General features: G+C 41.0%; 1 protein-coding gene across 1 annotated transcript; it reads left to right on the forward strand.

The window, feature by feature from the left end:
• The first annotated feature begins 16,016 nt into the window (after positions 1-16,016).
• Positions 16,017-42,921, forward strand: LOC145391154 (uncharacterized). The gene is made up of 7 exons (XM_080265833.1): positions 16,017-16,242; positions 39,455-39,586; positions 39,743-39,899; positions 40,274-40,418; positions 40,735-40,927; positions 42,248-42,318; positions 42,655-42,921. The coding sequence occupies exons 1-7, from the start codon at positions 16,017-16,019 to the stop codon at positions 42,919-42,921; spliced, it is 1,191 nt and encodes a 396-aa protein (XP_080121959.1).
• The last annotated feature ends 29,168 nt before the right edge of the window (positions 42,922-72,089 follow it).

The raw sequence follows: 72,089 nt of genomic DNA on the forward strand, positions 1-72,089 counted from the left end.
ATTGACTGTTCACTGGCGAAAAAAGACAACTCACTCCGTCTCTCATTCATGGCTAAATGACTAACACTCACTATCTGGCACACTGTTGGCTCACTGCAAGTGAGCTAGGCAGGCTCCTTAATATACATCCCCCCCCCCTCCCCGATCCCCTTACTAGCGCAGTCCAGAATATTCTAGTAGATAACTCACATTTTCTGACAGAATAATGAATATTCTAGATCCCTGGAGAGAACTCATATTTTCTCACACAATAATACACTTAAAATAACAGTACAAAATAATAGTGACAAGAAGTAATTCCTGTGGTAAGAGAGAATGTATACAGAAAAGGCATGTCAAATGTTCCTAACATCTCCACAACTATAGTAGGACTCGCGTAAATTTGCGGCTTTGGTGTGGCCCGCACCTGTGTACAATGGTGCCACGTTTCCCCAACTTGCGATGTGAAACGGACGCTATTTATGTACAAGACAACACAAATACGATAAATTCAGATGAATAAAACCTACACTTGTGTATTTTGATGGATGAATCAACAGTAATCTTATTATGCATAAAATATTTATACAGTAACACAGAATCATGGCATACATATTGTACAGTGTTGCTAAAAGAAATTGTAGTCACTTTTAATGTTTTTTTAGCGTAGTTTTAGGGTGGGTAATAATATCACAGTTATGGATATAAGATAATGAGCCTGAAAAAAGAAGAAATATGCCAATATCCAAAGTAAAAGAAATAATTCATATAATTCTTGTGAGTGGTAACACTGACACACCCAGTCTGGCCTAAGGTAAAGTACGTACCCCTCCATAGACCCAAGCATACATAGCTTGTACAGGTGTTGCTAGGGAAAAATGCTCACATTTACTGGCTTTTACCGTAATTTTAAGGGCGAGGAATAATCACATTTATAATCATAAGCTAATGTGTAGGACAAAATAGTTGGCATATGCCAATACCAAAGTAAAAAAAAAAAACATTATTCACTCACGAGCGGCAACACTTCCACACCCAGTTGGTGGCCTTGATCTCAGGGGTGGTGTGGAAATGATGTCAAATTTACAATATATACAATATTATGTAAAAGAAAATATCCAAAATGTCTCTTGCAATAAAAGAGAGAGAGAGAGAGAGAGAGAGAGGCAGGCAGGAGAGGGGCAAGGTTGAATGCATTGTCGGCATGACGGGGCGTGTTGGTGGTGGAGGCATTGTCAGGCTGAGAGAGAGATGGAGGAAGGTGAAAGAGAATGAATGAAAATCAATCATGGTACTGCAATAATGGATCATCTGTCGCCGTATACAAAAAATGATAAATATAACTAAATATAACAAAACCAAATTAACAAATGAAAGCACAATTATAAACAACTTATAAAAGAATCAAAAGTAGTCAGGATGGCTCACATCTCCCACCAGGAGAGAAAGAGAGAGAGAGAGAGAGAGAAAGAGAGAGAGAGAGAGAGAGAGAGAGAGATAACGGTATAGAAAACGTGGCAACACTGTACAATGGTGCGGGCCACACCACAGGCGCAAATTTACGCGAGTCCTACTATAAACCACTAACCTAATCCCATCTGCATAACACTGCCCCCCCCTCAAAACTGTGTCATCTGTGCCATATCCACCTAATCCTACCTATTTACAAGTATATACAGCATAAACTTCCAAACAAGTGGGCCGTCACTGTCATCTCTGCTGTCTCAGTCCTATGATGTGAAGAACTGGGTGTCCCGTGTTGTCAGCTCCATAATTCTCCTGGTCCTCCTTTCATCTCCGGTGTCCAGGAGGTCCCTGGCCCCAATCCAAGTGCACTTTCCAGGTCCAGGTCTCCTGTGGAAAATACATCATCATGCCTAACCAAGAGCTCCTCCAGCTACTCCATCAGTGGCTTCTCCAGACACTGGGCACTTTTGGCAAAAATGGTCGGGTAGTTCTTCCTAGGTTTTAACTGTACTACTCTTGCCTGTACGTCTTGGCAGCCCCTGATAACTTCCTGGCACAACCCCACAACTTTGCCCTGATGTATCCTCGTAGGACAAAGTGAACAGTTGGCTGTGAGAATGGGTACTTTTTCTGCTGTATGCTCAACTAAGGTCCTCCCCACCATCACTCTTGCCATGGTTTCTGTGCTTCACCAATCTCATGGAAGTGTGCAGCATGTCATAGATCTTGGAGGGCAGCAGCATCGCTGACTCATGGAGGATGATTGTAGCCCATCTGGCCATCTTTAGTAAATGTCCCCTCACTGTGGCCCTCAGCAGAACACTCCTTCCTTCTAGCCACATTTGCATCAAATGGAAGTCGAGCAGTTAGTGGCAGGACACCACGCAGTCCAAATCCAAAATGTAGGAGTCCCCAGTGTCAGCAACACACATGGCCATGGTGTCCTCCTTACTCCTCTACCTGCCCCCGACGCCCATCGGTCCCCCAAACCCAGTGCAGCACTCTGCAACTCCCCGCGGCTGCTGTGAAGTCTCTAGAACCTGCTTGTTACACACCACTCCCAGCTGCCTCTCGGATCCTGTGTCAAAGACCATTGGGCACGCTACTTCTACAATCTCACCATCTCCCTCCACACACCAGTTGATGGAACTTAAGGGTATGCTGGGTGCTGTCGCTCATCCATACACTGTTCGAGAACATTTACCAAGTTACTGACTTCCTGTATTTCATTTCTCACTTTATCCTCCACCATACAGGAACTCTCATCCATCACTTCTTTGTCCCTGTCACTTGGTCTCTCCACCTAGCTATTTGTCACTTCTCGTTGTTGGTTCAATTTTCTGGTACCATCCTGCAGCTCTTCGTGTAGTTGGCCAAACTCCTGTCTCTTTCCACTTATAGCTGTTCCTTTAGTCTTGCATGGTGTTGTGTTTGTCTTCATTTTGTTCTTCTAGATATTTCTTTTGTTCTTGTCGTATTCTTAGCGTAATGCGTAAATCTTTCTTTTCTTCATGCTGTGCTTCTTGCTGTGCTCTAAACACTGAGTATTTCTGCCAGTGATACATCCGCCATTTTGTCAGCCTGCCCATAATGTCTCCATCTCTTAAGACATATCCCATTCCTGTCACCAGTTCTTACAAACATAGGATTCATTCCATTCCTTAAACCATTTGTTACACCATAATCTGTAGTGGTTCGTAGATATATCGAGACTGGCACGTAGACGGGCCAGGTGGTTTACCAATGGCAGTTGAATGCTTCTGGAATTTATTCCTTCCAAGCATACAGTAGCTGATGTACATTTGCAAAACATTGACTTTTCTCTCCCATGTTAACTCTGCCGTTCGTGCACTATTACTCATTCACTGGCTGACCAATTCTCACTTACTGATTCTCTGCGTACCTACTTCGTCCTTCATTGATTGCTCTTACTGTTTGACTCGCTAACTCTGTAACTGATCCACTGGATGTTCACCAGCAAAAAAAATAGCACACTCCGCCTGTCACTCATGGCTAACTAAGTAACACTCACTGCCTGGCATACTCTTGACCCACTGCCAACAAGCCAAGCGGGCCCCTTAATATCTCCCCCCCCCCTTCACTTGCCCCACTAGCGCAGTCTAGAATATTCTAGTAAAGAACTAACATTTTCTGATGCAATAAGGCAGATTCTAGTTCCTAGGAGAGAACTCGCTTTTTCTTACCCACTAATACACTTATACTAACAGCAGACAATATCAGTAATGTCATTAATTAAGTAATTCCTACAGAAAGAGCGAATGGAAACAAAACAGACATGCTGAAATCTCTAGAATGTTCCTCACATCTCTAGAAATAAACTACTAACCTAATCACTCCGGCATAACACAATTGTTCTCACAAAGAATAGGTCAGCCTCAGGGGTTAGCCTCAACTCACCAGCTGAGTTTGAACCAAATCTGAGCAAAACATTTCTAGCAATTTTTTTTCTCACAAAGACACATGGGTCAATCTTTGAAACTAACATGTATCTTTCGCCGTTGACTGTACTCAAAACTGAATCCCTTCGTTTTTGCCTAATCCTTAAGCCTCCCACCAACTTTAGTTTAAATCAGATCAAAACTGTTTTAGAAGACCTTGCTCTGTAATCATCAAATTTGACCTCTCCCTGTTACCTTGACCACTGAGTAATTGTTCTCGAAATCAAATAATTTTTTACTTTTCTTTCGTTCTGAACCCTGGTACAAAGTTTGGTCTTCTGATAAAAACTGCTTGAGATGATCTTGGTCTTTGACCTATTGCTCTCAAAATCAATGGATTTACGTCTTAGCTGTTCGTTAAGCATCTCACAAAGTTTGGCTAAAACTGGACCAAAACTGCTATTATTTTGCTAAGAAACACATAGGTTGAACTTGTAACTTGCCCTATGACAACCTTCGACTGATTGTTCTCAGACCGAGTCACTACACTCTTGCCTCACCCTCAACCCTTCCTCACAGGTTGGTCTAAACTGGCTGCAAACTATTAAGTTTGATTTTGCAAGGTCTACGTTTGACGTAACCCTTTGGCCTTGGGTTTTGATGTATTGCACTGAAAAACTAAAGGTTTTCCCATTGGTTCATCCTCAAGCCTTGCAGAGTTGTTTGGTTAAAACACACACACACACACACACACACACACACACACACACACACACACACACACACACACACACACACACACACACACACACAACCTCAATACACATACAGTGACACCCGTTTTCGCTCGGCAAGCGTGAGTGTAACAACTGCATTATTGTACTCAGTCCTACTTAGCCTTGAATGACAACGTTTCCCAAATAGATATATTCATAATTTCCAAGATGGCACAAAGGACCTTTCTATGTGGCCTTTTAAATATTCTAAATTAGAGATATACTAAGGATTAATCCTTTCGACTTATGTTATCCACTCCACTCCACTCCAGTGATGTACGTACCTTTCATTTCATATTGATGGCATCATTCACTTTTATTCAGAAGTATGGAGATCTTTTAAGGCAACTTTAAGGCTGATGACTTACTATTTTGAGAAGTGTCTCTTAGCTGAATAAACGGCTATGAAATCGAGAAAAATAAGTTAATCAATTCATCAATCACCGTGAAGACATTCCAATTGGAACTTATTTCCAAATTCATGGTGGCCTAGAGAACCATGTGGTGCATCTTGCTTCACAAAACTTTGCCCTTCTCATACTGTACCTTCTTTTGTCTGTTATATATACCTACTTTACATCAGTAGAGGTTACATCAGAAACTCACAAAACGGACTAGTAAGCTATGATGTGGAAAATTAATAATTGGGAAAGCAACATTAGAATACAGGTTTAATATTAATACGGTTCACATCAGACACATACAAAAGAACTGTTAAGGTGTGATTTGCAACATCGCTAATTAACAGCCAAGTAGGAATTCGGCCCTTATCCCGTGAGTTTGAGCAGAAATACTACTACCAACATATTTGCTGTGTTTTATGAAATAAATGTAACAGAGGCCAGAGTGAGGATTGGAAATTCCGTAATTTCGTGCTGGTGTATGACGTGGCGACGTTTTCTGCGAAGTGCATGTGTTATAAAGAATTTCGTGCATTTTTGTTTTCATTACCTGGGAATGTGGGGATTAAGGGGAAGAATGTTTATACCTATGGTTGCTTTTGCCTCATATTTATTTTTCCAGAAAGAGGGGAAAACCTTAACTATGGTTCTTCCTATTTTATATGAACGCAAATTGTTAAATTCAGATGATGATGGAGAAAATTATAATCTTACAATATTAGTGTGTGGTATAATGCATTCACGTAATCATATTTGTCATGTGAATGCAGGTAGTTACTGTAGTACATCCAGCCAAGTTGGCTGCATTCATTATGTAGCAACAAGCCAGCTACACCTAGTCTCATCTGCTTTTAAAAATGCGCCACTGTGTTACTGCTACACTTCTTTCTCTGTGCAGAATAACCTCTCCTCTTCTCTTTTATATAGTCCACCTAAAGTAGTGTCTTCTTTGTACTGGAGAGGGACGCCTTCACACGTTGGCGTAGATGTAACTGAGTATTTTTGTTTGCTGGTTATATAAACTTCTCTCAGTTCCCTCCTTATCCTACGGAAGTAGTGAACGGCGGGAATAGGTTTACTTGAGCCTACTGTCCACTGGACTCAGGTTCAGATGCGCCTTGTTTCAGAGCAACAAGAAGAAGGAGCCGTTAGGGAGTGCCATCCCCCTACTCACCATTTGGTCTAAGGGTCAAACATTTGACTTTGCCCTGAGACCTTGACCTTCGACTGGCTGCTCTCAAAACAGAATTTGTTTATTATTACCTGAACCTTCACTGTTCCATCAACTTTTCTCAAAATCAGATCAAAATTATTGTGCTGACCTTGCCTTGTTACTTTGACATTTGGCTAACTGTTATAAAAGTCAAGTCTGTTTACCGTTGACTTACCCTTAGTCCTTCTACAAAATTTGCCCTAAATCGGATACAAACTGTTTAAGTTGACCTTGCTGTGTGACCTTCACTTTTGATCCCTTGTTCGAAAAAAATATTTTAATCCCTTAGCCGATTCACATCCCTTGCACGAAACTTGGTCCAGATCAGATCAAAACTGTCTTAGCTGCTTTTTTCGCACAGAGACACACGAATCAAACCTTGAACTTGCCTTGCAACCCTGACCTTTGACTGATTGTTCACAAACTGGAATCCCTTCGTGCTTTCCATACACTTAACTCCTGCACTAAGTTTGGAGCATAAAGGCTGTTAAGTTTCCCTTGCTAGGTCAGACTTCTGATTTATCCCTCTGACTTTCACCTTTGATCAATTGCTCCTCCAAACTCTCTTTCGTCTTCAACGCTTTCATCGCGTAAGTTTAAAATGATGAAATTTTTTTTAGTATTTTTTCTTCATAGACACACAGACAGTCACATGTCGAGTAGCAGTAATAACAATAATAACAGTAGAGTAACTCCAGTCTGTCTGGCCGAGCAGACCCATCAACCACAAGCAAGCAATTGCCTTTGCATGGCTGTGATGTGCAATAAACCGATGTTCCCTTATGGTGGACAGTGCCTCGTCACAGCGAGGTACAGGGAATAGTTTCGAGATTCTGTTCCCAATTGGCCGCGGCATTTTCGTCTCCAGCACAGGAGTAACAACAACCTGTGGTTCTGAAAAGTTGTTGGAAAATGATAGTGTTGTCAGAATGACCTGAAGCCCCTTTCCCGCTTATGATTTTTTATTTATAGCACATTAGCCGTTTCCAGGCACAGCTTTTAGCAGTCTGCAGCTTAACCCCCCATCCACAGCTTATAGCAGTTTGAAGTTTAACCCCTCCCCCCCCCCACACACACACGGTTATTAGCAGTTTGAAGTTAACCTCCCCTCCTCCATCGACTTATTTTCTCCCAAGGACATGTCACCATGCTGAACAATTTTCCCCATAGACCTGTACAATTCCATGGACCTATTTTGCCTTATGAACCTATTTTCAACTCGGATCTGTTTTCACTTTTAAAACTATTTTCCCGATTACCTATCTTTTCTCTATGGTTTAAATTCCCATAGGACCTGTACTTGCCAAGGACCTATGTGCTTCCATAAACACACAATAAAGTGAAGCTACTACCCGCCACAGACCTGTTTTTCACCATGGACATTATTCCTCCCTGCATCTCTCTTCCCTCCATGAATAATTTCTTCCTTGACCTGTTTTGTACGTGGATCTAATTTCCCTCATAACCTATTTTTTTTTTTTTTCACGATGAGGAAACACTGAATCCCCATATGAACCTAAGTTTTCCCTTATTCCTATTTCCTGCATAGATCTGTTTTTACCTATTTAACGTATGTCTCCACTTCAGCCCATTCCCCCCAAGGACTTGTTCTCCCATGAACCTAACTGTCCACAATGAGCTATTCAGACCACGGCTATCTTTATCCTATGCATCTAATTTCCTCCATCCACCCGGACACCTATCAGTCAACCAAACCACATACCTACCCATTCACCCAGTGAAGTTTGTTTCAGTAGAAGCATGAAGAGTCAGCAAATTCCTTCAAATTACCCCCCCCCAACACACAAAGACGGAAACACAACTAATGCAACAGAATAGATTAATTGCGTGCGTCCTTAAATACGGGAGTGATGTGGTTATTACAGATTCGGAGCACTTTGTAGAAACGTGCTAGGGAATCGTAACCCATTAGAGGCAGCACTTCACCATTTTCAACATGGCAGGCTGCAGAATGAGACCACGGAGTACGATGATGACACTATCAGCACTCATGAGCACAAAGATGTTTGGGGTAAGTAGGTGCAGGCAGGAAAATGATTTTATGGGTAAGTGTGGAGTGAAGAAGTGCAGGGATAAGAAAAATGTTATGGGGAAGTGTGGGGTGGCGAAAGTGCAAGACATGTAAGGATACCGTATGGAAGGGTGCGGGCAAGGTGATATGTGAGGTGACTAAATACTCTAGAAAAGCTGCCTCTGGAGTCCCAAACATGTCATGCACTAAGAAGGGGGATAAGTCTGTCAGTCAACCATGCTCGAGGATGCAGAAGGCATAGACTCAGAAATTATCCGTTGCACACCCAGATATTCATTTCAAGCACCAGCTGTGAGGCTACCAATTACATCAACAGAGTATGATAAAATAAAACTAGAGCCTAGACTCCAAGTGCCATCCAGCTACTTGCACCTATTCTAAGTCTAATGGAAAAACCCTCCAAATGCAGGAGAATGTTTATAAAGACAGGATGAGAATGACAGTGACAGAGTATGAATCTTGGTGACTTCTCGGAATAAATGCCTCTTGCAAATCTTTTACTTCTTAACATCAGTTTCAGAATGTTTTCAGACTGTGCCTTTAGCCCATAACCTGCAAATGGGGATTCTAATATTCTCCTAACACCCTTCTCGACCAATCTGCAGATACGACAATTGTCCGTTATAAATATTTCAAATCGTTCTGTAGAACTTAGGCAGCGTCTGTTATCACATAATGTAACGTGTGGACGCATATGATTTTGTATCTGTCTTTCATCTGTTTCAAATCAATATCTTTTCTTTATGTCTCAAACCACTGGAGGGAGACGTAATGAATCTGAGACAAAATATCCAAGAAACATTGCCTATCACCGCTATAAAGTGCAGTACAAATATTTATGGTAGGTCCCACATTAATCAGTTATCAGTGACACTGGTGAAGCTAACAAGATACTTTACCATCAAATTCCAAAAGTTTCTCTTTAATTGGACCCCCATTATAGCCCTGCACTTCACTGGTTTAGAGCCTAAAAACTGGGACATTATAATTAAGTCCAGGACTCAAAATTTCTAGTCTGATTATTCAGCCCTGTAATGCTACCTTTCATCAAGATTCACCATACACTGTCCATTGTTTTCATATGCTTACTTTACACTAACCTGAGGCTCAACAGCACAAGATTTCTCTACAGCCTCAGTTCTTTCACAAATTATCTTCAACTGGTCGTCTACGTGCTGTCTGCCTTCTATCATGTTACTGCTTACCTCACGCTTCTGCTGCTGTACCTCAGTGTATACATCCTCCTTCAGCAGTTGCTGTTCTTCCTTCATTTCCCCCGTGGATGCGTCTAGCTGTCCCTGCATCCTCACTTGCAACTCCTTCTGTTGCTATTGTAATGTCTCTTGAAGCCGTTCATATCGTTCTTTCTGTTCTTCACTTTGTGTTTGTAGTTGTTCACTGAGATCTTTCTTGAATTCTTTCTGTCCTTCACTTTGTGCTTGTAGTTGTTCACTTTGTGCTTGTAGAAGCTTCATGACTGCATATGGCTTCTTGTCTCTACACCTTCCAGCTCCATGTCGAAGATTTGAATCACTGCAGCACTTTCATATCTCACCTTTAGACACCACTTGTTACATCGACGTTCCACACTGCCACAAGTTCCAACAACAGTAGTTCAGTATATGAAGGACGTCGCCTAGTGAATCGTTGTTCATAGGGTCAGCCTTGTAATGTACTCAACATCAACTCAGGCGTCGTAAAAACACAGGCTTCTCACGTTCGTTGTCTTTATTTTCCAAGTAATTACACTGTCTCCTTCAGAACTACACTAACTTCATAAGGCCACAAATAAAACTGACTCCTCTGTTGTCTCCTCCATCCATTTATAACCTTCCTCACTACTCGACTCTTCTAGGACGTAATCATAGCAACAACAGTTTTCTATTTTGGAGACATCCAAAATATTATAAAGCTTTCTTACATTACGTAGCACTCTGTGCTTTATCATAAAAACAAATCGAAGGAAACCGTACAACAACTCATAGATGCATGGGATGAGAAGCTGGTCGCAAATGGGATGAAGATCAGCAGAACCAAAACAGAAGTAATACATCTATCAAGAATCTAAATAAACAATAAACATCACCTTGGGGGACCTTCTTCTAAAGCAATCAGAGACCTTTGAATATACCAATCAATATGAATTTGAAAATGGCCCATCTGGGATCTAATTCAAACACTCTTGCCAGGTTGCATAAAAATCCTTTTTCCAGTTTTGGCTACACACACACACACACACACACACACACACACACACACACACACACAGGATTAAAGCACAGTATATTCCATAAGGTGGCAACTGCCGTTTTCTTTTCAGTATCAGACGAGCAATTATAATGTGTATATACCACAGTTTGATTGACCTGGAGGAGTTGGTCATATTGTGAAGTCTTAATCGCAGTTATTTGGGTACGAATAAAAAAAAAATACTGCTCTTTATTCTACGTGAAAACCCTATATTCCCCCCCCCCCTCTCTCTCTCCCTTCCTCCCTCTCTCTTTCTCTCTCTCTCTCTCTCTCTCTCTCTTATACAAGACAATGCATTGGTATGTGTTGCAAACCTGTATTCTGGTAATGGTGAAAAGTGTTTGTGTTTACTAATAGCTCGGTCTGGTGGTTGATGGTGGCGATCATATCCATTCACTGGATTTAGTCTTGCCTACTTCTTCCTTCATCTTTGTTATTCTTTGTCTTCCGTTCTCTTTTCCCCTTTCATCCTTCCTGCATTTTTTTATTACTCTTCTTTTCTTTTCGGGTGACTCTACACTGAGTGACAGCCCTAATGGTTTCTGTTAACCCAGGAAACCAGTTACATTGTTGCTTGGTAATCATGTACCTGAATAACGTGGTGATGGGTAGTTTACTATGGTGCCTGTGTTTGCTGGATGGAGAGACGCAAATGCGTTGTCCATTCAGGAACCAAACCTCCATACTCTTCCCCGCTCTTCGCTGTGGCGGGGCACTGTCTACTGCAATATATGGGATGGCCCTGCAGATTCTCTTGCTTGCTTGCAGTTAATGATTTTGCTCGGTCAAATAGACCGGGGTTGCTCTACAACAACATTGAGCTCAACTAACATATGATGCCTACAGGCACAGAACCAATGCACTGGCAGTCTCACCGCAAAGCTGACATAGTATCCAGGCGATCCAAGCGCACTTTTTTCTCACTACTGGTCCTGCCACACGATAACCCAGTAACAGAGGAATGGCGCTCCCAAGAAAATGTTTATGGTCTTGTGGTTACAAGGAAAACGTGCGACGCCCCATACACCGTGAATGGGACAGTCAGAGAACCAGGCAATGGGAGAGAAGAAAAAATTTTGGAAGGGAACTGTGGGGGGTTATTTTGGAAGTCTGACAGTTAGGCAGTTGGTGTTATTGTTGATGATTCTGATGCCTTACAAATATGAATGAGTGTTATATCAGTGGATATGGACATTTTGTTCACCAGTAACTAAATATATCATTAACCATAATTTTAGGGAATCATATCTCGAATTTATTTAGTGCGACTAATTTTAAGCTGAATAGTTGTGAATTGATGCCATCAGTTTGGTTTTGTCTTTACATCTATTTCATCGATAATGTCAGTAAAAGTAACGACGAAGTGATTAAATTTTGCTATCTGGAGAATCATTGATATTACTTTCCACCAGATATTCACTGTTGCTATCAAACAGTCTATAATAGTAATATTGTCTGGAAATGTATCAGTTTTGTAGAGGCTGAAGCAGGATATGATCTGCTAATCTTTCACTTCACAGTAACATACCTTGTTATGGGAGATATAATAAGGTCGCAAATTCATTTAGTTTTAATATAGGAGTCTATCGTATGTCTGCTGTAGGCGATATGGCATGGAACAGTTGATCACCCTGCTTCGACTGGCCTCCGACCTGCTGTTGTGAGGAGGAGACAGAGCAGGAGGGTTAACTGTTGTCCCTGTGTAATTTCAGTTAGTTAGCTTCATTATATTGATGTAACAATGAAAATATATTAAGAAGCAGGAATGCTAACTGGGTGTAGTAGAAGGTTCCAGATGGTTGGCGCATTTTCAGTTGCTAGCAAGAGTTGGAAAGTAGCAGAGGAATTTGTTAAGCTATGCATTAATTTTTATTCCTTTTTCTCTCTGTAATGCTTTATTTGGATGACTGTTAAATTAAGTATTATTCAGATTAATCTCAGTTTGAATGCTGTTGCATTTAGAGTGCTACATAATGCAACAAAGCTCAGGAATATTTTAGATGTCTCCGACATAGAAATCTGTTGCTGCTACAAGTACCTAGGATGTTCAATTAGTAAAAAGGTTATAAAAGGATGGTGGAGAGAATAGAGGAGTTAGTTTACTTGTGGCCCTTGTGAAGTTAGTGTAGCTCTGGCACTTGTGAAATTAGCTAAGCAGACAGTGTAATTATCTGGAAAATAAAGACTGCAAATTCGAAAAGCCTGTGTTATTACAACACCTAAGTTGATCTTGTGGACATTGAAAGGCTGACCCTACAGGGAACGATTCACTGGGCGACGTCCTTCCAGGCAGTGTGGGACGAAGACGTAACCAGTGGTGTTTAGAGGTGGGATAGAATAATGCTGCAGTGAGTCAAATCTTCGACATGGAACTGGAAAATATACAGACAAGAAGCCAAGTTAGGTAGGAGGAGAAAATATACAGACAAGAAGCCAAGCTAGGTAGGAGGAGACATCTCTGGCTGCAAACAGCAAGTTTCTACAAACATAAAGTGAACAACTACAAGCACAAAGTGAAGGACAGAAAGAGCTCAAGAAAGAACTCAGAGAGCAACTACAAACACAAAATAAAATACCACAGGCACAAAGTGAAGAACAGAAAGAATGACATGGAAAGCTTCAAGAGGCATTACAGGATCAAAACAAGGCGTTACAACTGAGGATGCAGGGACAGCTAAGTGCTTTCATGGGGGAAATGAAGGCAGAACAGCAACAGCTGAAGGACGATGCCGAGCTATTGCAACACAAGTGTGAGGTGAGCAGTGACGTGATGGGATGCAGGCAGCACGTAGACAAACAGCTGAATATAATTAGTGAAAGAATTGAGGCTGTAGAGAAATCTTGTGCTGCTGAGCCTCAGGTTAGTGTAGAGTGAGCATATGACAACAATGGACAATGTATGGTAAATCTCGATGAATTACAAGCAGTGCTGAATAATCAGAATGTAGAAGGTCTGAGTCCTGGACTTAATTATAATGCCCCAGTTTTTAGGCTCTGAATCAGTGGATTGCAGGGCCATAATGGGGGTTCAATTAAAGAGAACCCTTAACAATGTGATTTTAAAGAATCTTGGGAAGCTCACCGTGTGCAGTTCGAGTTACTGGCAGACCAGAATGGTTGGGATGATAGGTAGAGGGCAGTGCAGCTTGCTATTAGCCTAAAGAGTGCCGTGATCGAGATTCTTGGCCAGATGTCAGTGGAGGAGTGGAACAGTTATCAGGGACCATGTTTCAGACTGAGGTTTACAGAGCAAGATTCCAGACCCGTGTACGGGCTCAAGGCAAATCCCTCCAGCAACTTGCTCATGACCTGGAAAGTATGGCACAAAAGGCATACCCTGGAGCAGCACCTAACCTGTTGGCTATTCTTCTGAGGGACCAATTCATTGCTGCTCTTGATAGTTCAGAATTGAAAGTGCAAGTGAAGCAGGCATAACCGAGAAGCATGCAAGAAGCACTAGCCAGGGCTCTGGAATCTGAGCCCTAATCAGGTCCAGTACATCTAGTTTGCAGGCAAGACAGTAGTGGAGCAGAGGAAGGAAGTTCCTGGTACTATGAGAAGCCAGGACATGGGAAAGTGGACTGCTACAAGTGGAACAGGGAACAGGAGAAGATCAAAGAAGGTTGCTGGTTCTGTGAGAAGCCAGGACACGAGAAGGAGGATTGCTACAAATGGAAGAAGGAGCAAGAACAGAACAGTACAAGCATATCAGTGATTGCAACAAAAGGGTGTTGGACTTGTGAAGAGGTGGAACGGTCCAGTTCTGATTGGTCAAAGAAGGAAAAGGAGGACAAGGAGAGGGTTGCTGAAGACATGAAAGGAGTAGGAAAATTAGAAAAGGCTGGTGCAAGAGGCAAAAACCAGCTAGTTTTTCCCAAGTAGCCCCATCACTGAGAAAATGCAAGAGAACTTCGATTGACAGTGTGCGAGTAGATGGAAGAGTAAACGACAAGAAGTTTTCCCTGGAGACTGATTCAGCCTCAGAGCAGACTTCTATGGGACCTGATATGAGACATCATCGGTATCTTCTTAAGTCATCAGAACATTTGTGTGGCATAACTGGCCACCATGCAGGACTGAGGGGACCCTTGGATGTCCGGACTGAAGTGGCAGGCCAAGAGCTACGGCTCCAGTCTACGTGGCCGACATGGAGAACCCTCGCCTTCTTATTCTATACTATCTGATGTGCATGGGATGTGAGCTGGACTTCTGCTTCATGAAGCTCGAGGTCCGGGTAAAGTTGGTTCCCATCACGGCTGTGAGGCATAGCAGTTCTTATTGTGAGGTGAGTGTGCTGCACACTGCAGTAACTATTTCTCCAGTGTAAGGCAAGTGGCTCTACTGATAGCTGTCTAGGGGTAGTGAAGCCTGATGGATTGTGCAAGACGAAGGCTTGAGTAATTGTGTGGAGAACTTTGGTGGAAACAGGCACAGGTAAAGTACCAATTGTGGTGGCCAAAATCTTCCTTGAGATACAAAAGATCAACGAAGGAGAAGATATAGTGGGACTATCCCAGGCAGTGGACCCTGAGTGGCATCAGTGGATGGCCTGTAAAAGGAGTGTGCTCAAAGAAGATAGGAATCTGCCAGATCATTTATAAGACCTGTTTTCCAGGAGTTGCCAATGCTTGGATGACTCACAAGTACTACAGTTAAGGCAGCTGCTAGTGAAGGTCTGCTGATGTCTTTTCCACCGGATACCTAGACCTGGGATGCACAGATCTGGGGGAGCACTGTATCAACACCGGACATCACTACCGAATTAAAGAGCCAGGTCAGAGGATGGCGCCAGCTCAGCAACAAGAAATGGAGAATCTTCAAAGATAAAGAGTGATAGAAAAGTACAGCAGTCCTTTTGGCATCAGTAGTTGTTCTGGTAAGGAAGTAGGATGGCTCAGTGAGGCGCTGTGTGGGGCATCGTGCCCTAAATGAAGTAACTGTGAAAGATGCATTCCCCTTACCAAGAATTGATGACACGTTGGATGCTTTGTCAGGTGCTAGACAAGAAAGCAGGATATCACAAGGTCAAGGCCACATAAAATGACAAGAAGAAAACAGCCTTTTCATATGGGTGGGGTTTATGGCAGTTTAAAGCGATGCAATTTGGCCCTTGCAAAGCCTCAGCTACTTTTGAGCACCTCATGGATAGAGTAATGGAGGCCTGCAGTGGCAGACAGCTCTCATCTGTCTTGATGAGATTGTGTTTGGATGGACTTTCAACTAGGAATTGGAGAGGCTGTCAGAGGTGTTCAGCAGGATCCGAGCAGTGCACTTCCAGCTGAACCCTAAGAAATGCTGCTTGTTCCAGAAGGAAGTGACATACCTGGGACACATTGTTGGTGAGGACAGCATCTGTACTGAACCAGAGAAGGTGGCAGCTGTGAAAAACTGGCCATTTCCATCTTGTAAGAAGGAGCTATGGAGTTTCCTGGGTTTGTGGCACCTCCGCACAAGTTGTTAGGAAAGAGGCAAAAGTTAATGTGGACCACAGTGACTCTGAAGGCCTTTGATGACCTCAAGGATGCGTTGGCAAGCTCTCCAGTGTTGCTGTACCCAAATCAGATTCAACCATTCATCTTGAACTTTGATGTTAGTGACCATAGCAGTGGTGAAGTCTTGTCACTGAAGAAGGATGACAAAGAGTATGTGGTGGCTTATTACAGCAAGACACTTAGCCCACCCGAGTGGAACTACTGTGTGACCCGTAAGGAGCTCTTAGCAGTGATGAAAAAAAGCCTTGACTTCTTCCATCTCAAGTTACATGGTTCCTACTTCATCATCAGGACAGACCATGCAGCACTCAAGCAGCTGAAGACATTAAAGAATACAGAAGGACAATTGGCTTGCTGGCTTAGGAAGCTGGACCAGAACAACTACGAGGTGCAGCACCATGCTATGCAGATACATGATAATGCTGGCAGCCTGAGTCATCGGCATTGTGACCCAGTTTGCAAGCAGTGTAGTAGGAAAGAAAAACTTAGCAAGAAATGGGACTGTACTGCAGTGATGGGGACAGTGTCATCTGAAGAAGACCTGAAGAGGATCCAGATGGAGGATACGGATTTACAATCAGTGCTAGAGTGGCTGCAACGGAGTTCAGTGCGACCATCTTGGGAAGAGGTTTCCAGGTTTAGCCTTGCGACTAAGAGCTACTGGAGTCAATGAGACCTTCATTTGAACAACGGACTACTGGAGCGTCAGTAGGAGTCACCTGCTGGCCTCAGCAAATATTGGCAGCTGGTGATTCTTAAGAAAATGAGGTCTGAGGTTTTAGAAGAGTCTTATAACAGGATCACTGGTGGCAGCCTGTGGTTCCTAAGAAAGTGAGGTTTGAGGTCGCAGAAGATTCTCATAACCGGATCACTAGTGGGCATCTGGGAGTAGAACCTCTGTCACAGCACACTGGCTGCAACAAAGGTTTTACTGGACTGGCATGCGTCAGGATCTTGAAGAATGGTGTCGGGCCTGCGATGTGTGCTGTGCCAAGAAGGGACCAAAGAAACTTGGTTGTACCCCTTATCATGTACTGGGCACCTCTGGGATCTAGACTTTTGCGTGGTTAAAAGGTGCAAAAACCAAGTCACAGATGATGACTATGCATGCTGGAACTGTCAGGAACTCAGACTGATGGAGACTCTCTCCCTCTTTGGTTGCGTATTACTTTTCAAGGGGTCAAGTTAAGAGTGGTAGCATGCCAAAATGGCGGGGTCAGTCTCCAACTCGGCCAACCCAAGCCCAACCTTCGCAATTTCCCCAAAATGCTTCTAAGGTTACACATTAACAAACTACTAAGTAAGCTCTATACCACCAGTTCTCAAGGGTTATAAGTTCAGTGGGAGGAAATGTGTATTAACAAGACAAAAAAAAAAAAGAGTAGAATCTTCCTAGCTACTAGCCTTACAGAATAATCATGAATCAGTTGGCACGTTGTTCAAAAAAATATATGGTCCTAATATCAAATTCCACAAAACTTAGCTCCTTTGTCCCAGGTTCAATCCAATGTGGTTCTTCATAATCGTCCATCTGAGTTCATAGTTCACTGCTCCAATCCTCTGTTGTTCTTGACCCTGGCTTCCTCACTGGGACCTTGACTCACTCACTGGGACTGACCTCCACACTTCGACTTGTTAGAAATTAATATGTACAATGAATAACTATTCTCCCTAATGCAAGTAATCCCTTCACATGATCAAGAAAGTCTCATAGTAAAGAAACATGAGTTACAACACTCGGCATCTCATTTAATAACAGAATAACACATAACACTACAGACGCATAGGTCTGCTCAAAATAATACTTATTGTAGGGATAACATGGAAGAAAAAGTACTATTACAAATAAGCATGAAGAACTCTAACCACGGATAACATCATTGCATCAATAACATGGTGCCTCACAAAGCAACTACGTGAACATTAACTCACAACTAACACAGTCCTCGTAAGTACTGAATTGCAAAGTCATCTCAGTACATATTAATTAATAAATAATTCACAGTTCCAGGGCACCTGATATTTGGCCCACAAAAATCACACATTTATCTAAGGCTCAGACAGAACTCTGTAGCTAGCATTCTCTTATTCATGTTACACACTAAATAATAATAATATTATGAAGTACGGTACACATATATATGGGAAATACCTCACTATCCAGCTCAAGGAATACAGGGGAGGTGAGCGGGAACACAGGACTCGTTTCTCCAAAGGCTAATGGCGTCACCTCGCGTGATCGTTACACACTTCCTGAGGAACAACAATACTGATACTAACACGAGTCTGTTTCGCATTTTCGTCACTATTATCACTCGTGTGATATCACTTAATCATGCTTCAACATGTCAAACTTCAATACTATCAAATTACAGAATTCATTGGAGGGGGGGGGGAGGACGACGACAGTACCAACCATCTGCCCCGTTTCACGGCTGATGAGCGAGTTAGCACGTCAGTCCTGCGTGGTGGAAAGGGGGGTGGGGCGATGACAGCTTATGCAATTTAAAATTTTCATTATTATAGACTCAATGTGATGCCTTTCCCCTTACAGTCGATTACCTGAAAAAAATGCCATGCCCTAGTTACAATAATCAGTCACCAACACCTCTCTCTATACTCTTTCATCGAAAAAACAATGAAAATCATTGCACCTTACATCCCTTTGCACATGCGTACATTATGCTGGATTATGTGACCATAGGCACATGTTCCTTCTCACTCGAGTTTTTATATTATAAAGAGACTTCATACTAGTAAATTACAGTAGGGGAAAAAAATGACTTAGCAACTAGGTAACTTAATCTACGTTTTGATCATGTCCACATGGAAACAACTATACTCTGGCCACACTCTCTCACTTAACCGAATTTTTGGTCGTAAAATTAACAAAATACAACTCATTATCACTTCTGGGCACTACATCTGCCCACGGTTAGGGAAGACCAAAAATTTGGGTGACTGGACCTGAACCCCTTGGAAATACCCATTACCCATACTTAACCCGCTGCGTGCCAGTGCCTTTTTAAAATGGTCTGACATAATGCTGTTGCTAGTGCCAGTGCCGTTTTAAAATGGTTTAGAATAAAAAACTTCACTGTTACCGCATTTGTCAAGATTCGCGGTTAAAAATTGGCAGGCAAGTAAGGTAACTGTTCCTCTACCATCCCTCAGGCTGTCAAGGCCATACACTCACTCGCTCCCCCCTTCATGCTCACTCTGCCTCACTCTGCCTTTGTGCCTCACCCAGTGCTGTACATAGTGAAGGCATTTTGTAATATTTCCATGTAAGTGTAAGTTGTAAATATTTACTTGTAAGTGTAAGGACCATATAGTGAAGTCAAGTTGTAAATACCTTCTTGTAAGTGCCAGGACTGTATGTAATGAAGTCAGGTTGTACCTATCTTCAGGTAAGTGTAAGATAATGCATTCACAGTGAGAAAAACACACAAATTGTGATAGATGCTGAAGTAATAAGTGATCAGAAAAGTGTACTAACATTGTTATACCTTCCCAGCATAAATACCTGAGTATACCTTATATAGAAAACGGCTTTCTTTCACATACGTGGTGAGCGTGAAAGAGTGGCTATAGCTGTACACGAGTATACAGAGCTCAATAAAACTCATTTCCGAGCTTCGGTGAGCACTTTAACGGCGAAATTTGTTGTTTCCACATCAAAATCTATCATTTTAGCCAAAAAAAAAAAAAAAAGGTTGAAAAATGGCCGGCACTGGGGTGACCCAGAGGGCTAATAATAGCCAGCACGTGGCGGGTTAACAAACTCTGTACGTAAATTCACCTACTTGACCAGTCTTCCTCATTACTGCTACTGTGGGGTGTTCCACACGCTCCTTGCTCATGAGGGGAAATCAATCTACACGACTCCAACGACACCAGCCAACCTGTCCTATACTGTAACTGTGGGATATTACATAAACTCTGTGCTCGAGAACAGTCAGTGGCTATCCTGTCTGAAAAAAAAAAAAAAAAATTCCTCTACCACAAGTAAATTTTCTCATGCTGCTCACGATATGCAACTAAGGACGTATGTCACTCACCAGGTATATTACTCACAAGGAGAATGCCCTGTTACAAGGAGAAACTTTGTGCTTAGCTGATTGTAATAGGAGCCACTCCACTGCATTCTGTCCAGAAAGACCGAGCTAAACCTACCTATCTCTCCTAACATGCGAGAGCCCCATTGTTTAACTACTCCAAGCCCTACAGAGAAACTGAAAACTTCCCCTCTCTCTCTGAGCAATTCTATACTGCAGTTTGGGTATTATGTACACTTGGCGCTCGAGGTTCTCAAGCCTCCAGGCAGAGACCATCAGGTAGAATGCCCCTCACATGTACAGTTCCCTAAATCTGAAAAAAAAAAAAAAAAGTCCTAACTGTGAGATCTCATTTTCCCTAACTAGGCCTAACAAGCTAACCTAAAAAGAAAAAAAAAATCGAGGTAAGGCAAGAATGACGGTCTGTACGCCAGGGTGCGCTCGATTTGACAACACGCAGCTTCCACATCTCCTCTTTCCAAAAGCTGGACATACCCTAAACAACTACTCAACCCTATTAATCAACCCAAAATTACGACTCATAGGTACTGGTAAAAAAGATAAATACACAGGTATAGTCTGGAGACCTGGAACGGTATACCTGACTATGTTCCCAGCCAGTTAAGGCAAGGACAAGACATGCTCAGAGGGGAAAAAAAATAGTATATACAATATATACACCATACACCCATCATCATCATCATCATCACCATCACCATCCATCAATATCATCATCACCATCACCATTAATTGCAGATGTTTCTTGCTTTACACCTACTCCCTCAGGCATTTCAATCACAAGGTCAATTAATTTTTCAACACAGGACTCCATCATGAATTATACAAACGTGAGCAACCCCTGGAGGTGAAGCTCAACTATTAAAATGCCCAACTGCAACAGCAAAATAGTACACACTGCAAATACACGTACCCTATAATTCTACATATAATGCCAAATACACATACCTTTGAGAACTGGGGGATGAGCTATTATCTTAATCAGATTTAATGACAATCATCTAAATGACCTCTCAATTATTGCTTACAAGTTTAATTACCCTCACATTAATAGATCATCCCAACGCTGTGCCACCACTTGTACTGGGCACCTCGGCGATCCAGACTTTTGCGTGGTCAAAAGGGACAAAAACCAAGTCACAGATGATGACTACGCATGCTGGAACGGTCAGGAACTCAGATTGATGGAGACACTCTCCCAATAGCAGCCTCTTCGGTTGCGTTTGTTACTTTTCAAGGGGCCAAGTTAAGAGTGGTAGCATGCCAAAATGGCGGGGTCAGTCTCCAACTAGGCCAACCCAAGCCCAACCTTCGCAGTTTCCCCAAAATGCTTCTAAGCTTACACATTAACAAACTACTAGGTAAGCTGTATAGGCTACCACCAGTTTTCAAGGGTTATAGAAACAATGAAGTTCGAGTGGGAGGAAATGTGTATTAACAAGACAAAAAAAAATAAGAGTAGAATCTTCCTAGCTGCTAGCCTTACAGAATGATCATGAATCAGTTGGCACGTTATTAAAAAAATATATGGTCCTAATATCAAATTCCACAAAACATAGCTCCTTTGTCCCAGGTTCAATCCAGTGTGGTTCTTCATAATCGTCCCTCCGAGTTCACAGTTCACTGGTCCAATCCTCTGTTATTCTTGACCTTGGCTTCCTCACTGGGACCTTGACTTACTCACTGGGACTGACCTCCACACTTTGACCCGCTAAAAATTAATATGTACAATGAATAACTATTCTCCCTAATGCAAGTAATCCCTTCACATGATCAAGAAAGTCTCATAATAAAGAAACATGAGTTACAACACTCGGCATCTCAATTAATAACAGAATAACACATAACACTACAGACACAAAGGTTTGCTCAAAATAATACTTATTGTAGGGATAACATGGAAGAAAAAGTACTATTACAAGTAAGTATGAAGAACTGTAACTCTAACCATGAAAAACATCATTGCATCGATATCAATGTGCCTCACAAAGCAACTACTTTTTTTTTTTTTATGCGAGGAAGAAGGAACCAAAGGCCGCGAGCCCGCAATTGTTGTTCCTTCCAAGAGAAAACCAAATACAAGAGAGAGCTAAATTCAAGATCCGATCATTTCGAGATGCCTGGACACACTGCATTGGAAAGACTGGAGGTCATAGGAAGCAGGAAATAGAGACAGAGGGAGACAGTTCCAGAGTTGACCTGTTGCATAAATGAAGGACTGGAAATAATGGTTAACTCTTGCATTAGGGAGTTGGGCAGAGAAAGGATGAGAGTTTGTGCTAGATGGGTGCTATGCGCCCGTCGTAGAGGTGGAGGAATGCATGCAGACAGTTCAGAGGAACAGTGACCATTGAAGTAGCGACAGAAGAGAGATAAAGATGCAACAGTGCGACGAAGAGACAAGGTTGGAGGGAGTCAGTAAAAGGAGGAGAATTAATGAGATGAAAAGCCTTTGACTCCACCCTATTGAGAAGAGCTGTATGTGGGAAGCCTTCCCACACATGAGAGTTGTACTCCACACAGGGGCAGATAAAACCCCAATATAGAGTCGACAATTGTGCAGAGGTAAAGAAAGAATGGAGTCGGCTTAGCACACCTAATCTCTTGGAAGCAGATTTTACAAGAGATGTAATATGATCTTTCTAAGATAAGTCCCGAGTAAATGAAACCCAAACATATTCAAGGATGATGCAGGATTAAGCTGAATATTATTAAACATTAGTGGGTATACCTGTGGAAGATTTTGTCGGGTTAATTGGTGTAAAAACTGAGTCTATGATGCCATTAACTCACAACTAACACAGTCCTAATAAGTATTGAACTGCAAAGTCATCTCAACACATATTAATAAATAATTCACAGTTCCAGGCACCTGATATTTGGCCCACAAAAATCACACATTTATCTGAGGCTCACACAGAACTCTGTAGCTAGCATTCTCTTATTCATGTTACACACTAAATAATAATATTATTATAAAGTACAGTACACAAGTATATGGGAAATACCTCACTATCCAGCTCAAGGAATACAGGGGAGGTGAGAGGGAACACAGGACTCATTTCTCCAAAGGCTAATGGCGTCACCGCGCGTGAATGTTACACACTTTCTGAGGAACGTCAACACTGATACTAACACGAGTCTATTTCGTATTTGCGTCACTATTATCACTCGCGGGGTATCACTTAGTCGCGCTTCAGCATGTCAGACTTCAATACTATCAAATTACTTATAGAATTCCTTGGAGGGGGGGGGGGGACGACAGTACCGACCATCTGCCCCATTTCACGGCCGGTGAGCGAGTGAGCACGCCGGTCCTGCGTGGTGGAAAGGGGGGTGGGGCGATGACAGCTTACGCAATTTAAAATTTTCATTATTATAGACTTGTGATAGACCCAGTGTGATGCCTTTCCCCTTACAATCGATTACCCGAAAAAAATGCCGTGCCCTAGTTACAATAATCAGTCACCAACACCTCTCTCTACACTCTTGCATCGAAAAAACGATGAAAATCATTGCGCCTTACATCCCTTTGGGCATGCGTACATTATGCTGGATTACGTGACCATAGGCACATGTTCCTTCTCACTCGAGTTTTTATATTATAAAGAGACTTAATACCAGTAAATTACAGTAGGGGGGAAAAATGACTTAGCAACTAGGTAACTTAATCTACGTTCTGATCATGTCCGCATGGAAACAACTATACCCTGGCCACACTCTCTCACTAAACCGAACTTTTGGTCGTAAAATAAACAAAATACAATTCATTATCACTTCTGGGCACTACAATCAGCTGTACCAAGTGGGTGCACCAATGGAAAGAGACATTGGACATTGCTGGACCGATGCCACTCACTAAAAAAGGAAACTTGTATATATGTGTTGTCATGGACTGCTTCACAAAATGGCCAGAAACCTACACCATCCCCGATCAGGAGGCAGCATTTGTTGCTCAGGTATTGGTTGACCAATTCTTCTGTTGTTTATGGATGCCACAACAGCAACATTCAGACCAGGGTAGAAACTTCGAGTCTCCTGTTGTTCCGTGAATGCTGCAAGTTACTGGGGATCAAGAAGACCAGGATGACTCCACTAAGGCCACTGTTAGATGAGATGTTTGGAGAAATTCAGCTTTAGCCTGGGACAAGAACATGCCATGTATTACACAGAGGGACAGATGGAATGGGACTAGAAATTACTTGTGTTGCTGGGGGCATATCAGTCTGCATCCCAAGAGTCTACCAGCTACATCTCTGCAAAACTGATGGTGGGCCACGAGTCACGATTGCCAGCTGATCTGTTAATGGGAAGACCATCTGGTGAAAAGCTGCCTACAGACACCTCCAGCTACGTGAAATATCTTGAGGAAAGACTGGCTGAAGTACATCATCAAGTTCGAGTACCTCTGAAGTTTTCAGGTGAAGTGATGGAGCGCAAGAATGATGTCAATGCAAGTGAGGTTAGCTTCAAGGATGGTGACAGTTTCCCGAGTGAAGAAGTGAATCAGGAAGAGAACCAAATCATTCCAGGAGGAGTGGACTGTGTGGAGGAGCAGGGGTGTCGTTGGAAGCGGCGATTAAATGTTTTGTTAGGATTAAGGATTATGTTTGTAAATGTTGTGTAGTTGTGTCGTGACGACAAAAGGACTAGGGTGTGGGTAATATTAAGAAGCGGGAATGCTAGCTGGGTGGTAGTGGAAGGTTCTGGATGGTTCACACATAATCTCTTGGAAAGAGATTTTGCAAGAAACGTAGTGATACCGTACCTTTCCATTATAAATCCCGAAAGAATGAAATGCCCAGATTGTTGAGCGATGATGCAGGATTCAGTTGGATATTGGTGATTATTCAAGACTATTTCCGTGGAAGATTTTAGTGAGTCGCAAGATGTAGAATATGAAATTTTGATGCATTGAAAACAAGGTTACTTTTACCACAGTCAGAGATATGAGGGAAGTCAGAAATTACGTTTGTTGAAGTAACAGCTGTGATGTACTCTAGGAGAAGCGGGTGAAAGATGAAAGGTGTAGTTACCAGCATATGAGTGGATAAGGCTAGTTATAGAGCTTAGAACGTCACTGATGAATAGAAGGAAGAAACTAGTGACAGGACGGAACCTTGGGGATCACCACTATTGATAACTTTAAGAGAAGATTGGCGGCCATGTACAGTACAGCTGTAGCTACAGAACATCCTGAACGGAAGGCAGAAATGAAGGCACAGATAGACGGATAGGAACCGTAATGAGACATTAATCCCAGCATTTATATGATCCTAAATAACTCTAATAACCCCAATTTTATTTTAAACATAAGAACTGCTCTATATTTCAGTAGTAGTAATAAATTAAACTTTTTCTTTTTTATTTAAGGTAGAAAAGAATCAACCCAGGAGTCAGGTGATGCAAAATCTGAATGTTCTAAATGTAATTTAACAAGATCTGAAGCAAATTTCAAGGTTCATTTATATCGTACAGCTTGAATACAGTACATATAAACATTGGCGATCAAAGGCAGAGGGAGAGAGCAGGGTGGGAGGGGGGAAGGCAGCTCTGGAGCTGACTAGTTCCGTTCAGAGAAGGCAAAATGCCGGTTGACGCGTAAATTAAAGAATTAGATAATCGCAAGGTTTTATTTAGTTGAGGAAGTAACCGACTAGGACAGGGTTTTACGAAAGCAAGAAATTATCTAAAACCTTTATTGCGAAATAATTGTCTTACAAGATGATCAGCGCTGAACGGAGGTAGTATTAATAAAATATGTTTGGCTTTCTGGCAGTAAAAGTGTAAAGGTATTGTTATGTCTCCACATCAAGTTATCCACATTAGTTGAACAACCATCACGCACATGAATCTTGTAACGATTTATTTTTTTTGTGGGCTATCGTTTTTTGTTACACTTGTTAGTATCAGATGGTTATATTCAGCTTTCGAGAAGGTTTTGGAATTGGAGATGTTGTATACGGTATAATTTATCAAACTCTCCAGTATATGAGGTATTTAATTCAGGCTGTGGTCACATATATATATATATATATATATATATATATATATATATATATATATATATATATATATATATATATATAAATAGATAGATAGATAGATAGATATAGATATAAATACAGATATATATATATATTTTTTTTTTCTCTCTCTCTCTCTTTGTATTTATGTATTCAACTTAGGAAAGACTTTCTGAACCCGGCGAGTTAGAGCTTCCATAAATTCCTTCACTAAGAGAAGCGTTTCCCTGGCTGAATAACATAGTCTGGAATCAACGAAAATGTATCACCAGATTGACGTGGTTATGCTGAACAGCAGTGTCACGCGTTAGTCTGGATAAAAATAAAAAACGAGACCAGAATTGTCCTTGTTGTTTTTGAATTTGTTGCTTGTTTTTGTTTCGGGGGATAGAGAGGGGATTGAGGGCCGTTTGTGTAATCCGGCAGTTCCTCCATCCATTCATAGGATGGCGTCCTTCTCCAGCACCATTCCATTGCAGTGAAGGGGTTATAGCATGTTCCACTGCTTCATCCACCCAGTGGCTATAGGACACAGACAAAAAGTTTATCGTAACATATTCATAGCCAAAATACATTGACTAGCGCTGTAATAGTACATTCTGCTTGTACTTAGGCATATTATTGCAATATAGCTACACAACCCACTCATTACCACTCATGCTGTAGAGGCTAACTTTTTCTGTCTCTGTATTTCTGTTTCTCTGGTTCACCTTCACTGTCTCTCACTATAGAAGCTAATGGTGTCTGTCTCTGTTTCTGCTTCTGTTTTTTTTTTTTTTTTCATTTCCTGTCTTTCCCTGTAGAGTACAACTATGTCTCTCTGTCTGTACTTCTGATTCTCTGTTTCTCTTTACCTGTCTCTCACTGTGGTAGCTAATCATGCCTATCTCTGTCCTCACTTCTACTTTTCTGTTTCTTATTGTGTCAGTCTCTCATGTCCTACGTATAGGTTATGCTTTTGCTGCGTCTAGCTGTAGAAACTAGCTGTGTCTGTCTCTATTTCTACTTATCTGTTTCACTTTCGCTATCATACTGTAAAACTTAATTGTGTCTCTCCCTCATTTTCCGTTCCTCTGTTTCTCTTTGCTATCTCTCACTGTAGAAGCTGATTGTGTCTGTCCCTGTCTTTACCTTAGGTTCCCTGTTTCTCTTTTGTTCTTTTACTGTGACCTCGAATGTGTGTGTCTGTTTCTGTTTCTCTTTTGCTGTTTCATACTGGAAAGCATAAATGTGTGTCTATTTGTGCTTCTGTTTCTCTTTTGCAGTCTCTGTATCTGCCCCTATTTCTGCTTCTCTGTCTGTCTGTCTGTCTGTCTCTCTCTCTCTCTCTATCTCTCTCTCTCACTGAAGATAATCGAATCCGGCCCTGCTTCTATTTCTGTTTCTCTCTTTTCTCTCTCTCTCACTGAAGATAATCGCATCCGGCCCTGCTTCTATTTCTGCTTCTCTCTTTCTCTCTTTCTTTTGCTTTCTCTCGCCGTAGAAGATAATTGTGTCTGTCTCTGTTTCTGCTTCTCGGTTTCCCTTACTGTACAATCTATTTCTCCCCGACAAGGAAAGTATGTTTTCACTGCTCTCTGTTAGTTTTCGTTAGTTTGTACGTTAGCATGATTATTTAAAAGCTAAAAGAGAGATTTGGACCAAGCTGGGTGGGTAGATAGCCCATGTCCCAGGGAACAATCGAATGACCTTTGGGACTGATCCGAATAGTATTGGCGACTCTGGATCAGGGAAACATTTTTTGCGAAACCCTAATCATTGATGAGAAAACCTAATCCTTTATGAAGAGTGGTTTGGAAATTACGTTGCCCTTGTCGGAGAGATGTGCTCCACTGAGTGCCCCTCTAGTTGTGTCTGTCTCTGTCTATTCCTGTTTCTCTTTCTCATTCGCTATCTCCTACTGTAGAAACTAATTGTGTGTGTGTGTGTGTGTGTGTGTGTGTGTGTGTGTGTGTGTGTGTGTCTCTCTCTCTCTCTCTCTCTCTCTCTCTCTCTCTCTCTCTTATCTGCTGTCTCTGTATAGAAGCTGTGACTTTCTGTATCTGGTTCTGCCTCTGTTTCTCTTTAGCTATATGCTGCTGTAGAACCCTATTGGTTGTCTCTCTGGCGGTTCTCTCTCTTTATATATATATATTTTTTTTTTGCCGTTTCTCTGTTTCGGACTGTGTGTGTGTGTGTGTGTGTGTGTGTGTGTGTGTGTGTGTGTGTGTGTGTGTGTACTGTACAATGAAATACTAAAGACCGTTCGCTTCTCCTGCCTTTTTCTCGTTGTTCGATACATAAATGCTTGAAAAAGATATTTTGGAGGAGGGTATTTATCACTGACCACAGATGAATAACTAGAAAGCACTCAGAGAGCGCATACCTCCACCAATGCCATTAAAAAGGTTCCCAATCCGGATCCCTGAAGATAGGATCCGGATTTGGATCCGCACCCAAATTCAATAAATCCTTTCTTTTCCCATGACCCACCCTTCCACAAAATTTCACTGAATTTCATTAATAACTTTTGGAGAGATCGTCTGGACAGATAGACAGACAGACAGACAGATACAGGCGAATACATGACCCTCCAACTTTGTTGCGGAGGTAGTAGCATCTCAGTTCACTACGTCACGTTGAAGTATTTATGAACCCAGCAACGAAGAGACTGCAAAGGAGAATAAAATAATATTAGTACGGTATTTGACTGTATCTCTGCCTCGTGGACTCATACACGTATTACCAAACAACTTATACTTTTAGTTCCGGACATACAAGTCTATGGGTTTACATAGGCATTGCCATGCATAATAATTCAAAACTCCACGCAGATACGTATATGGTGACACACACACACACACACACGAGAGAGAGAGAGAGAGAGAGAGAGAGAGAGAGAGAGAGAGCTGTGTTCAGCATGAAACAGTATTTTCATAAATATTTTTCCAGTACCTAAGTGGGAGTTAGAGAAGGCATGGGTAGTGACAAAGAAAACAGAAGCAAGAGAAAGAAGGAACAACAACAAAAAAAGGATAAGAGAGGAAGACAACGAGAAATGAAGGAAGAAGAAAAAGACGAAAAATGAAGAGGAGAAAAAGAAAAGGAAGAAGATAGTGAGATGATGAAGGAATGAACAGATTAAAGAGAAAGAGAAGGATATAAAAAAAAAAGGTGGAGATGAGAAGGTGGGAAACGAAAGGAGAAAAAAAGGACAAAGAGGAGCAAGAAAAGAAAAAAAAAAGGAAAAGAAGCCAATGAAAACAAAGAAAAGAGACAGAGAATAAAAGAGAAAGGAGGAGGAAGATAAAATGAAGGAAAATGAGAAGACGAAGAGAGAAAGAAATACTAATTGTAACCTAGTACCATAAAACTTTATCTCCTCATTACGATGGCATATTTCTTACTCAGTTCTTGCTAGGTCCTGAGGGTTGTATTTAGCTTAGAAGAATCTTAAACACTCCTCTTCCTCCACTTCATCTCCTCTTATTCCCTCATCCTTGGTCCTCTACATCATCTACTTCCTTTCCTCATCCACTTTCCTTTATCTTCCTATCTTCTATAAAATTCCGCCCATCCTTCCTCTCCCCCGCCTACTTCATTTGTTTCTTAAATTTTATTCACCGCCTTTACTTTCACATTCTTTCCTACTCTCCTTTTTCATCCGCATTCAAAATTGTTCTTCCCATCCTCCATTGCCCGTTATTTTCCTCTCCTTTCTCCTTTTTCCGTCTTTTTCACTCCTCCGCTCTTTCCACCTATCCTCCTTTGATTCGCTTTTCTCTCCGTCCCTCAGCATTATGTGCCTTATTTTTTGTCCTTCCTTCCAGTCGCTTTCTTCGTCTTCGTTCTCCTCCCCCTCCTCCTCCTCCTCCTCCTCCTCGTCCTCCTCCTCCTCCTTCTTCTTCTCCTCCTTTCCTTCTTTCTTTCATTCATTTATTCTTATTTTCCATCTGTCTTCCAAGCATTTTTCAGCTTGGTTCCATTCCTTCATTTCGTCGCCAGTTCCCTTCAAACTGGGCGCATTTCTTACTTGAGTCAATACATTCAGATACTTTTTAATTTCTTTCGGATTTTTAATGGGATTTATGGGATCAAACATTAAACCATATAGACACAATTTTGGGAATTAGACGCTGGGTTCAGTAATTATCCTGGCAATTGCAAAGAAGTAAAACAATATTCTGTAGGCTACGTGTGTGGAGATCATCTTACATTTTCCTGGGAATGTTCGTTATCTTTAATTGCAATTTTTTTCCCTCTGTTATATATTCTTTCATCACATCAATGTCCCCCAGCCGTTTCCTTCCTTATTTTCTCTTCATGGTACTCCCTTTGGGGCCCCTTCATTCTAGTTTCAGTCTCCATATTGTAAAATTTAATTCTTTGTATCTTTCATTTTATTACAGTCTTCTCTTTATAATTTAAGAGCATATTACAGTAGATTAGTAGATGACATTAGTTTTAGCAGTTCATTCCTAATTGGCATTTAATGTAGGGTAAGTGTGGAGGGTGCTTGAGAGTGGAGGGTGAGGGTAGCGGGTGAAGGTAAGTGAATAACTACCTGTACTATGAAAGTGAAGGTAAGGATGAGGGCATGTATGGGGTTACTGTGAGTGAGTATAAGGGAGAAAATATTGGAGAAGGTCAGTTTAAGTGTGAATTTGTGTGGGTAGGGTATGAGAGAGAGAGAGAGAGAGAGAGAGAGAGAGAGAGAGAGTTCTGATGTGACAGACAGCATCTCTAATTTCAGATAGCAGAATGTTGCAGTGTTCTGCAAAGGTCCCAGTTGTTTTGGTTGTGTACTTTACCTTTTTTGCTGAATAAATTTCTTAATGCTCTGAGTACTTATCTTCCTTGTGTGTGTGTATGTGTGTGTGTTTGTTTGTTTGTTTGTTTGTTTGTGTGTGTGTGTGTGTGTGTGTGTGTGTGTGTGTGTGTGTGTGAAAACGATGGTAAGCCTGTGTAATTGTCCTATAGTATCTTTCAACATCATCTCGAGGTCAGTGACGCTCAATCACTTCACGCTGATCACGCTATGTTATCCATTGGCCAAATCATCTGCTTGAGGAGTCGACAGTTCAACGACAATCATTAATTTCAGTCTGCCTTGTGTGTGTAGTAGTGGGAGTGATAGGCAGTAGCACTCATTTTCTGTGGAGCTAGGGGTCTGGGTGGTAAGTTGTTGGACCCAAAGTCGGTAAATAATTATTATATCAAGTGTATTTTCATCATGCATGGGGAAATCAACATTTTGAACTAAACTGAGTTGTTCCTGACTGTCGTGCCTGTCAGAAAACCTTGGGTGGGGGTTGGCATCGATGGGGATGTAGCAAGAGATGGGATTATGTGCCAGTATCAAGAATTTTGTACACAAATATATTACCTTCAATGTATGTGAGGTGTCAGTCAGTATTGTAGTAAGTAATTTTTCTTCCGGGAGTGCACTGAGTGAGAGAGTGGACAATATATTATGGTGGGAACTGAGCATGGTGATAGGTGTGGTGTAACTCTCATCCGCAGGTTCCTTAGGCACTCGAAGGTTAAGCTGCACCGTTATTAGTTTCTTGTGGAAATACAGTGCTACCCATCCACCACGCCTAGTTCCCCGCAGATGGTGGGAGAGAAAGTAGTCCCACTATAGTGCAAACCTTAGCTGTAATTTGTCAGGCTTCATTTACTGCAATCACCTGACTGTTGACCAACTTGACAGTAACTGTTAGTTTCTCTAATTTGTTAGGTAATGATGTGACATTTCGTTATACCAGCATTGGCAAATTGTACTACATGCTTGTAACTTAAAAATGTTTTTAGGGTTTGTGTGTGTGTGTATGTGTGTGTGTGTGTGTGTGCGCTACTGTTTTCGTGGGCCATGTGAATGAAGGTTTTTTAGTGATTTCATTGTTTTAGAAACGTTTGGATCACGTCACCCACATTTTTAAAGGCGATAAAGTTTTCTACTATTTCATGTCAGTTTGATACCTCTAGCAAACACTGTGGTTATCCCTTTTACCTGTGACTTGTGCGTGACACATACATAGAAAATTAGAAACTGATAAATAGAAGAGTGAAACAAAAACAGTGACAAAGACGGAGACACTCAGCTTCCACAGAGTTTGTGGAAAAGGCTGAGTCGGATAAACGTATGGTGACTGTGTGTCCTCCAACAAATAGAATGTAATGTTGCTGTCACAGCCGCTGATTGGATTTGTGATTAAGTTATTGTACGCTGCTACTATTTATCACATGCCCACTGAGTCCATGGAGCCTTATAAATGGGACATAATTTGCTATAGACTTCCCCCCAATGATGTGGTGCTGGAAAGGGACGTCTTCAGGCGATGGTGCCGACATACAGGTAGCAGGGTGGTGGAGGTGCCCGATTATACGTCTTCAATCACCCCCTAGCATAGAAATAACAAAAACAAGGACAGCAAAGACTCTTATGATTTTTATTTTTATTTTTCTCTGACCTTCATTGAATACTGCTGGTGATATATTTTCTAAGTGTCCTCTCGTTACTTCCAGACAATAAAATTTCAACCTGTGAAAGACCATCTCGTAATGAACGAGATTGCGAAAGATTAAGCTAAGGGCTGCATCAGGTCAGAAAATCCTCCTGAACCTGAAAAATTGTTTGAAAGTAGAAAAATATAAATAAAAAAATAAAATTACACATGAGAAAGTTACCTCGATTTAGCGATTTTAACTGAAACCCCATAAGAGAAGACGGTTTAACCCCTCCGTGGCAGAGCTGGAGGAATTCCTCGGGACCCACAGGCCGGTCCCGGCACCGATTTTTCTAGTTTCTGAAAAATTTTTTTTTTTCTTCCCAGATTCAAGAGAAATGTCTGGCGCACCTGGCAATGCAATTTTTAGCTTCCAAGACCCATCCTGAGCTTCACAATGAAGCACGAAAAATTTCGCCAAATGACTGCATACATGCCGATGATAACTAAGCAGGGGAGTAAAAAAAAAAAAAATCGCACTAAGAAATATCCATATTCCCCCCCCCCCCCAAATTCCAGTGATGATAAAATGGTCTGAAATTACTAGATATGTGTACTGCGAACAAAATCATTACATAATATGGGAGGTCTCTTTAACAAAAATAATTTTTTTTCTTTTCACATTTTTAAAGGTTTATTGTGCTTATGCAAGTATCGAGTTATTTCTGCTTTCTGAGTGGTTTAGTTTGTGTCCAAAGAGAGGCGAGAAATTATATTTTTCGACTCTAACCAGATAAGGGTCCTCGTTTGTGTGTACAGGCTGAGCCCCAGCGGCTAAAATTTGATGCGTCTCTTCATCAGCACCTTGCATGAGGGAATTAATGTGAAGGGAAGGGGTTTTACATCCAAATATTCACTAGGAGAACACCCCATATGTTGCTGAATTGCTTGTGCAAAACAAGAAATATGTGAAATGAACAAATTCAGTACTTGATATTATGTACATACCGGTACTCGAATATGTACGTACCATTATAATTACGAATGTTTTCCCTCTTTTTTCGTTTATGATATTTATTCCTGTTTTTTTTCTTTTTTTTTATACTCTGGGAGGTTTAGGAAACACAGGAGAAGGAGAGGAGAAAAACAGTGGGTGCAGCTGTGTATGGACAACCCTCACAGTAAAAAAAGAAAAAAAAAAAAGATAAGGCCAGAGATAAGCACGGTGGGCTGGGAGAGGAGGGGCAAGGGGTTGGTTAGGTTGTAAGTTGTAATTGTCAGTACAGTAAACAAAGAACATGGACATTTTTCCTGCAAATAAGAAAATTAAGAGGAAAGTAGGATAATAGAAGAAATAATGACACAAATAAAACAAGTAAAGAAAAAAAAAACTTACCTTTTACACTGTAGGGTTGGGGGTTGAGGGTTGTAGAGTGGGGAGAGCGAGGGAGCTTGAGGGATGCTCATCTCTCTTTCCCCTCCTTTCCCGGGTCAAAAGCAAACACTGATAAGCAGTCACTGTCTGGGAAACACGCTTTAATTTCTTGACTTTCTTGCTTTTCTATTTTTACTTACACTAACACTTGAGTGGAGCAAAAGACTGAAAATCTACTAATTCCTATCCACCCATCCGTTCCCTTCCCAAAATTGTTCACAGTTTTTTGCAGGCCTCGCTGCATCGCCGCCGCCGGCCATGCTCCGATAAAACCGTCGTTCGACACCGGCGGTTATTGAGGGGTTAATGGATATGAAATCACCCCTCCTAAATGTCTCTCCAGAAATGACTGTAGTAATGTGAAGATATCATGAATATAACATATAAATTAACCACCAAAGTTATGAGGATAAGGGGTTTTCAGAAAATTTGCACAGTTTGATATTGACCTACTTCGGTTTTCTCAATCACACTCGCTAATTAGAGCAGGTGATATGTTTTTATCGGCGTGTGTGTGTGTGTGTGTGTGTGTGTTCTTACCTAATTGTTCTTACCTAATTGTATCTTTACAGGAATGAGACAAGCTCGTACTGTCCCGTGTCTTAAACTATATTTATCGTACATACCCTTAAATCTGTGAATTGTTTTTGGCAAACACTATTTCATTCAGTAGTGCATTCCACTGATCAATTGCTCTGTTTGGGAAACTAAATTTCCTTACGTCTTTATCACCTCTCTTCTTATGCAGTTTTTTGCAGTGTCCTCTTGCTGATGCTTCCCCATGGGTTAAGTAATCATTAATGTCTATTTTCTTCTTCCCTGATATGCATTTATATAGCATAATCATGTCACCTCTTTTCCTTCTCTCCTGTAGTGTTGGTAGATTCAGTTTATTTAGTCTTTCTTCGTAGCTTAGATCCCTTAAGCTTGGTACCCATCTTGTAGCGGCCTTTTGAACTTTTTCAATCTTGTCTATGTGTTTTTTGAGATGAGGACTCCAGACTACTGATGCATACTCCAGGGTTGGTCTGATGAATGATGTTATTATCTTTCTTAGCATGTCTTCATTTATGTATGTGAACACTATTCTCATATTTGCAAGCAGTGTATACATGTTCCGAACCTTCTCACTGATGTGGTCAGCCGGAGATAGTCTGGTATTGATAATATCACCTAGGTCTTTCTCTCTTTCTGATGTGTGTAGGGTTTTATTTCCTAATGTATAATCCCAATCAGGTCTTTTTCCACTTTTACCAAACTTGATTACATGACACTTGTCCACATTGAATTCCATTTGCCATGTATTACTCCATTCATGAAGTTTATTTAATTCTTCTTGTAGCTCTTTACAAGAGTCTGTGTTAGTAATTCTCCTTTGTATTTTTGCATCATCTGCAAACATATTTAGATAGCTTTCATTTCCAGTGTTACTGTCTATATCATTTATATAAAATAAAAACATGATTGGTGCCAGCACTGAGCCCTGTGGTACTCCACTAGTCACTTCTTTCCATGATGAGTAATTTCCCCTTAGAACTGTTCTCATTTCTCTTTTCATGAGAAAATCTTGCATCCAACAATATAGTTTGCCTCGAATTCCTCCTTGATGGTACAGTTTCCATAAAAGTCTTTGGTGTGGTACTGTGTCAAACGCTTTCTTGAAATCTAAATAGATACTGTCCACCCATCCTTCTCTTTCCTGTATTGTGTCTGTTACTCTGTCATAGTAGCTCAACAGATTAGTAACACATGATTTTCCTTTTCTGAAACCAAACTGTCTTTCTGTTATCATATTGTGTTCTAGGTGATTTACCCAAGCTTTTCTTATAAGCCTTTCTAATACCTTGCTTACAACACTGGTTAGTGATACAGGTCGGTAGTTAAGTGGATTTTGTCTATTGCCTTTCTTGAATAAGGGAACAATGTTTGCTTTCTTCCAAATATCAGGTAGTTTACCTTGACTCAAGGATTTCTTGAATATTAAAAATAATGGTTTACTTAACTAATTTGCACATTCACGTAGTACCCAACATGAAATTTCAACAGGACCATTTGCTTTTCCTTTGTCTAATTTACTTAGCTCCTCCTGTATTCCTTTTTCAGATATTTGTATATCTGGTAGTATGTGTGGACATGCATGTTCCACATAATCCCTCTCAAAAATTTTTCCCTTTGTAAAAACTGATTGGAAATTCTTGTTTAGTGCGAATATCCCTCCCCTCCATATTCGCCGCAACCACCTGGCTTGGTCCTATGGACTCAGAACATCGAGGAAAAGTAATATCGGCAATGTGGCCTGTACCCTCCTGCATCAATACCACCATCTTCTGCGGGGGGTGCATCAGCCACTTGCCGTTCGCCTCCACTTACTAACTCAGGAGCTTGGTGTGTACCTTAGTGACTGTGACAAGTTGGTTTTTAAAAATATAGCGCCTTGGGAGCCACCCAGCTTTACTGTTGATGTATAATGGCTCCCAGCACCAAAGACCAAGGCGCTGGAGGCGGAGGTCCACCACTTGTTTCGTAATATCGTCATTCGTCACTTGGGGTCCCACCAATTGCGCACGGACGGTTCCAATTCGAGTGAATCGGTGGGTGCTAGTGTATGGTCGACCGAATGTGCCCTCAGGTATCGGTTGCCGACTCATATATCTGTGTTTACCTCCGAACTTTTTGCTATTGACAAAGCCATAGACTTGCTCTAAATTCTCAGCATGACTCATTTGTCATATTTTCAGACTCAAAATCAGCCCTTCAGGCAACTGCATCTTGTACTACGGACTCGCACAAGTTCCAGGGTCGCATCGTTAATAAGTTGCATTCATGCAACAAGTCATTCACGCTGATCTGGGTGCCTGGTCATTGTCATATTTACAGCAATGAGCAGGCTGATTTACTTGCAAAGTCGGCTGTAGAGCTCGAGGAGACTTGGGACGTTCCTCGTGATCTTCGGTCGAGTCTCTCTCTCGGAAAGAAATCAATGAATCTTCTGTGGCAAGGTCAGTGGACCAGATTAAATATTCCAACTTGTAAGCTGTACCTGAGCGACTGGGACACTGCCAACCGTTCCAGTCGCCTGGAAGAAAAAGTGTTAGCTTGCTTACGGCTTAATGCCACCATGTTAACGCATATGAAACCATATATGGAAAGACGCTTCCCACCGCACTGTGACATCTGTTATACGGTGTTATCTATCAGTCATATCATCCTGCACTGTCGGCGATTTATTCGTGAAAGGGCTTCATTTATAAATTACTGCGGCGCAGCAGACGTCTCCTTCACCCTTAACACCATCCTGGGTGATGGGAACAATGTTATGACTGATAAATTGATGGCTTTCTTGAGAGAGACCGGACTGATCAGGGTAATGTGACTTTTTTACTGTATGGTTCTGGTTTTTATCAACTGTAAATATGTATATAATGTACTATTAATTAGGGTTGACAGTTGACATACTTGATATAGTTCCTCCTCCCACTGATCTGTTTCTAATATTGATGTCCCCTATATTACACCCTGTTCCTTGACTGTCAGTCTCCAGCTGATCGTTCGTTTGCAGTTTTCCCCCACCTTTAGTCGAGGCCGAGCCATACATTAGCCCGGTTCCAGCTCATGAGTGCAAGTGTGTTTTATGGAGAGGCACTGGGCACTTGCAGTTGATGGTGGTCTATTGGGCGAGGTTCTTCACTTTTGTACGCATTATGTAAATATATTATACAATCTTGCTTAAGTTATTCTAATTAAGGCCGACAGCTGACGTATATGGAAATGTTCCTGACGCGTCTGGTTACCTTTCATAAATTGATGTCCCCTATATTAGGTTGTGCCTCGACTGACAGTCACCAGGTGATGAATGCGGGTATATAATGTTGAAAGGCATTACATATCTGCAGTCGATGGTGTTCTCTTGGTCGTGGTCTTTTTACCATTAGTGTAGGTTTAGCTATTTGTCTCTTTAGGATTTAGTGTAGGTTAGCGATTTGTTAGTTAGGTGATTAGTTTCAGGTTCTTTAGAGTGGGCATTTTTGTTTATAATGTAAAGTAAAAAAAATATATATATATATATATACAAACAAATAATAAAATAAAAATTATTATATATATATGTACGTGTGCATGAAAGTGTTTATGTTCATATGCATGGATGTGTGTGTGTATGTATGTATGTATGTATGCATGCATATATATATATATATATATATATATATATATATATATATATATATATATATATATATTGCCTTAATGATCAGGGGCTTCGGCCCCAATGGTCGATAGGCCAAAAAAAAAAAAAAAAATGGAGAGAGTTTTTGTGGGATTGGCGACAGGAGAGGGAGTGTTTGGACTGGAGATCACAGAGGGAGAAGAAGCAGTATTTTGTGTGTTGTATTTCTGAACGTCTTTTCACTTTGTATCAGCATCCAATCGCAAGTATTATTGTTATTATTATTTGTGGCAATCGAGTGCAGTTTAATTATCTCATTAATTTTTTATATGATTTTATTTCTTTTGTCTGGCAAGTTTGGTCCCAGACTTTAGTGTAATTATTCAGGGTATTATCAGGTGGACTGTTTTTCTCATTCTTTTGTGTTTCATTGTCTCATTGTAAATATTGTAAATATTATTAGCTTGTATTATGTTAGGTACTTTTCATTGTGTTTATTTTGCCCTTGCTTACGTCAGCTAATTTTATTTACTTTCGGAACTGTGTTGCGAGATTGGAGCTAGTTTATTTATTATTTTTCTTCACTTAACTATTTGTTCAGTTCCCTTTTCACTTTGTTTTTCTCAGTCTTTACACAGTCAGATTTAGTTATCTTGTGTTGCCTACTCCCATGTCGTAACATATAAATTGGCTTTACCTCGCCAGGATAATACCATGATACTTCATTTATTATTCAGTTATTCTGGCTGTGTCATCATGGAGGGTACAACTAATGATGTTATTGTGGTGCCCCTACATAATTGAGTCAGCAAGATGCAGTTGACTTCATCTACTCAGGACCAACAGAGGATAAGGTTAGGAGGTTGCAGAGGCAGGAGTTAACCTTAGTTGCCCAAGCTCTTGACATTCAGAGTGAGCCATGTAATGCCTTCCCGTTAACTAACTTAATCTGCCACTGACTGTTTGGCACTGACCCATACGAAGTTCCTGGATCCATGCCAGACCTTGAATCAGTTTCTAGATCAGTTCATTCATCTCATGATGGTTTAGCTGAGGACACTGTCATCCACCAGAAAGAATTTATTGATGCACTGCAGTCTAAGTGCGATCATGAGTATAGGAAGTTACAGCTTCAGAGGGAGAAGAGGGAGGAGGAGAATAGGACGTTACAGCTTCAACTACAGCTTCAGAGGGAGAAGGAGGAGGAGGAGAGTACTAAACTTCAGCAGATGAAGCTTGACTATGAAATGTGTATGAATTGCCCATGTGCCCCAACCAATTTTCCCATTTTCAGAATTTAGAGCCATTGAACCCACTAACTTAGTTCCCCCATTCGATGAGTTCTTTAACCGATTTGAGAAGATTGCTACAAGCAACAAGTGGCCCAGGGACAGCTGGTCATCTTTAGTTCAGACAGTAATCAAAGGTAAAGCGTTGAGGGCCTATGACAGTCTTAGCCACCATGAATCACAGGATTACGAGGTACTAAAGAAAGCCATACTGTGCGCATAAGAGATGAGACCTGAGGCTTATAGGCAGAAATTTAGGAATTGTAGGAAGTGCCCTTATGACACCTTTGTAGATTTCAGTGGGCAGATGACTGATGCATTTAATCACTGGATGCAAAGTGAGGATGTCTCAGAATCTTATGTTAAGCTTAAGGAACTTGTTATCCTCGAGAATTTCCATGATAAGATTGATACAGATTTAAGAACTTACCTTGCTGATAAGGATGTTAAGTATGCTGCTGGAGCTGCAGTTTATGTAGATGATTATTTATTGTTTAAGAATTTGAATGAGGGTAAGGAAGTTCCTAGGAATGTTCCCCGGAAGTGTTACCCCTCTCAGTCCCCAAACAACCATCTCAGAAGCCTAACTCCACGCATTACTCCACACCCAAATCTGATACACCTCACATTTCCCCAAAACCTACACACTGCCCATTTACTTGCTCACATTGCAAGAGACCAGGTCACACTGTAGACAGATGCTGAAGAAAGTCAGGTGTTGTGAAGCCAGTGAGCTTTGTTTCTCGTGGAGCCCTCGTGCTTACCCCTTCAGTTGGTTCCCCAGTTGTTAGTCAGGGAAACTCTAATGTTTTAACCCCTTCTAGGGTTGATGTTGTTCTAGAAGGTGGGAAGAAGGAGGCCACACTAGTGTCGAAGCCCACTGTTTCGGGAGGTGTGGTACAGGCGGTGACGAGCAGCGTTGCTCCTGCTTCTTCATATGCACCCTACCTGTATTCTGGTTCGGTGAAGGTAAATGGCATGCAGCATCCGGTACGCATTCTTCGTGACACTATTTCTTCAATTTCTTTGTGGGTAAGGCCAAATAATGAAGTTCTTGATGTTGCAGGAGGAGAGTTTGTTCTGATTAGGGGAGTAATAGGTGCAAAGACTGTTAGTTTCTTGTGAGGTTAAATGTCAGTTGTTTGATGGATTGGCATGATTGGGTGTTGTAGATTATTTACCAGTGAGTGGTGTTGATTTAGTACTTGGCTATGACCTAGTGAGAGGTGAGGAGATAACCACTCCAGTTTTGTCAGAGGTGCCAGTGCCTGAAGTTCCTCTACAGGTTAATCCCAATGATGCAGAGGTATTCCCAGTTTGTGCAGTGACTAGGTCCACGTCACGTGCAGAAAGGAGTCGACAGGAGAAGGTTGCTTGTAGTGTGCCCTGCGGCATCGTACCAGAGGCAACACTAAGTCGTACGTCCGAGGACATGAAACAATCGGACGATGAGATATCTTTGGCAGATACGTTTATGGGTTCTGTCACTGGCGTAGTTACCCTAATAGCGAATGAGTGAAATAGAAGATAGTGATAAAGAAAGGAGAGAGAAGCGAGCCATTAAGAACAAAATCTTTTTTCTTATCAGTTTTGCGGGCTGTAAAGGTAACCCTAGTCCCCACGTTTATTTACGCAAGCAGTCACTTTTTGCCTTCTCAACTGATAACACTCCAGACGTTTTTGTCACAAGTTACGCAGAAACGTTCCTCATGTCCTTGAACTGTGGGTGTGACATAATGTGGGAGGAGCAAAGTAGGGATGTTTGCCAATTAGAAGCCTAAATGGAGCTTTCGTCACGTTCTTGATGGCACGCAATTGGTTGTGTGTGGAGTGTATGAGGCCCTCAATGGTAGCAGGTGCCTCTATTGTTTCTGTATAGACAGAGATTATTTTTAAGACAGCCTAGTGGTTAATTAGCTGAGAAAGGCGGAATAAGTCTCCTTTATAAGCTCCAGGAAAATGTGTAGAGACACATCTGTCTTATTTTGTACACACATCCCTGTATACATTTAGTCTCATTTTGTACACACATCCCTGTACACATTTTGTCATTTGTACACATTTGTACACATTTACTGTCACTTTACACTTTTGTCACTTTGTGTTGCACTTTTCCCCAGCACTACTCAATACGTGACATTGATTACAAGACACACTGTTTGTGCACCATTTCCCATTTTTGTTCACTCCTCCATTTACACTAGTGTGTGATTTATATCTGGATTTAACCTTCGAAGTCTCCACGTTTCCTCGAGCTTTGTGAGTACATAACTTCCACTGAGTGTATTCTGGTTAGGTAAGAAATAACTTGTTTTATATTTGTATCCTGAGGCCTATATGAATCCTCCCTTTTGTATGAATCCTCCCTTTTGTCAAACGAACCCTGGTTTCTTCTTTGGTTGTGTATGTTATAGCGTACAGTAAAGTTAAGTTAGTTTTCTTGCAAACTTTATCTTATCCCTTTTGGTGCTTAAGGGTTAAGAGTGCACTGTAATATACACCCCCAAACAGTTCTTTGGAAGATATTCCACCTGTTCCGTTGGAGGAGGTGAACATTGAGATGCTAAAGGAGTTTCATTCTGGAGACCAGGAGATTCAGAGATTGAAGTTGTGTGCAGTGGATGATTTTGAGAAGGAGAAGGGTGGATATTATTATGTGAAAGATGAGATTTTGTGGAGACAGTGGAGACCTCCACATGTGAATGTAGATGATGGTATGTGGGACTACCATCAGATCGTAGTACCTAATGTCTGTAGGCAGGAGTTAATTCAACTGGCCCATTATACTCCATTTGCAGGTCACATGCGTGTAAGGACGACCATGGAGAGGCTACATGCGGAATTCTACTGGCCCCACATGGCAGCGGATGTGGCTAAGTTTGTCAAACATTGTCATACCTGTTAAGTAGTGGGTAGGCCGAATCAGTCTGTCCCTAAGGCAACTCTTGTTCCCATTCCTGCCATTGATTCTCCTTTTTTATAGGTTAATTATTGATATGGTGGGACCCTGCCCTCAACTTCTAGCGGTAACTCGTATCTGCTCACTATCATTGACCCCTCCACGAGGTACCCTGAGGTGATACCTCTACGTTCTACCAAAGCTATGGCAGTGGTTAGAGTTTTGCTAGATTTCTGTACACAGTTTGCTTTGCCCCGTTAGGTTTAGTCAGATAGAGGGTCTAATTACCTTTCCAACATCTTCCAGCAGTTGTTAGGTCAACTTGGCATTACACACATCAAGAGCAGTGCCTACCATCCGGAGACGCAAGGTGCCTTGGAGCTTTACCACCAGATGCTTAAGAGTATGCTTAGCAAGTACTGTCTGGAGCACTCTAAGGACTGGGACCGTGGTGTGCCGTTCCTAATGTTTGCTATGAGGGAAGTGCCCGAGGAGAGTTTGGGTTTCTCTCCTAATGAGCTCGTATTTGCTCATCGAATTCGGGGGCCCCTGAGCTTGGTTAAGGAGACTTGAAACAGTAACCTCGCCGAGTGCAAGAGCTTACTCCATAATGTGCAGGACTTCAAGACCCGTATGAGTTAGACTCTGGAGCTAGCCAGGGAAAATCTCAAGCAGGCAGAGGAAAAAATGAAAGTGTGGTACGATCGAAAGGTCAGGCTGAGGGAGTTCAAGGTTGGCGATGAGGTTCTGGTGTTGCTGCCACTGCAGGGTCAGCTGCTGGCTGCTAAGTATAGTGGTCCTTACCCTGTAGTGCAGCGTATTGATGACACTGACTACCTGGTGGAGATCCCCCACAGAAGGAAGAAGCACCAACTGTGCCATGCGAACATGTTGAAGCCGTACCATTGTGCACCAGATTCTTCAGCTCCCATACACCTTGTATCCGCCACTACTGCTGCTGCTGAGGAGGATGTTGATAGCGGCTTGTTTGAGGTGGCGTGCGAGTTTCCAGATTGTAGCTGGATGAAGAATGATCAGGCAGAGTCCACTCTCAACTCCAAGTTAGCACATCTGCCTCGGGACCAAGCATCTCAGTTGGTTGACCTCTTGTCAACTTACAAGGAAGTATTCAGCAGTTCCCCTGGGAAGACCAATTGGATTCAGCACGACGTGGCTGTGGGTGACGCCGTTCCTGTGAAGTTGCCTCCATATCGAGTCGGTCCTCAGCGTGTTGGAGTGCTGTGTTAGGAGCTCAATTATATATTGAACCTCGGGCATATCTCCCCCTGTGTTAGTCTCTGGGGTTCCTCTGTGATGTTGCAGCCTAAACCAGACGGCACCACAAGATTTTGCATGGACTACAGTTGGGTGAATGTGCTAACCAAGACCAATACGTACCCAGTGGCCTGGCTTGAGGACTGCATTGATCGCATCGGCTCATCTAGTTATATCACCAAATTAGATCTCAAGAAAGGCTTCTCGCAAGTGCCTATGACCGAACGGGCTAAGGAAGTCTCGAGTTTTGTGGCAGATGGACAAACATATCAGTGTAATGTGATGTCGTATGGTATGAAAAATGCCCCAGCAACGTTCCAGCGATTAATGAACATAGTCGTCAGTGGTATGAAGCATTGTGTGGTATACTTGGATGATGTTGTAGTCTTTACTGATGATTGGAAAAGCCACTTAAGAGAACTAGGTGTTTTGCTGTGCAGGCTTTCTAAGGATCGCCTTGTGGTAAATTTAAAGAAGTGCAAGTTTGTTTGTGCACAAGTTCAATACCTTGGTTATGTTGTTGGTCATGGTTGTGTTTGCCCCCCTGACTCTAAGCTGGAGGGAATAAAGAAATTTCATGCACCACAAAACAGGCACGAGCTTCGGAGATTCCTCTGCAGTATTGGTTAATACCGTTGTTTTTAGAAGAACTTTGCAACAATAGTGGCTCCTCTCACTGAACTGCTTAAGAAAGATAAAAAATACGTCTGGACTGATGTGTGTCAGAATAGTTTTGATGCAGCCAAGGAGATCTTATGTAATTATCCAGTTATGGCTGCATCAAACTTTAATAAGACATTTAAACTTGCTGCAGATGCTAGTAACGTGGGTGCAGGAGCTGTGTTGATGCAGGATGATGATCATGGCATAGAGCATCCTGTTTATTTCAGTAAGAACTTTTCTGTTTCTCAGCGTAATTATTCTGTTATCAAAAAGGAACTATTAGCCCTGATCCTCGCTCTCAGCATTTTTCTGTGTATGTCCCTGCATTTGGACCTACTGTCATTGTATATACTGATAATTACCCACTCAAATTTTGAATAATCTGAAGATGAAGAATCAGTGATTGATGCGTTGGAGTTTGTTCCTTCAGAAGTTTTATTTGGATGTTAAACGCATTAAGGGTGTTGACAATATCATCGCTGATAGATTGTCATGTTCTTAAGAACGAATTTTCCCAAGGGAAAATTCGTTCTTTGATGTGGGCGTGTTATGTGTGTAAGAATGTATATATTTTTGTGTGTTTATTGTGCCTGTATGTATAGTGCGTGCGAGTCGCTGGGCGTGTGTGTGTGTGTGAGTGTGCGTAAATGCTGTGTATGTCAGCATCTATGCACATGCATTCGCTATCATGTTGTTGCCTGTTTAGTGTGTACACTTTTATAAACTCTTAGTTAATTCTGTTTGCTCTCTCGATGCGGGTGTGACTAAAATTGTTTTCAATATCAATGACTTCCAGTGGAGCTTAAACTGGCGACATAAAGATTTGTATTCGCCAGAGATATTTATAACGTTTGGGGTATGGGGGAGAGATTAAATTGCCTAGCTCTTTTCTGTATATTTCTCATCTGGCCTCCAGCTGTGTGTAGATGCGTGCATGCAGCTGGAAGGTATATATGGTAGAGAATTTTGAATGGAGAGAGAGTTTTTGTGGGATTGGCGTCGGGAGAGGGAGTGTTTGGACGGGACATCAGAGCGGGAGGAGAAGCATTATTTTGTGTGTTGTATATATTTCTGAACATCTTTTCACTTTGTATCAGCATCTAATCGCAAGTAGTATTGTTATTATTATTATCTGTGGCAATCGAGTGCAGTTTAATTATCTCATTTTATATGATTTTATTTCTTTTGTCTGGCAAGTTTGGTCCCAGACTTTAGTGTAATTATTCAGGGTATTATCATGTGGACTGTTTTTCTCATTCTTTTGTGTTTCATTGTCTCATTGTAAATATTGTAAATATTATTAGCTTGTATTATAATAGGTACTTTTCATTGTGTTTATTTTGCCCTTGCTTACGTCAGCTAATTTTATTTACTTTCGGAACTGTGTTGCGAGATCGGAGTTATTTTTTTCTATTGTTTTTCTTCACTTAACTGTTTGTTCAGTTCCCTTTTCACTTTGTTTTTCTCAGTTTTTACGCAGTCAAATTAAGTTATCTTGTGTTGCCTACTCCCATCTCGTAACATATATATATATATATATATATATATATATATATATATATATATATATATATATATATATATATATATACACAGAAAGATTAATTGATATATAGAGATCGAGAGGGAGAAAGATACACTGATGGATAGATAAATGGTTAGTCAAGGCAGTTCATTAATACCGGTAATGCCTGGTATATTTTGAATATCTGAGTAACAAAGGAGGATGGAACTGAGCACAAAAAGTATTATAAATCTTTAAGTTTGCAAAAAGACAATAAAGTCGAGGTGGGTATAAAGAATAACAAGGCAACCAGTAGAACATTTTGTTTCTTTCTGTATGTCCTCAATGGATTCCTGAGTCTAACCTTCTTTGCAAAAGGAACTGAAGGACCCACAGTCATGGACACCTAGACATCATGCACCAAGCCGCAGTTCTGGGAAGTCTTCCAGATCTTACCTGCAGTTATGTTGATGTACGACGTTCGTCTGTCCATAAGATTTTTCTTACAGAGCAATCCGTTTTGGGCTCACCTGCAACAACAAAGTACTCATGATCAGGGATAAATGGCAAACACTTTAAAGTGGTGGTCTATCAACGAACAAGTGTCGTTAAGTTAATGCTTATCGAGGAAATGACAGTCATTCAGAGGCACAGCTAAAGTTTTGCCGAGTGCCAAGCTTCTTCAGAAATAAGGTCCACAACCGTCAGTTTGACATGGAGGCCTCAACTGTACCGCTGGGTAAACAAACACAAACTGAGCAAGTGTCTGACTGACACAAAAGTCAAACTCAAGTTCTTACATCAGCGAGTTAAAATTGTGGTAACCGGTGCATCACCAGCTTCCTGTAATACTATCAACTTCCAGGAGCCTACAAAATGCTCCAAACTGCATACTAAAGGGTGAAGTAGACCAATTACTGACGAGAACAATGATACTGGCATTGAGAATACTATACACTACATCAGCTATGCTCTATAAATATAGGGGATAAGTTCTTGTGACTACAGTACCAGACGAGAAATAAAAACAATGAATACAAGGAAAACAAAATTACAATTATAACTATTAACTAGAGAGACAATATATTACTGTAAAACACCGTAAAGAGACTACCAAAGAATGGGATGCAACGAACCTGAGAGAACTAGAATGCCATGCATACATAAAAAACAAATAGGATATGACTATATAGTGTGTTTATAGGCCAAAAAGTGGCATGCATTATATTCCTCATTGCTAGCTTTGATTCCACATTCCTTTCCACTTTACCTAACCATTCCCATTAAGGGATGGATAGAAATGAAGGAATTCAGTTGTGCGAATAATCAGTTACAAAGGAACACAACAAGGTCCGATATCGACCTCTGTGTCTGTATAAACAAAATAACTAAATCATCTCTGATATGATTCAAATCACACTTGGTGAATGATTTGAATATCACCCATGAAACTGATCTAGTGTTTCTGAGAGCATTGGACCAAATGGTAGGGTGTGGCCAAACTTGCTAGAAACAAAACACTGGGTTAGAGCAGCTGGAAAACTAGAATCTGAACGTTGGTCGGACCCCAGAGTTCTCGTTTCCTCTCGTCAGTCACATGTTTGGAGCAACTGTGGCCGAACCTTGAAGATCACATGGCAAGGTCAACTTAAGTAGTAATTTTTTAATATACTCTATTTCTTGTGGAAGTGTTCTGGCTAAAACAGGGGTAAAGAGGCTGCATTTTGAGAACAATCAGTTAAAGGTCTACGTCTCAGGAAAAGGTTCAGTGTCAAGCCCCCTGGAGAAGGTCAACTTAGTTTTTACTTAACCATAACCAAACATGATGGAAGGGTTAACCGTTGGTAGTATGGAATAATTCGTTTGAGAGTAATCTGATGAAGGGAAAGATCACTGGAAAAAGTTAAAATTTTAGTCTTTAGATCAGTTGGTGGCCGCAAGTATTGCGCTGAGTGGTCCTTCTTGCTTGCCCTTTTAACCCTATAGTGTCATTTTATTCTTACTACTACTACCGTTAAAAATTTATCATCTAAAGAGAGATATCCCAAACAGGTGAGGCTGGATGTATCCACCATTAACTCATCACCTGTTGGGTGCTCTCTCTCTCTCTCTCTCTCTCTCTCTCTCTCTCTCTCTCTCTCTCTCTCTCTCTCTCTCTCTCTCTCTCTCGTCTTCTTCCATTTCTACATGGGGTCGGTGTGTTTGACCAATTTTTGCCGTACCTACATAAGTTAGTCTGGTTGTGGGAAGAATAAAGTATACATGACATCCCCTGGCTGGTAGGTAAATGGCACTCTCTAATGTACGCGCCAGTTCTTTCAGTCTGTCGTGTCTGCAGCCAGTCAGCTCTGATGCAGTCTACTTTTTCCTGTCTTTCCTGTTGGTAGACTTAGTTATCTCCAGTCTTTTTACCTTAATATGTTAAGTCATCAGGAAGTAAATGTATCGTGAACTTTTCTATATATTTTGCTGGACAGTAATTTCACTAAAAAATTTGCAGCTCTAAACCTTGGGTTCTATCAGTCTTTTTATTGTTCTTCACACTTGTCATGTACATAAATATACCGATTAAATGCGTTCCCTAACTCCGTGAAGAGGATGGAGAATGAGAGGCTGACCAGAAGGGTGTATATGAGTGAGGCGGAGGTACCATTGTAGAGGAGGGGGAGGCAGAGGATGGGATGGAGGGATCAGGTGGAGATATGAGAGTTGGAAGGCAGAGGACAAGGTGACATGGAAGCGATCTGTTTGTGGCCATCCCCTACTGGAGTAAGGCCTCAGGTTACAGACAGACAGATAAACAAACAGGTAAATACAAATGGGTTTAATTCATTGCTAGTACTGAAATATAGCAGCACTTTAAAGATTATATAAAAGCAATGAAAATAAATGGAGTTAATCAGGATCACATAGACTGTGGGATGAATTATAAAGTGGCACACATACCCTTATCTAAAATGGTTGCATGACACCGAACCATATTTGGCTTCATTTTTCGAATTATCACTCATGAATAATAATTGTAGTACACTATTTCAACTAAAATCAGGTATTTAGTTCAGTTGAGAATGAGTTATAGTTGCCCAGGTGAGTAAAGAGAATCTAATCACAATCCCTGTCCTATTAACACGCAACTCGCTGCGTCATAACAACATTCGGCGCAGCTATCAGGAAACACATGTTATTTTTTGTAGCACGCTCTTTCACCATTTTGGGTACATTATTGTAATGAACATTCCTTGGTTTCTATGACTCATGTAGATGAATAAAGTCATTATCTGCGATATTATAACTGAGATGCCTCGATCAAGATAAGTCACTGTTCTGACTGCAACACCGTATCAACAGACGAGGGAAATCATTATCTTCGTCACTTTTCAAACCTCGTTTCAGGATAAAGCCCTTTTCTTCTCTCTCTCTCTCTCTCTCTCTCTCTCTCTCTCTCTCTCTCTCTCTCTCTCTGCAATAACGGATGCATAAACCTGGGAAACCATCTCCGTCACTTTTCCCCACCCCCTTGCAGGATAAATCTCTGTCTGTCTGTCTGTCTTGACTTCAAGGCGGTCGACTTGCTGCTTTCAGTCCCATAAAATCTCCTAATCTCAACCCACCATCTTTTTCTCTGTCTGCCTGTTCCTCTCCCTCCGTCTCTAGATTGCCACTCATTTACCCTGACTGCCCATGTGTTATATATGTTTGCTCCTTTACCCAGTAACTCTCTCTCTCTCTCTCTCTCTCTCTCTCTCCCCGTGTCACACTTAAATCTTTTAAATGTACATGATCCATTGCGACAAGTGGGAGTGTTGGGTGGGAGGGAGAGAGACAGGTTAGAGCGTGAAAATAAAGAATTCATGCTCTTACCTATGCTAATCTCCCACCCAAAATCTCTCTCTCTCTCTCTCTCTGAGTATTCCTGACTTACAATCCCACCGCTTTGGTTGGATGCCATGTTTCTGAACTTAAGTTAGATGAGAAAGGACACATTGACTATATAATTATCACACTGCACATAAGGGCAGTTGCTTTTCATTTTTTTTTAATTATTTTACCGTAAACACTCCATTCCATTATTTTCTTCCCCTGCTTATTGATTACTTTGAATCTGAATGTCTGAACAACGTACTCTAGTTCTCCTGTGCTTAAGGACAACATATCTACTAAGGATAACTTTCGTCATTCCAACCACAAGATTCTCACTTGCTTTTATCAACTGTCATTTACTGTTGTTCCCTCTAGACTCGGTGACAAGAACTTCGCCGTTTTCAAATCTGTGTTTGTTCAGTCGCTTGGCATTAACGTTCATTCCTTTGCCATAAAACTCTAGTGAATAATTCTGGATACGTCCTCTTAGCATGAAGTGAATATCTTGAGTAAATATTGTATCTCCTTGTATAACATCTCCTTTTTCTGGAAATTTTGAGGTTGGTGATGAAAGTGTTATATCTATATGTATCTGCAAGTATTCTAAACCCTATACAAGACATGATTACATGAACTGTTTCTTTTGAACAGTAAGTCTGTCTATCTATCTATATACCTAAGTTGCTTCCCCCATGGAAAGGGAGGTAGCCGAGACAGGACGACACACTCCCATTTACTCATCCACTCAAACACATTTATTCGCATCTTAGCCCCAAAGGGGAGAAGGGAGAGATCCTCACCGCACCACACCACACGAGGGTCAACTGCGCAGTGCAATCAGTGACATCCGCAACAAGGCCTGACAGCAGAGCTGGTTTACCCCTGCCACATCATAATGGACCCATCCCCTTACCCGCTTCTGACCTGATCAGCTGATCAGACAAATGCAGGAGAATATTCCCTCAGGGCTGCATCATCATTTATTCATTCACAATTTCTCTCTATTCAGTTCTATCACGCACAGCCACTCTTCCTTGCTCAACAGACATCCCTATCGCATCTAACGCTCTCTTCACACTGTTCATCCATCCTATTCGTGGTCTTCCTCTCAGCCTTACACATCTCACAACAGACCTAGTTAACATTTTCATCAGTCGCTCATTGTCCATTCTCTCCATATGCCCAAACCATCGTAACATCCTCTACTCTGCTCGATCAGACATCTCCCGAACAACTCCAGTTCTCCTTCGCACTTCATCATTTCTCACTCAATCCATATGCGTCACTTCACACATACTCCTCAGACACCTCATCTCCATTACATTCAGACTTTTCCTCTCTGCTACACCCATATTCCATGTTTCAGCCCCATATAATGCAGTCGGTACCACAACACCCTCATACAGCCTTCTCTTTACATCCATTCTCAGTAAACGACATCAAACACTTTTTTCATTCCTCCCAGCACCTTTCCTACTTCATTCATTCTAAACTTCACTTCTGTATCTATTCTTCCATCCACAGCAACATGTGACCCTAAGTACTTAAAACACTCTACCTCCTCAAGCAACTCACCATTCAAAACTATATTCATCCTCCTACCATCTACCAACCTCGTACACTTCATCACTTTACTCTCATGCTCATTTACTTTCAATTTCCTCCTTTCACACACCGTTCCAAATTCCTCTGCCAACTGTCTCAATCTCTCCTCTGAATCAGCCACCAGTGCAGTATCATCTGCAAACATCTGCTGCTTCAGATTCCACTCTCTACCATCAACATTCACAAGACTCAGACCTCCATCTAACACTCTTGCATTCACCTCCCTTACAACACCATCCATATGAATATTAAACAACCAAGGCGACATCACACATCCCTGCCGCAGCCCCATTCTTACTGGAAACCAATCACTCACAGTATTTCCCACTGTTACACACGCCCTACTATTACATAAAAACTTTTCACTCCTTTTAATAACCTACCATCAAGTCCACATAATCTTAAAACAGTCCAGAAAGTTTTGAACAGTAAGTACGATGAACAAATATTTCTTGCAAATTATGGGATTCATAATAATTGAATAGTATCACGGATATGACGAACTGTCAAATAATCGCAACGATTCCAATTTATTTTCCAAGAGGCTTTGCATCCAGACTATTATTTAGTTATTTTGTGATGATCTGTAAAATTGTGTATAGAAATGGGAAAAAATCAATTGACAGCAGTTCTTTAGATTCTTTTTACCAGCCTGTTTACCCTTCCACCCCCTCCGTCTCCTCCCCTTCCTCCTCCTCCTCCTCCTCCTTCTCATGATCATCATCGTCATAGTCATTATTTTCATCATCGTCATCGTAATTATTATCGTCCTCCTTTAGCAAGGCTAGGCGATATAGTTTTGTCAATGTGTGTGTGTGTGTGTGTGTGTGTGTGTGTGTGTGTGTGTGTGTGTGTGTGTGTTCCACCCATATCTCATTTAGTTGTGAACGATTTTTCACCAAACCTTCAGGAAACAGGAACTATGTGGATGTCCAGAAGCCTATTACTCTTGGTGATGATTTGATTAAAAACGACTGTATGCTAGCTGCCATATCTATACTATAATGATCCGATTTTTGTATATTAATTGGTTTGTTGGTTTGTTACTGCAACACAGCAAAAAATGGCACATGTAGTGCAAATTTTTGTTAGAGCAAGGTGCCGTTAAAATGCTCTAACTTGAAGAACAGAACAATTTCCAGGCAATCGGACCACCGATTCCTGAGTTATGACTCGATTCTAGTCTTTGGTTTCAAATTTAGTTTTTGGATAAACCTGGGAAACCATCTCCGTCACTTTTCCCCACACAAAACAGAAGGGTGACATGCGGTGCCGTTAAATTGCTCTACGTTAATAAAAATATCAGTCCATGTGGGCCACCGGTTCCCGAGTTATGACTCATTTCTGAAGATGGGATGTGACTTGACATGGAGCGGAGGACACCTAAAGCGGCCTCTCAGCGAGTACTTTAAAATATTACATTTATATTTTGAAACGCGGCGACTGAATTCCGTAGAGTTTTGCGAAATTTTATCCGCCAAACTTTACCAGGGCGAGGCGATGTAGTTTTCATGTGTATGTGTGTGTGTGTGTGTGTGTGTGTGTGTGTGTGTGTGTGTGTGTGTGTGTGTGTGTGTGTGTGTGTGTCTGTGTGTGTGTGTGTGTGTCTGTGTGTGTGTGTGTGTGTGTGTGTGTGTGTGTGTGTGTGTGTGTGTGTGTTGCCAAAATATCCTGCCTTCAAATTTGGTTTGTAAGTGGCCAATAACATATTTTGGCGGGCGTTTAACATTAGGACCTCGAACGCTTTTGTTTCAATGTAAACTATTTTCTTACCTAAAGATAAGTTGAGGTAAAACCCAGAGAGAGAGAGAGAGAGAGAGAGACCAATATTTTGCTCAGATATGTGAACCAGACCCATTATATCACCATTTTAGCCTTCGTAGTCCTGACTCCACCTCACTGGAATAAACATTCACACTCGCACGCTTTATATTACCTGTTATCCAGTGCTCATCCGATGAGTATCACTTCACCAGGAAAAACAGGGTACAAATCTCATCTCACTTTTTGATGCAAAAGAATTTCCATCTAGTTTCATCCACTATCACTTCCCTCATCTCATCAACCTCCATACCTTGTTTTCTCACAGAATCATATACCACATCTATTTATGTTCTTCTTAGCCTGGCTCCACCTTCTCCCACTGTAGTCTCGCCCCGAAAAACCCTTCTAGTCACTCCATTCACATCCATTCCCTACACATCACCATACCGTCTAAGCACACTTTCTTCGACCCTGTCGTCCACAGACATTCATACTCATCTTTCACATATCACATTTTTCTTAATCCTCTCCACTTTCCTCTCTCCACACACGTTGCTCAGTAATCCTGTTTCTACTGCTTTGACATGTGTGTGTGTGTGTGTGTGTGTGTGTGTGTGTGTGTGTGTGTGTGTGTGTGTGTGTGTGTGTGTGTGTGTCACATTTTTATGCCACACCAGAGTCTCACTGTCAAATGTTGTAGGCACTAAAACTCCTCAACACAAGCTCCTCGCAGCCACGACACTCAGACTTCTGTTTTGTTTCAGCTCCTTCTCAGCGCCAACCACTTTCCTTCCTTTTGATCTGGGTACTCTTTTGAATTTTAAAACTTTTCTTGCGTGCCACATTAGATCGTTAAATTTTAACGAAGTCATAAAATTTTCCCCTTTTCATTCTTCACTAAGTTCTCTTAAATTTATCTAATGTAATGCTAGTGATCTCAGTGTTTACTATTTCTCCATGTTGTACCGACTCTACTGTCAGCATTTGTACTGAAGAGTTTTGCATATACTGTAAGTCCACAGGTACCTGTATGTTGAACTCATACACTTCTTTTCCTTGTTGTTTCTCCATCTCGATCTCCCGGAACAAACATGTTTTTTTTTTTTTTTATACGCTGTATAATACAGCGACTCTGATTTACTGCCTTCGGTTTTTCTCCATTTCCTTAAACATTCGTTAATTCTTGTCCTGTGAAATTATCAGGCGTTTTCATATTCCCTTCTTGACGTTTTGCTTAAATTCAGCCGCTTTAGTGTGATCTCTAGTTTTCCTTACTATCACGTTCTCATTTATTTTCCTGTAGATGCCTCCTTGTAGTTTCAGCAACTTCCGTTTTTGCTGTTTTGAGGTTTCCTAACCTCTTCCTCTCGCACTGCTTTCCAGACAATTTCAAAAATTTTTCATTCATTACTCCCGTGCACAAAAGATCGAGTTCGTTTTCTGTTTGGTTCGGTTTGTCCTTTCTGTCTGTCTGTCTGTGTGTGTGTCTGTCTGTATAGAATATCTATCTATCTATATACCTGGGCTGCTTCCCCCAAGGAAAGGGAGGTAGCCGAGACAGGACGACACACTCGCCATTTACTCATCCATTCAAACACATTCATTCGCATCTTAGCCCCAAAGGGGAGAACGGACAGATCCTCACCGCACCACACCGCACAAGGGTCAACTGTGCAATGCAATCAGTGACATCCGCAGCAGGGCCCGACAGCAGAACTGGTTTACCCCTGCCGCATCATAACAGACCCATCCCCTTACCCGCACCTGATCTGACTAGCTGATCAGACCAAATGCGGGAGAATATCCCCTCAGGGCTGCGTCATCACTTATTCATTCACAATTTCTCTCCATTTATTTCTGTCACGCACAGCCACTCTTCCTTGCTCAACGGACATCCCTCTCGCATCCAGCGCTCTCTTCACACTGTCCATCCATCCTATTCGTGGTCTTCCTCTCAGCCTTACACCTCTCACATCAGATCTAGTTATCTTTTTCACCAATCGCTCATTATCCATTCTCTCCATATGCCCAAACCATCGCAACACCCTCTGCTCAACTCTACCAAATAGTACCAAAATTGACATTATAGGTGAGGGCCGTCATAGAAACAGGTGGGAATTTGAAGAGCTAAAATGGCCACAGGACATAAGGGCCTAATCAACTTAAAAAGTTTTGAGCCGTTTTTAAGCAAAGTTAATGAAAGTGTAGGCGGATAGGGAAGGGTGAAGTGATTCAATGTTGAGAATGATCGGTCAGAGGTAAATATCACAGGGCAGAGTCAGAGTGTCGGCTCTTTAACTCGCTTTTTATATATTTTTCTGCTTTGCATGAAAATTTGTGAAATGGCTTAAACTCAGTCGAGAAAGAAGTTCTGTTTAGACAACAATATCAGAGGTTAAGGTCAGAGAGTAAGGTTATATATCCGATATGGACCCAACCCGGTGATCAGCTGAGTGCCAAGAAAGAATTAAATAATTTGATTTTGAGAGCAATCGGTGAAGGGCAGACGTTTTAAACCACACTGTGACCCTAATGCTGAATATTAACCCATTATGGGCGGGCAACTTATCAATTATACCACCGTGTGGGGTGGCATATTTTCGGAAAAATAAAGTATCAAGGAATAATCCTTAACATGCATAAATCGATGAAAATGGATGAAAAACGAAGGCAAGAGGTGTTACATGCGTGGTAATACGTCTCTGTTGGATGTGGGAGGAGGAGGGGAGGAGTGAGGGAGGAGAGCGGGCAGGCAGCTTATCACCAGGCGCGACTGGGGCGAGACTAGCAAACTATTCACTCATTTGCTTTACCTTCACCACTGAACATTATATTCATCATTTATGCTTTCTTTACACTATTCATTGTCTTCAATATCTTTTGTATGTGTTTTCCATTTTACTTGAACACTTATAACATTATAACGTACATACGTATATACTGTTTTACTTGAACAAATATAACACTACAACTTTATATATATATATATATATATATATATATATATATATATATATATATATATATATATATATATATTCTATTTTACTTGTTTCAAGGCTTGAGAGAGTAGAGGGAAGGACAATAGGTGACAAGGATGCTTCATCACACAATTTCACCAATAAATTAGGATCGAAAATGGCAGGACGTTACGTAACGTCACCTGCCTCCTCACGCACGGACGTTACATAACGGTGCCCGTCTGTTAGGGGTTAAGCAACATCTGCGACCCATCACTTTTGATATAATAATGATTTACTTCAGCTATATATCTAGGTTACTGAAGATAGCGTTGAAGAAAATCAACGATAAGATGACAAGTTTACTAGAAATACACTTTACCACACGAGTGCACTGAAAATACAATATTATAACCTAAATCGCAATCTTATACATGTGTCTATGCTTACCTTTATGATGATGCTAAATTCTAGAGAAACTATTCGAACTGGTATATATTAACCGTCTCCATTGCATAACTGGGGCCATTTAATGTTTGCTGGCTTTTTTCTGCAAGCTTGTTAACCCCTCCGTGGCCGAAGGCCTGGAATTTTCCGTGCACCCCAGGCCGACGCCGGGGCCATTTTTTGAAGTTTCGAAAATTGATTTTTTTTTTTTCTTGCCATATTGAAGAGAAAGTTCAGGTGCACCTAACAGTGCAAATCCCAGCTTCCTAGACGCATTTTGTGGTTTGCAATGAAGCGCGGAAGTTGCAGAAATATCGGCAACCAATATCGCCGCCCAGGGGACTGCCGCATCGCAACGGGGCAGGTGTTGTTGTTGTTTTTTTTACCTCCCAAAACAATGCGAATGGTGCTGAAATGTTATGCATATATGAGATATGATTATATCGAATGATTTCAGTACATAATCTGTTAGGAATGGCTGAAAAAAGAAAATGTTATGAATACATTTTCACCTTTTTGATATAAAATATGTTTATAGTAGTTTCGAGTTATTTTTTACGTTGTCGTTGTGCCCATGCTTGGAAAAGGGAGCAAATGAGTTGAATTTTCAGTCTTAAATGAGAAAACTGCACATCCTCCAAGGCCAGACTCTGCCACGGGAGAATAAAGTGAAGGGTCAGTCCGATTAGTAATAAGGAAGTTGAGTCGCAACTTCCAGCTCCCACACCACGAGCATGGCTAAAAATAGAATCGTAATGCAGTTTCAGAACTAAGAATAAGTCTATTACGAATACAGATACAAAACAGAAATAAATACTTTTACAGACGGGGGAAAACGTAGGTTTTCCGTCATGTTCATCTTTCTCTATCATTTTACGTTCATCTTCTGCCTGGATCGAGATAATAGGTGTAGTTGTGCTTGTTAAGACATGGCCAGGAGCGAAATAATTAAAAATCCACTTATCACATCAGCAGGCTCTGAACTGCTGGATGGGGTGTATGGGAGTGTAGTGTAGGTCAGGGTGAAGACGTTCAGAATGTCCATTCACTTCCCCAAAATTTTTGCAGTTTTTTACAGGCTGCGCTCAAACGACGCCGGCGGCCATTTATCGGCTAAACGTCATTCAACGCCGGCGGCCGCGGAGGGGTTAAATCGAGCCCCAGTTCTTTATTTCTATCTCAGTTCACTTCGAGCATGGGGCAGTTTTCCTTGGACAAATAACGCCGGGCACATTCTTCACTTATTTGATCTAGGTTTTTCTAGAATTTTATAAGGTCAAAGTTAAAACCATAGAAACACATGTATCATGAAACACGCGAAATGTTACAGTACGAAACCATTGAGTTTGCTCACTTTTGCGAGGCGGTCTTTGAGTGCAAGCATATTGTTTGTGGAGACCATCTTCCATACCCTTGTTAATAGGGGCATTTTAAAATTCTGTTTATGTATCTTTTCAACACATTTTAATTGTTACACACACACACACACACACACACACACACACACACACACACGACCATCAAGTGATCCTGACCGACCAGGTGAATTACACACACGCAGGAGGGATAACATACGAGTCGGACGTATATCACTGAGCTCTGCTCTGGGGATACCAAAGGTGAATCTATTCATGGGTCAAGCTCATTTAGGCTAATTTAAGTGATGATCCAACATAGTAAAGCATGTAATAGCAAATAAATTGTATCCTAAAGTAAATAAACATCTATAAATCAGTGTCAAGGAATGTGCTGAATTTCATTACGTCAGTTAGACAATACCCAGGTGAGTGCAGTGATGCAATGACTGGAAATTGAGATTATCTGTTCTTTAAGATGGCTTCATATTTTGGAAAGTTGCCTCTAGAAGGTGCTAAGAGAAGAGATGAAGGTAAAAAAAAGGTTGATGACTTCTACCCAGAACTGGTTGAAAAGGAAACTTATAAGTTAGCTGAAAAAGTAAATAGACTAGACAGAACTTTTCAAATGGAAATCGACGAAATCAAGAATTAGCTACGCAGACAGAAAGGAAAAAAATGAGGTATTAATAAAGTAAATAGACAGAAAAGCCACAACAATAGATGAACTATCAGCTGAGGTAAATTCAATGAGCACGGAGATAGTGAAATGCGATGTACAGTTGTCAATTATGACAGAATTATGGATGATTTCGGAAATGATACGAAGAAAAATAGGCAAGCGAGAAGTGTGATAGGCCAAAGTAGTAATACTGAAGACAAAATTTTACAGGTAAATTAAATGGTAAGAAATTACAAAGATGAGGTTCAAACTACATATGCTGAAATGGTGAAAATAAAGAATGATTAAGATACAAAGGTAGAAGAAAAAAGCATGAGAAAAGAAGTGAAAGAAATCATAAAAAAACAACAACCCAAAACTAGTCAGGGAAGCTGTAGGGATTAACAGATCTATAGTAATCAGTGGCATAGGTGAAGAAGAAATAAAAAAAAGAAAAAAAACAGAATCTCAAGGGACAAAAAGGAGATTGAAAATATAATGAACATACTGGAGCAAGTATCAGACGATATCTGTGATAAAGATATAGAGGAACATAAAAGGCTAGGAAAATATGAGAGAAGTAAGTCAGGGCCTTTGAAAGTAACCTTCTAGAGTGCAAACACTGTAGAGGAAATATTTACAAATGCCAACAAACTTATGGAAAATGAGGAATTTAAAAAAGTATGAATAAAAAGATGTTTAACTCAAGAGGAATTGGGAACATTAAAGGAAAGGATGGAGGAAGCAAAAACAAAGAACGGGGAAAGATTAGAGGAGAGAAGAGTAAATTTTTTTTTTTTTTTTTTTACAAAGTAACTGGATTGCAGGTACAAAAGTGGTAAATAACAAGCAGGGAATAAAAAGAAGGAAGGTAGTAGACTCAAGCTATGGCACGTATGAAAGCAAGATGATTAAGTTGATGAACTCAAATGTAGATGGAATGGTATCTAAAATATTAGAGATGAAAGATTATACAAAAGAAAAGGAACCACACATTATTTGCCTAACTGAAACAAAATTAACCCCAATAATATCAGGCGATACCCTAAACTTAGAGGAATGCAATATATGGAGAGGAGAACGGAATTTTTAAAAAGGAGGAATTATAATATTATCAACGAAAAATCTACAAGTCAAAGAAATAAAACTAGATATACCCTCACAAGCAGAAATGACTGCAATAGAGATTAATATATCTGAAGGGAAAGTAATTGTGACAAATTTATACATGCCACCAAAAACAAACATTTGGGAATGGGGCGAATATGAAGACCTGGCAGCAAGCACTAATCAGAGTTTAAGAGCATTACTACATAGAATGGAAGAGAAATCCGAAAGAATTATATTAACAGATTTCAATACATATATAAACTGGAATACTCTACTGTAAATGTAAGAAACCATGAAAGCTGCTCGGACCAAAAGCTCAAGGAACTTGTGCAGGAGTTTTTCCTAACACAACATGTAAAGGAAAACACCAGAAAAAGAGGACTCGATGATCCATCAGTACTAGATCTTATATTTACTAGGCAAGAATATGATACTGACAATATAATGTATCACCCCCAATTTGACAAAAGTGACCATGCAGTATTAAATTACAACTTCAGGACTGCATATGAAATAGTTAACAGTAATGAGAGTTACAAAAAGAGCTTGAACTACAAAAAGGGCAACTACCATGACCTAAAGAAGTACTTCTTAGAAATACATTGGGAAAAGGAACTTAGAGTACAAGATTTCAATGTTTTATATATAGAAAATTCCGTGAATTTTACGAAATGGGAGTCCAAAATTAAATCCTACAACACAAAGAAACAAATGAAAATAAGGAAATGATTTAATGCAGAATGTAAAAAATAAAAAGAAAAAAGAGTCTTTGTGGAATAAATACAGAAGACACAACAGTGAGAGGGCATATAACAACAATAAACAGACAAGAAACGATCATACAAGGATAAGAAGTCCAAAGACAGTTTGAGGAAGACATTATAAATACAAGTAGTGATCAACCGAAACTATTTTACAGCTACTTTCGAAGCAAAACCAAAGTTAAAGATAAATTACAGTTCATTATGAACGAGGGGATCATCTATACACAAGAGAAAGATAAATTTTGTGAAGCAATAAATAAAAATTTCCAATCAGTTTTTATAGAAGAAAATAATTTTGAGAGAGATGAAATGGAACATGCATGCCCACGCATATTACCAGATATACAAATATCAGAAAAATAAGTACAGGAGGAGTTAAGTAAATTAGACAAGGAAAAGCAAATGGTCCTGACGAAATTTCATGTTGGGTGCTGCATGAAAGTACAAGAGAGTTAAGTGGACCAATATAATTAATATTCAAGGAATCCTTAGGTCAAGGTAAACAACCTGAGGCAGTGGCTCAATCAGTAGAGAGTTGGCCTGCAGTCCTGACGGACCCGGGTTCAAATCCCGCTAAGGCAGGGAACAGTTTAAGGATTTGAATTTCATAAAATCAGACTTTACTGATCTACCAGAAGGCCCGCCGACATGTCATAAAAATACCCCCGCTAATACCAATACACCAGTCCTGTATGAGACAGCCCTAGCATGTATTCAATATGTACGGTGGGTGTTAGCGCCGAAGTGGTGACATGTAGAGGTGTGCGGTACATAGGAGGACTCCTGGGCCTTGAAAGCAGGCTGTGAAGCCTATGCCCAGAGTCGGTCACACACACACACACACACACACAAAAAATGATATTTGGAAGAAAGCAAACACTTTTCCTCTATTTAAGAAAGGGAATAAACAGAATCCATTCAACTACCGACCAGTATCACGGACCAGTGTTGTAAGATACTAGAAAAACTGATAAGAGAAGTTTGGGTAAACCATCTAGAACAGTGGTTCTTAACCTTTTTTGAGTCACGGACCCCTTCGAGAATCTGGTGAAAGCTATGAACCCCTTCCCTACAAAAATGCACATAAGCACATAAACACAGCATTTTGCATGCAATGAATATACTTTATTTTATTGCACAAAGTATAAAACGGTCTTTACAAAGAATTATTTTCTTACTCTTTTTCATGCCAAAATTAATGGCCACTCGATAAAATAATGAATTACATCCAACTTGTGCAAATTAAACAAAACAAAACTTTAATTCTGCTCAAGAGTTCATTTCAATGAGAGGGTTGTTGTCTGGCTTGAATAAGAAGATGAAATTGTGGAGTGGTCTTTGACAATGAAACACTTATGTCAAAACTGACATCCAGTTGATTTCGACTTTTCGTTTTGATAGAAACAAGCGCCGAAAACCCTGACTCACAAAGGTATGTAGTAGCAAACTAAATCAGAGCAACCATAGCTCGCGTTGCCAGACGAGGGTAGGCTTGTGTCAACGAACAGCAGAATTCAAGACTCTTCGTTTCTTATTTATTTATTTATTTAATTTTGGCAGCTAATGATGCCAAACGGCATTACTTAATATCGCTAAATTGTTCTCACTTATTCTGACCTTCACGGACCCCCTGAAGCCCATCCATGGACCCCAGGTTAAGAACCCCTGATCTAGAAGAAAACAATATGATAACAGAAAGGCAGTTCGGTTTTAGAAAGGGAAAATCCTGTGTTACCAGTCTATTGAGCTCCTATGACAGAGTTGCAGAAACATTACAGAACAGAGAAGGATGGGTGGACAGTATCTATGTAGATTTGAAGAAAGCATTTGACAGAGTACCACACCAAAGACTTTTATGGAAACTGTACCATCAAGGAGGAATCCAAGGCAACCTGTGCTGTTGGATGCAAGATTTTCTCAGAAAAAGGGAAATGAGAACAGTACTAAGAGGTAATTACTCATAGTGGAGGGAAGAGACTAGCAGAGTTCCACAGGGCTCAGTGCTGGCACCAATTATGTTTTTAATGTATATAAATGTCATAGATAGTAACACTGGAAATGAAAGCTATCTGAATATGTTTGCTGATGATGTAAAAACACAAAGGAGAATTACTAACACAGACTCTTGCAAAGAGCTACAAGAAGATTTAAATATACTTCATGAATGGAGCAATAAATGGCAAATGGAATTCAGTGTGGACAAGTGTTATGTAACTGAGTTTGGTAAAAGTGGAAAAAGTCCTGATTGGGATTATAAGATAGGAGCTTTAACCCTACATGTATGAGAAAGAGAGGACCTAGGAGTGATTATCAGTAACAGACTATATCCTGCTGACCACATCAGTGAGAAGGTACGGACCATGCATATACTGCTTGCTTGCTAATATGGGACTAGCATTCACACACATAAATGAAGACATGCTGAGAAAGATAATTACATCATTCATCAGACCAGACCTGGAGTATGTATCAGTAGTCTGGCATCCTCATCTAAAAAAAACACATAGGTAAGACTGGAAAAGTACAAAGGGCTGCTACAAGATGGGTACCAAGCTTAAGAGATCTAAGCTACGAAGAAAGAAAAAAAAACTAAGTCTACCAACATTACAGGAGAGAAGGAAACGAGGAGACATGATTATGATCTATAAATGCATCTCAGGGAAAGAGAAAATACTGTTAACATAAATGAGAGTATAACCTATGGGGAAGCATGAGCAAGAGGACACTGCAAAAAATTATATAAAAAGAGAGGTGATAATGACAAGGAAATTCAGTTTCCGAAATAGGGCAATTAATCAGTAGAATGCACTACCGAATGAAATAGTGTGTGCTCAAACAATCAAGAAATTTAAGGATATGTATGATTAAAGTGATTTAATACACGGGACAGCTTGACTCATTCCTTTTAAGACAGAATTAGGTAAGAAAACACACACACACACACACACACACACACACACACACACACACACACCACCTTGTCTCAGTTATTCAGTTAACTTATGGTTTGTTTATAACTGACCGTAGCTGCCAGACCCTGGCTTTCTTAGCAATCATATCACTGATAGGCTAACCGTTTTCAGTTTTCCTTTTCAGTCGGATACCATGAAGAAGAATCCAGTAAGGGAAGGAAAATCAGCCAGTGCCATTATCATCATCCTTGTCGTCGTCATCCGGACCCCCTTTTCCCACCTACGGATATGTTGAGGTATGATACAAAGAGCAAAAAAAAATAGAATGAGAACTAACCGAAATTCACAGTCAGATAGTCCTCACTCTCATTATCTCACCACTGAAGTTCCTGGAATCCCGGCTCCTTATGACACCAGTTAAATCTAACTTGAATTCCTACATCCCCTTCAGTGCTGCATTTATTTTTTTTTTTTAACAAAGACAAATTAGGACAGTCACTTGATACCACTGCTCACCCACTTCATATGGCGCGGTGACCTTAATCTAGGTCGCTGCCTAGGGGTTAACAATGACTAGTTAACAGTTTAAGACACAGAACAATGCTCAGCCTTAAGGCCTTCCAGATGATCAGTGGACATCTGTAGTGTTCCAGGACGATGTCCATCAGTTTCGTGGCATAAGCAAGGAATGGGCTATAAGCAGAATATAATATTATATCGGAAACGGGGAAGGTGATTCAGTTCAAAATGTCAATACAATTTTTCCACAACATTTTCTGTTGTTGAGAAGTGGAATTTGCTGCATGGTAAGTATTGGAAGGTTCTCAGTACTTCTCGTATTTTATTCAGTTGCGATTGAGAGTTGCTCACACACCACAAAGCCAGTCAGGAGGCAGGACGTGTGTGCTGGGTAATCCCCAGGTCCTGTCCTCCCCACTTACTGTTTTTTAATCAGCCCAGACACCACTGACCGGGTTAATATAGGGCCCGGCCTGCACTATATGTGCAGGAAATCTTTCAACGAACGAGAGTTGCTGACCGGGCTAATGTATGGCCCGGCCTGCACTATAGGTGCAGGAAATCTACGAACGAACGAGAGTTGCTGGTGATTAGTTTTAGGGTCTTTAGATTAGGTACTTTTGTTTATAAGTAATATAAGGTTAAAAATATAAAAAAAAATAAAATATAAAAAATAAAAAAATAATATATATATATATATATATATATATATATATATATATATATATGTACGTGTGCATGAAAGTATATATATATATATATATATATATATATATATATATATATATATATATATATATATATATATATATATATTTTCCTTAATGACCAGGGGCTCCGGCCCCAATGGTCGATAGGCAAAAAAAAAAAAAAAAAAAAAAATTTGCCATTCGCCTGCTAGGTGTGGGAGGAGGTATTTTGTTAAGTTATGCATTAAATTTTATGATTTTTTTTTCTATAATGTTTTGTTTATTGTTTTATTTATGTGGTTGTTTGTTAACTTATTTAATTTTATTTCAGTCTGTAAGCTAAATAATTTAGAGTGTTACATACATAGTGTGAGAAAACTGTTGGGTATTTTGAGAGTCCCAGATTTGGTAACTGGGTGCTAGAACAAACTAGATTAGTTTTTTATTATTTTTTTTTTATCACTTTCCGGCCTATTGACCATTGTGGCCAAAGCTTCTGGTCATTAAGGCCATATATATATATATATATATATATATATATATATATATATATATATATACACACATACAGTAGACTTCCATGCATATATACAAACACACTTTCATGCACACGTACAGTATATATATATATATATATATATATATATATATATATATATATATATATATATATATATATTATTTGTTTTTTATACTTTTTTTTTTTTTCTGACCTTACATTATTCATAAACAAAAATACCTAATCTAAAGACCCCAAAACTAATCACCTAACAGACAAATCGCTAACCTATACTAAATCCTAAGAGACAAATAACTAGACCTACACTTATGGTAAAAAAGCCTCGGTCAAGAGAACACCATCGACTGCAGATATATAATGCCTTTCTACATTACATACCTGCATTTATCACCTGCTGACTGTCAGTCGAGGCACAACCTAATATAGGGGACATCAATATATGAGAGGGAACCAGACGAATCAGGACATTTCCATATACGTCAGCTGTCGGCCCTAATTAGAATAACTTAAACAAGATGATATAATATATTTACATAATATGTACAAAAAGTGAAGGACCTCGCCCAACCGACCACCAGAGAAGATTAGAATGTAATGCAAGGCTATATAAGGAGCCTAGGGAGTCAGAGTGGTTTAATTTTTAGTTGTGTCACTTCAGCGTCAGTACGGCCTAGTGAGAACTGTATAGCTCCGGTACTTGTGAAAACAGTGAAGCATAGTTAGCAAACCTTAAGCATAATTATGTGGTGAATAAAGACCACAAACTTGAGAAGCCAGCGTTTACTTATCACACGAGAGCCAATCTTGTTGTTGCACACCGAGAGGTTGACCAGAGGAAGAACAACTCAATGGGCAACGCCCTTCCTATACTGAACTACTGCTGTTGGAGCCTGTGGCAGTGTTGCACAGGGATATAAGAAGGTGTCAGGAGTTAGGACAGAAACTGCTGTAGTGAGCCAAACTTTTGACATGGAGGCAGAAGGTGTACAGACAAGAGGCCAAGCTAGGCAGGAAGAGGAATCTCTGGTTGTAATTATGATGTTTTTACAAGCACAAAATGAACAACTACGAGCAATAATTGAAGGACAGAAAGAGCTCAAGAAAGAACTCAGTGAATACCTACAAGCTCAATGTGAACAACTACGGGCACAAAGTGAAGAACAGAAAGAGCTTAAGATCAAAGTCAGAGAACAACTACAGTTACAAAGTGAGGAACAGAAAGAACGATATGAACGACTTCGAGGCATTACAGGAGCAACAGAAGGAATTACAGCTGTGGATGCAAGGGCAGCTAGAGATTTTCAAGGGGGAAATGAAGGCTGAACAACAACAGAAGTATACATTGAGCTACAGCAGCACAAGTGTGAGGTAAGCATTAATGTGATGGAGTGCAGATAACATACAGTACTGATGGCCAGTTAAAGATAATTAGTGAGGAAATTGAGCCTGCAGCTGCTGAGCCTGAGATTAATGTACAGGGAGCATATGAAAAAAATGGACAGCATATGGTGAATCTTGAATCCCAAGCTTGTAAAGGCAGCATTACAGGACTGAATAATTAATATGAAGGAGTTGTGAGTCCTGGACTTAATTATGATGCCCCAGTCTTTAGGCCCCAAACCTGTGAAGTGCATGGTTATAATGGGTGTTTGATGAAAAAGAAACCTCAGGAATTTGATGGCAAAGTATCTTGGGAAGCGTACCATTTACAGTTTGAGTTACTTGCTGATCAGAATGGTTGGGATGATAGGCAGAGGGCAGTGTAGCTTGCTACTAGCCTGAAGGGTGCCTCAGTGGAGAATCTCCGGCAGATGTCAGTAGAGGAAAGGAACAGTTATCAGTCCCTAGTAGAAGTGCTGGAGCGCAGATATGGGACCATGTACCAGAATGAGGTTTACAGGGCAATATTCCGGACCTGTGTGCTTAAAGAGAATCCCTCCAGAAGCTTGCTCATGACCTGCAGAGTGTGTGACACAAGATGAACCCTGGAGCAGCACTTAACCTGTTGGCTATTCTTTTGAGAGACCAGTTCATCGATGCTCTTGATAGTGTAGTGTTGAACAGGCAAGTGAAACAAACACAACCTAGAAGCGTAAAAGAAGCACTAGCCAGAGTTCTGGAAATTGAGTCCTACGTCAGGTCTAGTATGTCCACTTTTCAGGGAGGTTGTTCTTCATGATTCAATGGAATGTGTAGGTACATGAAGCAGAAAAATTTGAAGGAAGTTGCAGGTTCGTGAAAAATCAGGACATAGGAAAGATGACCGCTACAAGTGGAGGAGGGAACAGGAGAAGACCTGAGGAAGCTGCTGGTTTTGCAGGAAGCCAGGACACAAGAAGGAGAATTGTTACAAATGGAAGAAGGAGCAAGAACAGAGCAATGCAAGGAAATCTATGATCGTAACAAGTTTTGGACGTGTGGTGAGGTAGGACACTTCAGTTCACAGTGTCCAAAGAAGAATAAGGAAGATAAGAAGAAGCTGCAGAAGACCTGAAAGAAATGGAAAACTAGTGAAGGCGGGTGTTCAGGGGCAATCACCAGCTGGCTTTTCCTACTGTGAGTAGCCCCACCACTGAGAAAATGCAAGAGAACTGCAATTGACAGTGTGCAAGTAGATGGAAGAATAGACGGCAAGAAGTGTTCCCTGGTGATTGATTCAGTCTCAGAGCAGACTTTTGTGGGGCCTGATGTATTACATCATTGGTATCTGCCTGAGTCATTAGAATAATAGTGTGGCATAACTGGGCACTGCGCAGAACTGAGGGGACCCTGGGTGTACGGACTGAAGTTACAGGGTAAGAGGCCATACTTCCAGTCTACGTAGCAGAGATGGAGGTTCCTTGCCTTCTTGGTCTGGACTATCTGATGTCCATGGGATGTGAGGTGGACTTCTGCTACATGAAGATGAAGGTTTGAGGAAAGTCTGTTCCTGTCAAGACAGTGAGACGCACCTGTTCTGGTGACGAGATGAGGGCGCTCTGCACTACAGTGATACCCCCATGATCAGAAGTATTGCCCCAATGCAAGGTGAGCGGCTTTTTTTGGAGCCTGATGTATGGTGCAAGACGAAGGCCAGAATGATGTTCGGGAGGACTTTGGTGGCTACAGGCACAGGTGAAGTGCTACTTGCAGTGGCAAATTTTTCCCGTGAGACACAGAAGATCAACGAGGGAGAAATCGTGGGACTGTGCCATGTGGTGGACCCTGAGTGGCATCAGTGGAAGGCCTGCAAAAGGAGTGTGGGAAAAGAAGGTGGGAATCTGCCATCTCACTTACAAGACTTGTTTTCAAGGAGTTGCCAGTGCCTGGATGACTCACAAGTGCTTCAGTTAAGGCAAATGCTAGTGAAGTTTACTGATTTCTTTTCCACCAGAGGCCTAGACCTATGTTGCAGAGATCTGACTGAGGATTGTATTGACACCGGGGATCACTACCCGATAAAACAGCCAGCTCAGAGGATGGCGCCAGCTCAACGGCAAGAAATGGAGAAGTTGATGGAGAATCTCCAGAGTCAAGGAATGATAGAAAAGTCCAGCAGTCCTTGGTCATCAGCAGTTGCTCTGGTATGGAAGAAGGATGGCTCAGTGAGGTTCTGTTTGGATTATCAAGCCCTGATTGAGGTGACAGTGAAGGATGCATACCCCTTCCCAAGAATTGAAGACACGCTGGACACTCTGTCTTTTTTTTTTCTCTGCAAGAAAGAAGGAACCAAAGGCCACGAGACCACAAACCGTTCCTTCTAAGAAAAAAAACTAAAACAATACAAAAGAGAGCCAAATTCATGGTCTGTTCATTTCGAGATGCCTGGACACACTGCATTTCAAAGACTGGAGATCATAGGAAGTAGGAAATTCAAACAGAGGGAGACAGTTCCAGAGCTGACCTGTTGCATAAATGAAGGACTCAGAGTAATGGTTAACTCTTCCATTAGAGAGTTGGACAGAAAAGGGATGAGAATTTGTAGCTAGAAGGGTGCTATGCACCCGTCGTAGAGGTGGAGGGATGCAAGCAGAGAGTTCAGAGGAGCAGTGACCATTGAAGTAGTGATAGAAAAGAGATAAAGATGCAACAGTGTGGCGAAGAGACAGAGGTTGAAGGGAGCCAGTAAGAGGAGAGTTGATGAGATGAAAAGCCTTTGACTCCACCCTATCAAGAAGAGCTGTATGTGGGGAGCCCCCCACACATGAGAGTTGTACGCCAAACAGGGGCGAATAAAACCGATGTATAAAGTCAACAACTGTGGAGGGGTAAAGAAGGTATGGAGTCGGCTTAGCACACCCAATCTCTTGGCAGCAGATTTTACAAGAGATGCAATATATACTGTATTTTTCCAAGATAAGTCTCGAGTGAATGAAAATCCAAGCATGTTCAAGGATGATACAGGATTGAGCTGGATTTTATTAAACCTTAGAGGGTACTCCTGTGGAAGATTTTGTTGGGTTGATAGGTGCAAGAACTGAGTTTTTGATGCATTAAAAACAACCAGATTATTTTTACCCTAGTCAGAAATACGAGCCAAGTCAGACATTAGGTGTGTCATAGCCTCATCCCTTGTTTGTTGAAGTAACTGCTGAGATGGACATTGCAGAAACCGAATGGAAAGGTGAAGGTGGAATCATCAGCATATGAGTGGATAAGGTTAGATGTACAGCTTAGAAGGTCACTGATGAATAAAAGGAAGAGAGTTGGTGATAGGACAGACCCATGAGGAACACCACTGTTGATAGATCTAGGAGAAGAACAATGGCCGTCTACAACAGTAGCTATAGGAACAACCAGAAAGCTATTGATGAAAGCACAGACAGAAGGACAGAAACAGTGAGAGGGCAGTTTGGAAATTAAAGATTTATGCCAGACTCGATCGAAAGACTCTGAGATGTCAAGTACAATGGCAAAGCTTTCATCAAATTCCTGAAAAGGAGGATGACCAGGAGTAGGAAAGGTAGGTGAGAAGATTGTCAGTGGAGCGTCCCTGACGGAGCTCATACTGACGATCAGCAAGAAAGGTTGTGATAGGAATGATGCTTTATAATTTTTATGTTAAGAAATGACTCGAAAACTTTTGAAACAGGATATTAAAGCAATTGGACGATAGTTAGAAGGTTGGGAATGGTCATCCTTCTTTGGGACTGGCTGAATGAGAGCAAACTTCCGGCAAGAAGGAAAGGTACAAGCTGACGGACAAAGGCGAAAGAGTTTGCCTAGGCAAGGTGAAAGCACTGAGGCACAGTTCATGAGGGCAACAGGCGGGACTCCATCAGGCCCATATGCCTTATTGGTATTGAGGCCAGTGATGGGAGAAAATACATCAGCTGAAGAAATTTTAATGTCAACCATGAGGAAGTTAGAGGGGAGAAGTGATGAAGGAACAGCACCAGAATCGTCTAAGGCGGAACTGGAGGAGAAGGTCTGAGTGAAGAGATCTGCTTTATCAGTAGAAGAAATAGCTACAGAGCCATCAGAATAGAAAGGAGGGAAGGATGGTAAGGTAAAGTTGTTAGAAAGGTTTTTGGCAAGGTGCCAGAAGGAGCGGGAAGAATTCAAGTTGAAGAGTTGAGAGCACTTAGTATGGATGAAATTATTTTTAGCAGTGCAAAGAACAGACTTAGCACGATTCTGAGCAGAAACATAAGCAAGATGTGATTCAGGGGTGAGTTGGCTCTGGTACCTTTTATAGGCCCTCTCCTTGTTGCGGTCAGCATTAGAACAAGCGTGATTAAACCAAGGCTTTCTTGCATTAGTCAAAGGATATGAGAAAGGAATGGATGCTTCCATGCCCGAGAGAATAACCTCTGTTATGTGCAAGGCACACTCAGATGGCTCCTGGCCATGGAAGCAATAATCATTCCATGGAATATCAAAAGTACTGTCTGAGGGCCTCCCAATCTGCAGCCACAGACGATGTTTCTTTGGAGGGTCCACAGACCATACCGGAGCAATAGGATAGGTTAAGGTAATACGGTTGTGATTGGAGGAGCCCAACGGAGAGAAAGATTAACAGTGTAAGCAGAAGGATTAGTTGTAAGGAAGAGGTCAACTATGTTGGAACTCTCTCCAAGATGGTCAGGGATACAGGTAGGGTGCTGTACAAGGTGTTCTAGGTCATTAAAGATAGAAAAGATGAAGGCTTGTTCATCAGGTGGATCAGTGAATGGAGACGGGAGCCAAAGATGATGATGAACATTGAAATCTCCAAGAAGGGAGATTTCAGAGAAAGAAGAAATGAATAGAATGTGTTGCATCGTAGAAGTAAGATAATCAAAGTTTTTTCATGATCAGTAGAATTAGGGGGATAAGTAAACAGCACCGATATATTTAGTCAGAGAATGACACGAAGCCAAAGCCAGAGAGCAGAGAATTCAGAAGGAACACTAGAGCAAGGTAAATCATTGCGTACATATAAACAACATCCTCCTTTGGCTTTGAAATGAGTATAGAGAAAGTAGGAGGATACAGAAAAGAGTTTGCTGTCAGTTGCCTCAGACAGCTGAGGCTCTGTCAAGAAGTGAAGGTGAGGTTTAGTGGAGGAGAGGTGGTGTTCAACAGAGAGAAAGTTAGAGGAAAGGCTGTGAATGTTGCAGAAATGAAGGAGAAGTGAGTCAGACAGTGGTTCCAGCATCTCTCTGAGTCGTCATTGGGAGAGAGGCTGATGGTTGGGGAATTTATGGTCCCCCTCCCCCTTGGGACTCTGAGGCCTGATTTTCAGATGCTGCCATTTTAAGTTTTAATTTTGAAAAGGCAGTGTAGTGTGTGCTGTGCATGTAGTTTGGTGTTGACAGTTAGAGAAACTTGTATTGGAGAGCATGCTGACCTAGTCTCTGTGTTTATGAGACACTGAAAAAGTTCAGTGTGGTTCTCCATCCTAGACGTGAAAGCAGGGTATCAGTGTAAAAACTTCGTAGCTTCTTGTAGTGTGTTTTGTAGATCAGTTATACATATATACAGTATTAAACCCGTTGACGAGCGGTTGTTATACATGAGTAGTTTTGTAAGTAGATAATCTGCGCTCCCTTTGTCATGCAATGACAGGAGATGTAAAGATTAGTGTGGGACTATTTTTATTTGTCTTGGAAATAATAACAAAGTCTCTCACACACGAGTGAAGTATAGGCCCGCTGTTACCTCCCCACTG

The sequence above is a fragment of the Coenobita brevimanus genome, chromosome 17 (genome assembly GCF_032717465.1).
Source record: "Coenobita brevimanus isolate Jiangsu-jjx chromosome 17, ASM3271746v2, whole genome shotgun sequence".
Taxonomy (NCBI): domain Eukaryota; kingdom Metazoa; phylum Arthropoda; class Malacostraca; order Decapoda; family Coenobitidae; genus Coenobita; species Coenobita brevimanus.

What these genes read in the sequence shown, in the direction of transcription:
- LOC145391154 (XM_080265833.1), top strand. Translation starts at nt 16,017, where the DNA reads ATGTGGACCACAGTGACTCTGAAGGCCTTTGATGACCTCAAGGATGCG. An exon ending in AGTTCAGACAGTAATCAAAG is followed by an intron (nt 39,587 to 39,742) that starts GTAAAGCGTTGA and finishes ACACCTTTGTAG; the next exon opens with ATTTCAGTGGGCAGATGACT. An exon ending in TTTGGCAGATACGTTTATGG is followed by an intron (nt 40,928 to 42,247) that starts GTTCTGTCACTG and finishes CTCCATTTGCAG; the next exon opens with GTCACATGCGTGTAAGGACG.